The sequence below is a fragment of the Perca flavescens genome, chromosome 11, assembly GCF_004354835.1.
Source record: "Perca flavescens isolate YP-PL-M2 chromosome 11, PFLA_1.0, whole genome shotgun sequence".
Lineage (NCBI taxonomy): Eukaryota > Metazoa > Chordata > Actinopteri > Perciformes > Percidae > Perca > Perca flavescens.
The window spans coordinates 6,674,784-6,746,872 of record NC_041341.1 but is presented as its reverse complement, the minus strand read 5'-3'; the positions used below and the strand labels follow the sequence as shown (position 1 = coordinate 6,746,872).

Sequence of the window (72,089 nt, the reverse complement as noted above, 5' to 3'; positions counted from 1 at the left end):
CCACCGAGGTTAGAACGCCAACACAAAGAAAGAGGAAGGTAATGGACCTCGGTTGAAAAGACATGCATCCGGCAGAATTTCCTACGGCACTGGAGCAATCCCGGTAGTGGAACGTCGTGGATATAAACTACCCCGTGAGTGACGGTTCTCTCTGAACAATCAGTGGTCTGCAGTGTTTTAACTCCACCTTGTAGAATCGGCTCAGCTTGATTAGAACCTTGAACGAGGAGGTACCTTAAAAAAAGTACAAGGTGCTATCCACAACTTACACAAAATAACCGTTCTAATGTGAAAAAACTAAACTGAACTGAACTGGGTGGAAACGCGTCTTTACTTACTGACATACTGCAAGAAAACTAAACAATAAAACCCAAGATAGGGTCCCAGCTCACGTTTCTGGAACTGAGTTCTTATGAAAACCTCTACTTGTGTGTTCTTACAGTGATATTAAAGGGAATACACTGACTCAATATGTGTGGCTGCCGTTTGTGTCATCCGCCTGACAGTGTAGCCCTTCACTTCCAACTGTTTGGTAATAACGGCACAGGCATTGTTGAACCCTGCAGAGTCTAGAGATTATACCCTAACCACTGATCCCCAGTCAAATATCAATTTATGGGGAACTTCTACCTCAAGCCATGTAGAATCGTGTGTCTGTATAACAATCCCCCAAAACGGTCATCTCATCCCATCACTGTTTTTGTGTTGCAGGGTTCAAAATTAACTTGTTGGTCCATCAGCCAATTGGCTATAGTGAATGTTCAAATTTTACCAGCCACTCAAAAGATTACAATAGGTTTTTTTTGGCTGGTGAGTGAAGAAAATCTACCAGCCACTTGCATATTTTACCAACATTTGGCTGGTAGATGGTGCTAATTTTAAACCATGTGGGTGCACTAGGGCTGCAACTAACGATTAATCAATTATTTGTTTGAAAAATGTGGATCAGTGTTTCCCAAAAGCCAGTCATCTTGGGCTTTGGGAAACACTGATTGCACACTTTTAACTGGGAAAGTCTAGAGCAACAAAGATTAATCGATTAGTTGTCAATTATTAAATTAATCGACAACTATTTTGATATAGTAATCTGTCTCGATTAATCGTTTAGAGTTTGGTCCATAAAAATCTCAGAAAATGGTGAAACATCAGTGTCAAGACGACGTCCTCAAATGTCTCGTTTTGTCCACAACTCAAATATATTCACTATACTGTCACAGAGGAGAGAAGAAACTAGAACAATATTCACATTTAAGAAGCTGGAATCACAGATTTGTTTTCAAACCGATTAATCGATTATCAAAATAGTTGGCAGTTACTTTAATAGTTGACATCTAATCGGTTGATCTTTGCGGCTCTGGTGTGCACCTTCCTGACACATACATATCATCAGTGTCCTCTGAAATAATCCGACATTACCCACCCAACATCTTACTATCTCATCTTTTAATGTGGCCTCGGAGGATCTTGTGATTGTACCGACAGGCGATCCTGCCAGCAGAGGGCAGCCGAGCCAAGGCGGGCAGCCAGCCTCTCAGTTGGCACAGCTTGTTCTCAGTGTCCTTAAATTGACTCGTAGTTTATAAAAGGTTTGACAGGACTTAAATATTTAAAGTGTTATGAGGGTTAGACTACTTTCTGTCGCTCCAAAAGAGGAGTTGTACCTCGTTGTCCTGTCTCACCACCATCAACCCCCACCCCCCCACCCCCCCACCCCCAACCTTCCTCCCCCTCCACCAAGCTCGCCCACCATACTGCTGTTCAGACATTGCATAGCCGTTTCTGCTGCATGATGTGTGTGATGCTTTCAAATCCTAGATTGTATCCAGACCTCCAATCAAGGACAAAATGTCTGTAAAGGTAAGAGAGAGCCTCTCCCATCCCCTCCCAAAAACAACCCGAAAACACGTCTACACTTTTTGTCCCAGACGCTTTTCAACCGATCACTTTCACGCGCCAAGTGTCAACCGTAAATCGGCAACAAACAAACATCTGTGTGGTTAAAAATGGAATAAAGCAGGATAATGACTGTTGTTTTTGTACTAACGGACACATAGACAATGCCTGTGCCGTAATTACCAGTGTGTTGCAAGGCTCATTAAAAGCCTCAGCAGTGTCTGGAGAAAGCCCTTCCTTGGAAACCATTTTCCAACCTGGCAACCACAAAACATAACAGACCCCCCGAGAGTCCACTGCTCATTACTTCAGCTGCCATGATATGCAAAAGTGAACCATCTAGCCACTCTTATCTTCCTCGTCGTCTGGTCAATTTCTCTTTTTTTAACCTTCCTCCGTACCTCTCCCAACACTCGCATCACTTGCCTCTTTCAGTTGACACGCCACTGCCTATTTCACAAACCCTAGTCTCGAATTTGCACATGTACGTCTTCCACAGCAATCCCACCAATCGGTCCCAAAACGTCCCAGTTAGAGAGGAAATGCCCTAAACGTATTCTTTGTAAATCTTCACAATCGTTCACCGAAAGCACCAAGCAGGCCTGCCTTGTTGCACCATCCAACTGTTCTTCAAACCATTTTTAGCGTGTAGCTCGCTAGCTCGAAGTTTGTTGTCGTTTCTCGAAACCAAGGGATTTTGAGAACGGCAACACAGAGAGAGCGGAAGGGGCCTGACATCCAGATGTCAGGCTTTATCCTTTAAATGTACTTCCGTTGATCCAGTCTACACAAATGCCCCCACCACCGGCATTCATCTCGTAGTCAGCTGCGTCCCCTTAACATCTGCGCTTTCTGCCACAGATCTACGTGAGGGCTCAGTTCGAATACGACCCCTCCAAAGACGAACTCATCCCCTGCAAGGAGGCCGGCATTCGCTTCCAGGTGGGCGACATCATCCAGATCATCTCCAAGGACGACCACAACTGGTGGCAGGGCAAACTGGAGAACACCAAGAACGGCACAGCGGGCCTCATCCCGTCGCCAGAGCTGCAGGAGTGGTGAGAGGGAAAAAATACACACTGATTATAGCAATTAGACGAGGGTACACGGAGTTCAACCTTAAGGTTTTTGTCATTGTTTTTTTTTTTCTTTCACTTTGGGCAAGTGAAAAAAAAATCTACTTGCCCGAAGACAATTTTTACTGGCCCCTATACAAATTGTTGTCTTTTTCCAAAGAAAAAAATAGTTCGAAAGAACATTTTTAAACATATAACCCTTGTGTTGTCTTCCTGTCAACCATGAAAAACAGTGGCTTTTTTCAGTTTTTTCTTTTTAATTAAATTTTTAATTGAACTTTTTTTTTCGACATTTTTATTACTTTTTCTGACATTTAGTCACATTTTTCCAACATGTCACTTTTACAATGTTTCAGGCGCTCTTTTTGGTGCTTTTTCATACTTTTTTTGTGTTTTCTTGCGGTGTTTTTGACGTTATTGTTTCATCTTTTTTGTCGTTTTTCTCAACAATTTGTCCTTTATTTATTTTTAACATTTTCGGCGCTTATTTCGACGTCCCATATTGTCTGATACAAAAAAAAAAACTTTGAAAACGAGTCAAATTCAACCCGCAGACAACATGAGGGTTAAACAAACGTTGAACATAACCTGTCGAAAAATGTCCAAAAGAAACGTAGAAAAAAAAAGGAAGAAAAACTCAAAAGCATCAAAAGTGTAATTCTTTTCCCGAAAAAAAATCAAAAGCATATCAAGCACCAAGTCAATAATTGATCAGGCAATGAAACGTTCAAATCATTCAATAGGCGTTCTCCGACGGGTGAAAGAGAACAATAACGTCGTTTATGACACGGGATGCCGTAACGGGTGGGTGGGTCGTTATATTTACTTGCCCGATGTGGGGTTTTGCTTGCCCCGGGTCATCGGGCAACTCTTACGGTTGAACCCTGGTACATAGAAACCATTCCTCCACATTAGTAGGGGGTGGGAATCACCAGAGGCCCCAAGATACCATATTATTGTGATTTTAGATTTTAGTTCTGCCAAATATTACAAGTTATTACCTTTTTTCAACTTCAAATGAGGTCCCTAAATGAAAACTTTGACTCCAGAGGAGGACAGACTTTGTAGCAAAAAATTGAGAATATGGTCAATTTTTTATTTTACTGTCCTGTCTATGAGGACTCTATGTATGATTTCTTCTGGCTGGATGATTATTAAAAAATTGAGTTGTGCTTGGAGAAAGGAGCCTTTTTTGTAGCAGATTCTATTTGCCAAGCTCTGGAGAGATCGAGCTGTAAAAATAACTTCTCATTTTGTGAAACGTAATGAAATATTTGAACACTGGAACTGACATTTTGGGGTCTTATAAATCCATGAGGGTTGGGCACTTTGTATGCAAGACACAGAAAAAAAAAAACTCAATCATGTTGTGCTAACCCTGATACGTTGAGAACCTGAAATCACCACGACCACTCTCCTCCACAATAATCAAAACTGTTTTTTCTGTCGGTTTTTTTCCGATGTTTTTGTGGCTTTTTTCAAAGTTTCTGTTGCCTTTTTGAGGGTTTTGTTTAAAAGTTTGTGTTGTTTTTTCCAACATTTGGCATTTTTGCTGCTCTTTTCGAGTGTTTTTGCAAGGTTTTTGACGCTTCTTTCATTGTTTTGTCTCTTCTTTCAACAAGTTTTTGTCACTTTTTTCAATCCATGCAGACATGTCCCGAGATAGTTGGAGATCTCTACCTCCCCAATGTTGAAACCCAAAGTTACGCCCTTGCCTCCACATCTATAATCCTTCAGCTCAACACTGAACCTGACCCTCTTTGTGTCTTTGTGTTAGGCGAGTGGCTTGTATAGCCATGGAGAAGACCAAGCAGGAGCAGCAGGCCAGCTGCACCTGGTTTGGCAAGAAGAAGAAGCAGTACAAAGACAAGTATTTGGCAAAGCACAACGCAGGTACACCACTCACTCACGCACACACACACACACACACACACACACACACACACACACACACACACACACACACACACACACGCGCGCACACACAAGTTCATAATCACATGCATGTGCACGCAAAACAACGGGCTGCAGACATCTCAGTGCATGTATACATTTTACATAGCGTTCACACGAGTGTGAGAGCATGTGTGTGTGTGTGTGTGTGTGTGTGCATGTCTGTAGGTGGAACTTGTGTGTAACAGGATCTTGTAGCTTTCATCTTCTGTAGCAGAGCCTCGGCAGGAATGACAGGAAGAGATGCCGGCGTAGCAGAAATCTTATACGAGCACACGGCCGATTTAAGGAAATGTGGGCTGCTCACTGATACGTACACCAGGTTCCAGCCGGAAAACCTCTGCATTTTCAGGGCATAGGTTTAAAAGACAAGCCTGCTTCTTTCTGTTTGCTCTAAGTTGTGACGCAGAATAGATTTTGCCGAGGGCTGTGCAATTATTTAAATTTATATCGTGATTTTGATTCGCATGTTATGACCACACAGTGATGTATCAACAGTTAACAACAACAACAGCATATAGGGACAGAGCGCAGCACGTCATACTGTGAAAGCAACGGCCATCGGGGGTCTCCAATGACTTGTATTGAGTGAAGGTTTCCTCCTCGTCTATTCCGTCTGCTAGCAAACAACAGAAACATGCCTAAAAGCTGCTGTGTGATTATATCAACTACCAACAATGTAAACAACCCAGAACTTACCTTTCTGTCATATTTGACCCTATGTTAGAACTACATGAAGCAGGTCATTAAAATAAAAATCCAGCTCCTCTGGCTCCACCTACAGCCTGTAGTGGGATTTGCAAAAAATCCACCGTTCACTGTTCAGATTCACTAATCAGGGCCAGTGGGGGTGTCTGACTGCGTGTCAATCACTGCTTATGCACACGCATTCATTCTCCCTTGTGGGAGGAGGGGCTTAGAAGACCATTTTGGGTTTTAGCGGAAAGGGGGGGAGGGACTGAGAAGTTGCCGATGTTCAAATTTTTTCCTGGATCTTCACAATCCTACCTACAGCACCTTTAAGTTTTTATGAGCCTGGTTCTCCTTCTCCATAAATAACATGAAATCAAGGAGAGGGTTAACTTTTCCTGCTCCAGATCTCCCACCGTGGTCAGAAAGAACAGGGGAGACCCTTTGTTTCTCTCACTAGGACTCTAGAGTCGCTACTCACTCTGAAGATAATCACCATTACTCTCTCTACTACAAACTACACACACACCAGCCCTGCTATTCTCTTAAGCATGATTTATTTACCATCAAATATCCAAATGTTAGTTTTAAGCTAACTATCACTGTGTTAGTTAAGCTAACACACGTTACGTCGGACATAACGTTAGCTTAGTGTCTCACCGTTCTCTCTGCTGATTTCCACTCTTGTCTTCATTAAAGTTTTTCAGGTCGGCAGCTTATAAAAACTTAAATTCTGGGTTATTTACCCTGTTGGTAGTTGATATCACCACACAGCCGCTTTTAGGCATGTTTCTGTTGGTTGCTAGCAAACGTAATTGACGAGGTGGAAACCTTCACTCATTACAAGTCAGTCGAGAGCCGAGAGTTGTTCCCCTTCCGGTGGGCGCGGGACTTAAACGTGCTCTGTCTCTATTGTCCATATCCATATTTATCCATCTCCATTGCTGCCACTGTGCACAGCTGCCCAGCGGTTGTGTCTTGCTGTTTGTGTGTAACATTTTTGTAATTCTGCTGTTGAAACCAAACCATGTTATGACCCCTCCTCCTGTTCATCTCTCTCGCTTTCTCCTACTGAACGGCCTCTGTGCATGTAAGTAACAACCAGTGACGGCAACAAACTCCTCTCTTCTCTTCTGCTCTCTCTCTTCTCTTCTCTCAGTTTACTTTATTAACCCTGTAGATTGAATCAACTGTCCATGCCAGCGTTTCAGTTTAGTTTCTGTTGATTTGGTCGTAAAACAACAGAAGGCTGAGATAAAACTGAAACCACGTAGCTTAGTTTGTGTGTTTCAGATAGTGTGTGCTGTGACCAAACATGGATTTTCTAATCCATGTTTGGTCAACTGTGCTCATTAGCAGACCCAGAAGACACTGAGTATGTTCAGTATGTTTACATGCACACTAATATTCCACCAAGATTCTCAATATGACATTAATCCTAATTTTATACGGGTTATGTAAACAGTTTATTCTATTAGTACGCAGCGCATTCAGAATCTGCGTCTCAGTCAGGGTTTTTTACTGCAGTTTGTGACAGTTTACGGCCTCTTGCCTGTTTACGGTTTACAGTCAGCTCTGCGCGTTGCCATGGTTGTTGAACCAGCCAACAGTTTGCAGGACTGCGGTAGAGATGCGTTATTATGGATCCTACGTAACTTCTAGGCAAGTCCCGCCCTAAGAAGCAGCCCGATTGGTTGGGGTTAGGCATTGACCTGGAGTGGTTAAGGTTAGGATAGCCGATTGGTCAGGGGATAGGACCTGAACACATCGGGTTCCGTTACCTTGTGTAAGCATTAGGGCTGCCACCTCTTAGTCGACTAATCGGTCGTTTTGGTCTTAGTCGACTAAGATTTCTTTAGTCGATTAGTCATTTTTTTATGCTTATTCATGCTTAATTACTTATTACCAAGAAACTTCTGAGCTCATTTATGGTAAACACAAGATTTAAAGTGGTGCTTTTGCAGGATTAATTGTGGAGAAACTCAGTTTTACAGATGGTTAATTAACTACATTTATATTCTGCTTTTCTGGTCTTAACCACCTCTCAAAGCGCACAGCTCTGTCAATTAAATCAACTAATCGTATTGTCGACAAAATCGTATAAGTGTTAGTCGACTAAGAATTTCTTTAGTCGAGGACAGCCCTAGTAAGCATCGATGCCTGGCCAATAGTAGCATGTGAATGCAATTGAAGGGTGCGTCCCTCCTAGAAGTTGCGTGGGTTCCATAGTAACGTGGTAGAGATGCCCGGCCGAAAGAAAAGAAGGAGAAACAAAGCTAGTTTTAAACATTATCAAAGACTTGGATATCAACAGGTTTTTGGATAAGAGCAAACACAAGGAGGTTGAAGTAAAGAAAGAGGGACGCTGTGTTCGCACGCCCCAACGAGACCTTTTGCACAGTTGCAAGTAAACGGGAACATTAGTGGAATTTCCTCTTTCGTGATCTGTGTAAACAGCTTAGTCGGAATATCATCTTTTTCAGAATAAGCAAAAAACGGAATATTATGTGCATGTGAACGAGTCGGTAATGTAAATAGTCTCCAACATATTCAGTGGGTTCAGTATCTTCCCTTCCCCCTGTTCAGCCTGTCATCACCGTCAGTTTGCAGCCCCCTGTTGCCCGAGAGAACCCAGTGACTTGTGGGTATTGTATTTCGCCCGTCAGCGCCCTGAGATGGTGGCTGTGTGGAGGCTCGTGTTACAGAGGCTGAGAACACATTGTACAGAGAACAGCTCTGCTCTAACATGGCGTACGCTCCTTACAGCAGGTCACCTGCCTCTTTTATTCTGCTCCGTGTTTTGTTACGCAGAAAAATGCTTTGAAAGTCGGACTGATAACTTAAATTACAGTTTTTATAGAAAAGGAAAACTCTAAAGTAGGGGTCTTCAACGTTTTTTAAGCCAAGAACCCCTTAGCTGAGAGAGACGGAGCAGGGACCCCCTACTACATACGTATATTGTATAAAATTAAGTTGCATATTAAACTGGGCCTACGATAACGTGTGGGCGGCCTAAAGCCTTTATACATATCTTTTTATGGTGCCCTACACTACTAAGCTATTAAAATAATAACTGTTGACATGTTTTACTAAACACACATGTGGCAGAGTGAATCATTAGGATTAACTGTATCTCTGGATACCTTTGCAGTGGTTCTCAAACTTTTTATTATATTTTTTTTTTTTTTCAAGCCAAGTACCCCCTGACCAACGCAAATCATTTTTGGTTTAAAAATAAATAAATAAATCTATATAAAGAGACACAATGTCAATGATAGATTTACTAAACAACAACCTTGTAACTGAAAAAGTTTAAATTGCTACATTTTACATGTTCCTCGCTGCGTTCTTTTATTTTCATATTATAATTACATTATGAATTACGCATGACATATTTTTAAATTAGCATTTTGCAAAAATCTCACATACCCCAATTTGAGAAACACCACCTTAGAGACGACCTTATAAGGGGCAATTAAGATTAAGAAGATTACGTTTTTTTTCTTTTCACAAATAGTCTAACTGCATGTTAATCAATGTTATGTCATTCATTCTCCCTTAGGAGACCGTTTTGGGCTTTAGCAGAAAGGGGGGAGGGACTGAGAAGTCGATGTTCAAATTTTTTGGCTAAGTCCTGGATCTTCGCAATCCTACCTAGAGCACCTTTAAATCTGCTAGTAATAGGTTGGATTTATGTAAAACTTATAAATTAACCATACTTTGGTGCCCCTATGGGTCCTCCGAGTTGTTGACGATCTCTGCACTAAAGGTAACGTGTATCCATTGTTCTGGTACTAAAGTTGGGATATACAGGATAAATAATCTGTGCACAGTTGCATACAGTTTTGAGAACGTAAATTCCCAAGTTATCGTGTGATTTATTTAGAAGAAATAGTTGTTACCATAGAAATAAAATGGATAGAAAGGCCATTGAACGGTTTCCCGTGGTCATTTACATGGTGCACACATTTTATTTTTATGGTTGTAACTTTAATCAAGTCCTTATTAAAGATTAAAATCAATAACGTAGAATTAAAACTATTAGTCAATATTTATTGATAATCAATTTGTCATTTCTCCAGCAAAGGTTTCTGGTTCCAGCTTTTCTAAAGTGTGCCTTTGATGCTTTTTTTCATCATATCTGAATATAATAATAATATAGTAAACTGAATATTTTTGTGTGTTAGACTGATTGTTGAATAAAACAAGCCATGTGAATGTGCCACCTTGAGCTTTGGGAAATCATTATGGGAATATTTTACTAATATATGGAAGCCCTTGAGAGGCAAGTGAGAATTTTATTTTTTTGATGAGCCATTTTCTAAGTCTTCCTTTATATTTATTTTTGTTTACTACTGCATGTTCTAACATTGATTAAAATATATATATATATACACTACCGGTCAAAAGTTTGGGGTCACTTAGAAATTTCCATTCCAGACAGAATACCAGCAGAGATCAGTTGCATTGTTTTTTTTAATCAGGGCAGCAGTTTTCAGATTACATTATGTGCTTACATAATTGCAAAATGGTTCTCGACTGTTGTAGACAGAAGTGGCTGAAGAAATGCTTGAAATTCCATGCTTTTTGGTCTAAACGTCATACCCAAATTAAAAGTGGTACAGCTCCCATATACTTTGACACTTAGGGGTGTGCCTGATATCATTGGAAAGGAAACACTCAAGTTGTGTCAGGGTGATTCTAGGCCTTACTGACACAGAGTTACAGAGGCTAGAATGGAGATTTTTTATTTCTGTCCAAGTTATAAATCTGTAAAATTATTAAAATACACTGCTGTAAACACATCTGACAGGTGACAGACAACAAAGCATTAGCCACGTCTCAGCTTACTACAGAAAAAAATTCAGAAGCTAAAAGACTCAAAAATTATATATGAATTCTTTTCTACAAATATGTCTGTGCGTTTTTTTATTTCTATTTGAAAAGTGCAAATAAAAAAGCGAAAAAACTACAAAATACAACACTTCTCAAATACACAAACAAAACCACATCAATCACCTTTCCAATGATATCAGGCACACCCCTGAGTGTCAAAGTATATGGGAGCTGTACCACTTTTAATTTGGGTATGACGTTTAGACCAAAAAGCATGAATTTCAAGTGTTTCTTCAGCCACTTCTTTCTACAACAGTCGAGAACCCTTTTGCAATTATGTAAGCAAATAATGTAATCTGAAAACTGCTGCCCTGGTTAAAAAAAACAATACAACTGATCTCAGCAGGTATTGTGTCTGGAATGGAGTGGAATGGAAATTTCTAAGTGACCCCAAACTTTTGACCGGTAGTGTATATATACTAATATCTACTATAGTATATACTCTAGTTTTGGTTGAAATAAGCACATAGTTTATTGATTTACATGTGAAAATATGTTTGCTTTATACACGCTAAAAGTATTGCTTTTTTAAATGGAGTCTGGTGGGTTTAGCGCTAGCAACTTCAGAGCTGTTTCTGGTTAGGAGTACCTGAAAGGATTCTTTCCATAATGTTGTCAGACACTTAGAATATTAATCTGAGCCTTCAAGAAACATACAATTTTTTGCTATTTGTATTAATCTGAGCATCTCAAAGGCCTAATAAAGGATATTGTTGTTCCTATCAGTCAGTCACACACACAAACATATATGTCCAGGTTGAAAAAAACGGTTCCCCTTTTACGGCAAATTTCATTGCCGTGGAGACTTTCGAGTAGTCCTGCTAGACTCAAAATCACACAAATATCCTTCACTTCTAATGTGGTTGTTTCTTTAAGCAGTTTTTATGCAACCAGGCCCACATGTTAACACAACACTATTCATTCTACTTTTAATTATTATGGTTAAATTAAATAACCTTTCCACACCAGCTCTGCTGGGTTTTATCGGCACATGAGCCTCTCGTGAACCGTTTTCTCACTGGATGAGTTTCTGCCCGTCAGATTAATTTAATCTCCGAGCACCGAGGCTTATTTTAAATGAGTCATCGTTCAGATCATCTCAGCTCTGCCGGTTGTCGTTTCCCCTCACTGTTTTGACATTAGGGTTAGGGGCTTGCTGCCAGGGAGACTTTTATTCTGCTTTTTTCGTTTTATAAGTGACCCACCTTCCTCCTCTCTTCCCCACATAGTCCCCAGATGTGTTTCTTGTTCCCCTCTAACTGCTGTTTGTCCCGACACACTCTTCTCCACACATCCTCTCACTCCGTTTCTCTCTCTCTCTCTCTCACCTCCAGTGTTCGACCAACTAGACCTTGTCACGTATGAAGAGGTTGTGAAACTTCCTGCTTTCAAGAGGAAAACGCTAGTTTTGTTAGGTAAGTTCTGCCGAGTGTAGCGGCAGTGACTACAGTTGTCCACTGCCACGCCTCTTTAGGAGACTGAGGGCCCTATTTTAACAAACAAGCGCTAAACAGGAAGTAGCCAGCTCGGCCAGCGAAGGTCTCTAGTAGAGATGGTCCGATACCGATAACAGTATCGGTATCTGCTCCGATACCACCTAAAACGCTGGTATCGGTATCGGGAAGTACTGGAGTTTATGCACCGATCAGATACCGCATAATAAAGTCCTAAAGAAAATCTACGTTAAAGTAGTTTATTTCTGTTCTTTTTCCGTTGTAACTATAAAAGAAAGTTCTGGGGCATTCCTTGTTTGTGTTTGTTCATGTTTCACAAAGAGTTTAACCAGAGCCAGACCGACAACAAAGATAGAAATCATATCACATCCATACAAGGATAGTAGTATACAGTTGTTAAAATATAATAAAATATATGACACACTGGTATCGGATCGGTACTCGGTATCGGCCGATACGCAAATTCAGGTATCGGAATCGGTATCGGGAAGCAAAAAATGGTATCGGTCCATCTCTAGTCTCTAGTGCGCCTGCTCTATGTGCCGCACAGTGAGGAAGCAGCTCTGATTATACTGCTTATTTTATACGCAGAAGTTTTTAACGCTTTTGGCGTTATGCGCCATTGAACAACTCCGATAGGAATCAACGGGGCTCCGCCTCGAACGCTGTATTCAGGTTTTATTGTAATGCAGTAAAATGTGATGTCTTTAGTTAAAGAGAATGTTTGGTAGCAGAAAGAAATGGCGACGCCTTCCTCCATAAGTGACCTCACTGACTGACTGACTGACTGTGTGTGTGTGTGTGTGTGTGTGTGTGTGTGTGTGTGTGTGTGTCTTTTTCAGGGGCCCATGGAGTGGGCAGAAGACACATCAAGAACACACTCATCACCAAACACCCCGACAGATTCGCCTACCCCATCCCACGTATGTCCCCAGATTAAAATCCTCCAGAGACACTCTCTCTTATCGGCCCCGTGTTAATACGTGCTCTCTGTGTCCCTCCCCCTCTCCCCCGTGTCCCACAGACACAACCAGACCTCCGAAGAAGGACGAGGAGAACGGGAAGAACTACTACTTTGTGTCCCACGACCAGATGATGCAGGACATCAGCAACAACGAGTACCTGGAGTACGGCAGCCACGAGGACGCCATGTACGGCACGCGGCTGGAGACCATCCGCAAGATCCACCAGCAGGGACACATCGCTATCCTGGACGTGGAACCTCAGGTGGGGGGGGGGGTGTGTGTGTGTGTGTGTTTGACTGTGTGCGTGTGCGTGTGCGTGTGTGTGTGTGTGTGTGTGTGTGTGTGTTTGACTGTGTGCGTGTGCGTGTGCGTGTGCGTGTGCGTGTGTGTGTGTGTGTGTGTGTGTGTGTGTGTCACTGTGCGTGTGTGTGAGACTCTAACGTCTAACACCTGTTCTCCATCAGGCCCTGAAGGTCCTGCGGACAGCAGAGTTTGCGCCGTACGTCGTCTTTATTGCCGCACCAACTATCACGCCGGGCATCAACGAGGTAAGAAGAAGATGATGAATGTGAGGATACACCTGCGGAGGTTCTACCTTTTTCTTATTCACTATTATTAACTCCAGCCGTTACCAGATGAGTTGCTCCAAAGACTCTCAGCTCCACACAACTCTCTCTGGATCTCTCCGTACAACTAGGTTTACTAAACGGTCCGGAGACTTTCACTCACAGAAACTCGAGTGATGCGTTTTACGCAGAGGTGGAAAGTAACTAGATTACAAGTACTTACGTAACTGTAATTGAGTAGGGGTTTTTTTGTGTTACTTTTACATTTTAGAGTAGATTTTAAAATCTGTAATTTTACTTTTACTTAGCACTCCTGTTGTCCTTGGGTCAAATTTCTAAGTTTTTTTTTTTTTTATATATATCAGAAATGTTTCTTTCAACCAAACTGCCCAAAAATAGCCTGGGTGGTTCCATACAACATAAAATTAATGATCAGTTGAATTTTGGATGTTTTATTCAATTTTATAGCATTTTTTTCAACTTTGACAGTCTGTGATTATCCATCAACATGTGTTCCTCTATTAACTATTTAAAATAATTCATAATTTCTTTTTTTTTTACTATAACAACAATGGCCATAATTTCATATAAAATTAGGTGTATTGACCATGAATTCAAAAATCAGTGTAAAACTAGCAGCAATAAGTTGGTGTCTGGCTAGTCCACACAGCATTCCTGGATGGGAGAAAAACGTGCTCTAGTTTATTGACATTTCTTTAAACCAATCACAATCGTCTTGGGGACGGGGCTAAGCTCCAGACGGAGCCACGGTGCCTCTGCTAAATAGTCTCAGGAAGGAACTGGTTTTGGTGGAACGTGTACGTTCAAAAGTAGTTTTAGTCGTGCAACAGAAAACTCAGATTGGACAGATAGTCTAGCTAGCTGTCTGGATTCACCCTGCAGAGATCTGAGGAGCAGTTAACCATAGTCCTCACAAATCCACCGGAGGTTAGAACCCCAACACAGAGACAGAGGAAGGTAACAGACATCCGGTCATAAAGCAATCCCAGAAGTTGAACATCGTGGATATTAGGGCTGCCACCTCTTAGTCGATTAATCAACTAATCGGTTGTTTTGGTCTTAGTTGACTAAGATTTCTTTAGTCAATAAGTAATTTCTTATGCTTATTCACGCTTAATTACTTATTTCCAAGAAACTTCTGAGCACATTTCTGGTAAACACAAGATTTAAAGTGGTGCTTTTGCAGGATTAATTGTGGAGAAACTCAGTTTTACAGATGGTTAATTAACTACATTTATATTGTGCTTTTCTAGTCTTAACCACCTCTCAAAGCTCACAGCTCTGTCAATTAAATCAACTAATCGATTAGTCGACAAAATCCTATAAGTGTTAGTCGACTAAGAATTTCTTTAGTCGAGGACAGCCCTAGTGGATATAGATATAGACTACTACTATAGCAACTGCGTGGAGAAGGGGTGGGGGTAGCGTCATGTGGACGCGCCAATAATGTAGTCGTCATTACTAATAATTCAGACAGAAACTACAAACTACAGCTTTAATGACGTGTTGAAATCTGCAGTCGGTATGTGAAGCACTGCTATCCCACAGCGGCGCCTCTCTCTCTCTCTCTCTCTCTCTCTCTCTCTCTCTCTCTGTCTGTCTGTCTGCGCTGCACTCGTGTCTCATTCCTCTCTGCACTGCTCTCTCTCTCTTTATGTTTGCATGCTGCATGCTTTTGTGTCTTTGGCGCTCCTGTCAGACGCCCAGGTGGTGTCGAACGCTGCCAGTAAGTAAAGCCTGACAGGATGGTGACTAGTGTTATTTATACTTGTGTGTGTGTGTGTGTGTGTGTGTGTGTGTGTGTGTGTGTGTGTGTGTGTGTCCTGCCATATGCTTCTTTGTATGCCTCTAGTGCAGTGTTTCTCAAATGGGGCTACTTTGTAGTACGTGAGATTTTTGCAAAAATTCTAATTTAAAAATATATCACGCATAATTTACTATAATGAATGAATTAAGTGATGGATTCTAAACATTTAAAATTTAGCATTTAAATGTTTTTGTTTAAAAAAAAAAAAAAAGAAAAAAGGCTGTTGTTTAGTGTACCTATCACTGCTGTATTGTGCCTCTTTATATAGACTTTTTTTTTTTCTACCAAAAAAGCCATTCAAAGAGGGTACAATATTGAAAATAGTTTGAGAAACACTGCTCTAGTGGTTAGTTGCCTTCTGTGTTTTTTCCATTCACTTCCTCTTCTGCTGAGTGAGGGCCCTTACACACTGTGTGTGCTCTTAAAGTGCTCCTATTATGCTTATTTTCAAGTTCATAACTGTATTTTAAGGTTGTACCAGAATAGGTTTACATGGTTTAATTTTCTAAAAACACCATATTGTTGTTGTACTGCACAGCTCTCTCTCACTGCTGCACATCCTCTTTTCACCTGGTTTCTGTTTTAGCTACAGAGTGAGACCTCTTTTCTTCTTCTTCTGTACTATCTTTGATTGCACTCGCACATGCCCAGTAGCTCAGATGTAGAGCATGTCAGCTAGCTAACTCTAGAGACAGTAAAAGAAAGCCTGTTTCTCCAACTTTGGTCAGTTACAAGGCAGGATCAGCTGGGAGACTTCTTCTAAACGAGGGCGCACATGGAAGTAGTTCTTTTGGTAGATTATGGTGAACTTGTGTGTGTTGCAGCAGTGCTTTGCTATTGAGAACGACGTAGCATGCTAGCGTTAGCATTAGCGTTAGCATGCAGAAATTCAGAAACCGTATCTCACTCAGAATACCATGGAAGGATTTTTTTCAAAGTCTGTATATATGTGGAAGCACCAGAGACACAAAATAACACCCCTAATCCCAGAAAAAAAGTGTTTTTTTCATAATATGGGCACTTTAAAAAGTTCTCTTTCAGTCCTGTATGCGCTCTCTCACCCCTCTCTGTTCCTCTTCCTCCCCCCCCCGCAGGACGAGTCTCTCCAGCGGCTGCAGAAGGAGTCTGAGATCCTGCAGACGACCTACGCCCACTACTTCGACCAGACCATCATCAACAACGAGATCGACGAGACCATCAGGCACCTGGAGGAGGCCATCGATCTGGTGTGCTCCACCAGCCAGTGGGTCCCTGTGTCCTGGGTCTACTGACCGACACCTCAGACAAGATCCCCAAAACACACACACAAATGAACTATTAACTGAAAACCCATGGGACCTCCCCCCTCTCTCTCTCTCTCTCTCTCTCTCTCTCTCTCTCTCTCTCACACACACACACGCGTTTCTGTGAAAGTGGCCACAAATCATTCGACAGAAATCCGGACAAAACTACCGGACCCTTGCCCCGACAGACAGTCCTAGTCATAGTGATGTATAAAAAAACAACAACAAGAGTTTAAACAAAAAGTGCATATTGTCATGTCTGTACTAGCTAGGAGGCAACATTTTTGTAGATGTTTGTTTTAAAGAGACAGTACTGCGTCCCGTCCTCCCATCACATTGTGGCTCTGTCGGGTGTTGTCGTACTAAAAACCATCCGTAGAAAAGATGCTGTCAGGGTTTTCGGTCTCTCGGTGGACGGACTTAAAAAGCACACAAACAAACCGCGATGTCTTCTCGTCTAGAGATCGTCATTATATATTCTTTCTTGTTCCTTTCTTAAAGTGTAACTAACGTTTTTTTTTCTTCAACCCGGACTCTATGTTCCTATGTCTTTGTGTCTAAGTGACTGATGGGAACAACAATCTCTGACATTGGTCCAGTATTAAGAGAGATCGCTGCAGTCAGTGAAACAAGCTACAATCTAAGTTAATAGGACAATTGTCCAGCTTGTATTTACCTTCACAAAAGTGCTCGTTTTGCCGCTGACAGACTCAGATTGATATTCTAAGTGTCTGACAACACAAGGATTTCTAAGGAGGTCAACCTTTCTGTTAAAGATTAAGATCCTTTTTTAAAACATAAAAACATCCACAAAATTGCATTCGCTAAATCCACCAGACTCCATGTAAATAAACAGTAATTTTAGCATTGTAAAACACACTTCTTTCAAAGTCGACAGAAACAAAATAAAACTATGAAAAGCCGTTTTGGGTCGTCTTTCCACTTTTCCAACCATCACAACTCTAGTTTTGGTTGAAATAAACACATAGTTTACTGATTTCCATGTGAAAATATGTTTGCTCTACACGCTAAAAAGTATTGCTTTTTTAAATGGAGTCTGGTGGGTTTACTGCTAGCAACTTCAGAGCTGTTTCTGGTTAAACAGAAAGGTCTCAAAGAGATTTTCAAGGTCTAACTCTGAAGGGATCCTTTCCATAATGTTGTCAGACACTTAGAATATTAATCTGAGTCGGACAGCGGCAAAACGAGCACTTTTGTGACGGTAAATACAAGCTGGACAATTGTCCTATTAACTTACACTGTAGCTTGTTTCTCGGCTGCCGACTGCAGCGATCTTGCTTAACACTGGACCAATGTCAAAGACTGTTGTTCCTATCAGTCACTTAGACACTAAAACATAGGAACATAGGGTCCAGGTTGAAAAAAAAACTGGTAGTTACCCTTTAACTCTGGGCCACATCCTCCCCTAGCGATCTGATTGTTAGCCCTCGGTACAGTTACATTATTACGCACCTCCACCAGGTACTGTCTCTTCTAAATAAATCCATAAAGGTTTTAGAGATTTGAATGAGGTTATCATGCATGTGGACATTTTGCAAGCTTCCATGCAATCAGTCAGTCAGTCAGTGTTCCCAGTGACCCTCTGTAAACCTCCAAGAAAGAAAAGAAGACTAAAATAAATATATATATAAATATATATATAAATATATATATATATATATATATATATATATATATATATATATATATATATATATATATATATATTATTAAAAAAAAAAACATTCAGTTGTTTGGAAGTGAACTCGGCCAAGGGAAGCAAAGAGGGGGGTGAGAAAAAACCGCGACGGAGGCGGACGTTGACTTGACACCTATGCACATCCCTTGCATTTCGGGTGACATTTCTAAAAAAACTACAGATTTATAAAAAATAAAAAAGTAAATAATCAACCATGTAGTGAGATGTGTAAAAAAAAAAAAAAAAGAAAAAAAATCTAATAAAAGTCTAAATTTATTTTCTCTGATTTGATTTGTCATACGCAAAAGGAAACGGACAAATTTCACAGTTTTTTCCTCATTTGCCGTTTCAGAAATGTGATGTCCAACAGTGTTAATGTTTCAAAAGTCGGCAAGAGATGAAAAGCTGATTTATTTTTTTTATTCTGAAACTGTAACTGTCTGCAAAGGAAGTGTTACCTCGACGTTCTGCGAAGGCGACTTCTTTGCGAGGGAAGAGGAGGCGGCGCCGTGTGCATCTGAATAACCTGTATATGAATATGAGCGACACCCCCCTGTGTAAATGACTCTGCAATGCTAAAAGGTCCGTCAGTATGAAACATTTTTTAAATATATTTCCTTTTATGTGTTGGAAAAAGTGAACCGTGGAGTGGCTCTTCTTTGTTCTTCTTCTTTTCCACAGAACACGAGCATGACACGAACAATATCTCTGTCCTAAAAATCCAGACTGAGCAGCGACACGTAGCAAATTTGATTCATTCAATGAATTGTCATTTTTTGTCTTAAATCCAGCAGCCATTTTCATATTCTACAAACATTTGCAGCATCCTGAGCCTTTTTGGGAAGGTTCCCTAGGACATCTCAGCCCAGAGTAATTAATTAATAGTAAGAATTATTATTCTCCCCAAAACAAGAACTATAGGCCTACAAAAAACTTTTTTTTGCAACTTTCACTGTCTTCCACAACTTCATGCAACAAACACACAAAAGACATCGCAACTTTTATTGCAATTTTTTACAAAAGGTCCCGCGAAATCAAGGAATTTTGGGGCACAACAATGTAAAAAACAAAGGCTGCAAAATCCTGGAGGGACTGCCCTGGTGTGTTTGTTCATGTGTTATGGTGCACATTCACCAGTGTGTTTGTTGTTGTTGTGCACATAGGCTACTCCTGATCATCTCATCTCTTATATGCTCTGTCTCTATGATCCTGTCCTACTCGGGGACATTGCCGCTGTAGTAGGGGGGGCCCGCTTTGATAATCCTGCTTAAGGGCCCGGTGTTGGCTCGTTACACCACTGACACGTAGCACCAGAGCTTACTGTCCAACTTACTGTGACACTGGGGATTCTGGGTAATCGCTATCGCTCCGAGTAGAGCCGCAAAGATGTATCGATTAGGTGTCGACTATTGACCCTCTGAGGTCTAAGGGCATCTTTAGATGTGTGTGTATGTGTGTGCGTGTGGGGGGACCATTTCTAGATGTCTTCTTGAATTCTCCTTTTAAAAGGTATCTGCATATAACCGATCCCCGTGTGTTTCATATCAAAATGTTCAGAACAAACTCAGCTTTCGGTTTAGTGACGCCCAAAATTGTTCCAGAGCAACGTATGAAGAGATCATTTGGCCCTAAAGCTGAAATATTTCTCAAATCTCTTGTAAAAACAAACCTACACTCAATGGTTTTAGTGCTTGAAATGAGTTTACAAAAATCTTGGGTTCACAAACATAATATCAGGGATGCACCGAATCCAGGACTTGGCTTTGGATTGGCCGAACATTGGGCTTTTTGACGGCGTTCTGGTTTCTGCCGAACCTTAGAATTCGTTTCCACCAAACCGAACCCTACGCTTGCACTACGTTGGTCGCCATAATGACGGCGCCGTTGATTACGGGATGGTGTTTTACGTAGGTGGAGCGTTCAATGCAGCAGGCTTTGAGAAAGTGGACCTGGAACTGGTGACCAGAACAAGTTGTTGTTTGGCAGTACTTCCTGTCAAAAGATGGCCATTCAAGTCCAGCTACATGTTCAATTTGCAATGTTGATTTGTCTCGTGGTGGCGAGGACCCTAAACAACACACAACATGGCCGCTGTTACAACATTTGGTATCAAACATCTGAAAGAATACGATTTGTGCATGAAGGAATCTCCAGACAGCAGCCAGAATGCAGCAACTTCAGGTAAATAAAATGAAAAATACACTGCTGTGGACGTTGTTTACTTCATTCATGGGTTTACTGTGTTCATGGACTGAGGATGGGAGGAGGAGTCAGCAGAATTTAAACCAGTGGATTTGGTATTCAGCCGAACCCCAAAAATCTGGATTTGGTGCATCCATACATAATATATGAATAAAATAGTAAATAAATGTCTAAAATGAAATTTTGTAATATCACTTTTTGAGTAGGAGTTTTGTCAAACATTACTCGGACTCGCCGGAGCGTCTTTCGTCCTCAGAGGGTTTTAAACTAATCACCAACTATTTTGATAATCGATTTTTCCGTTCAAGTCATTTGACAAAGTTACTAAAGCAAATTAAAACTTCTCTGATTATTGCAGGTTCTTAAATGTGTATATTTTTTGTAGTTTCTTCTGTCCCCTGTGACACTAAACTGAACCTTCGTTATAAGTCTTAGGTGCCAAAAAACAGCTCACCCTTTACTACATTTTTTCAGCAAATTATGGTAGGGTACTCAAGACGTATGCATGTCAATTTTGAATATGGCTGAGCTTTCAATAAATGGGCCGATCAAACGAGCTAAATTCCTGGACTATTTAAGAAGGAACAACATAGATGTGGCACTTATTCAAGAGTCACATTTACATAAAAGAGATGTAAAAAGTCTACAAAATAAATACTTTAAGGTTGCTGCCTCATCTAGTGACAACACCAAAACCAAGGGCTCTATTGTGTTGCTGTCGCGGAAATGCACCCTCACCGTAGACAAAAGCAGTAAGGACTTATCAGGCAGAATATCTTATATATGTACCACGATAAGGAGTAGGAAAATAGCCTTTATGTCAGTAAATGCACCGTCTACATATGATGAAATGTTTTTTCCCGCGCCTAACCAATGAATTGCTCTCTCTCAACGAATATTCACTAATTATAGGGGGAGACATGAATGCGGTACTAGATTTAAATCAGGATAGATCAGGGGTCAATCACACCAAAGCCCAAAAACATATAGCAGACATGTTCAAAGCAATTGTGGAATCCCACCATCTTACAGATATAAGGAGGATGCACAACCCTACACCTTCTTTTCCACATGTCACCGCACCCACTCCCGCATTGATTATATTTTGTGCTCCAGGCAATTTTCCACACAATAGCAATGGAACCAGCAATTCTGTCTGATCCCAATGCGCTGATAACCACATTCTGTTGTGATATGTAAGGAGAAAGTTCTAGCCGATGGCAATTTAATAATTCCCTTCTCCAGAACACAGCTTTTGATGCAGAATTAAGAACCAAACTGGCTGAATTTATATCGATTAATACCGACTCAGTTCCCTGATCATGCAAATACATGGCAAGCAACTAAAGGATTTATTAGAGATTTCACATCTTCCTTTGCGGCAAATTTGAAGAAAAAGAGAGAGGCAAGGATTGCAGAGTTGGAAGAGCGTTGTAAATCGTTAGAGCAGTCTCTAAAGATGTGCATTTCTAAATCTACACATACTCTTTTAGTCACAAATCGAGTAGAGCTAAATTATTTGCTAAGAAGGAGAGCTGAATTCATAATGCACAGTGAGGCAAAATTACTATTTTAATGGCTGTAAACCAAGCAAATCGCTAGCTCTGAAATTAAAACAAAGAGAGTCCAGAGCTGCTATCAATAGCCGCCACACAGCCCGAGGTATCTCAACCAATCCTAAAGATATCACCGCCACTCTCCAATCTTTTTACTCAAAGTTGTATGAATCCTCCTGCAACTCATAACCGACACAGTGCCAGGAGTTCCTAAAAGAGCTAAACCTGCCTCTTCTTGACCCAGAGGAAGCAGAAGAACTGGGTCAACCTATTATGTTAAAGGAACTTAAATCAGCATTAAAAACGGAAAGGGAAAACACTGGGATTGGATGGAATTCCATCAGAACTTCTTTTACAGTATTTTGGAATATTAGGACCTACCATTTTACAAGCTTTCACTTCAGCCATAGACAAGGGTAGTTTCCACCAACAAACCAACGCTGCGCTGAGCTCCGTTATGCCAAAGAAGGGCAAAGATCCTACGGATTGTTCAAATTACAGGCTCATCATCAGCCTCATTAGGACTGACATTAAGCTTTATTTCAAAGTCCTGGCTCTATGCTTAGAGCGCTTTATCGAGAAGCTAGTCCACCCCGACCAATCAGGTTTCATACCCAAGCGTCATGCTGTAGACTATGTACGCAGATTATTTCATTTAATAGAGGAAGCCAAAGGCCTTCCAACAACGGCAGCAGTTTCATCAGTGGACGCGGAAAAGGCTTTCAACCGCCTAGAGTGGAACTACTTGTGGTAAGTAATGGAGAGGCTTGGTTTGGGGGCCAAGTTCATTGACATGGTACGTACTTTATATGCGAATCCCACGGCCATAGTCTCAACCAATGGCTTGCACTCTCAGCCATTTCTCATCGAGCGGGGTCTCGGGACAGGGATGCCTGCTCTCCCCCATGCTGTTTGCAATCTCTCTTGAACCGTTAGCCCAAGCCATAAGGCAAGATAAAATATGTTATGTCCAGATTAAATCCAATAGCAGCTCAATATCATTATTTGCGGACGATATTTTGTTGTACATCTCTGATCTTGAGGACTCTATTCCAAAAATTCTTAAGAAGTATCTGCTTCTCTAAATGTTTTATAATATCAAGTTGAATAGCTTTGGGTTTTTGGACTGTCGTTCTGACAAAAAAAAAGACATTTTCTCTTTATAAAATTGGGTTTAGCATTTTACAAATCAAATGATTAATCAATTAATTGAGCAAATAACCTGCATCATAATTAATGATAAAGATAATCATAGGTTGCAGCCCCTAAAACAGACTTTTAAAATGATGGAAACAAGACGTCACGGACGCAGTTTACAACGTACATATTACAACATATTTCAGGTGCACTCAGCTGACCTCTGAGTCTGAGCGCTGAATTTTGGGATTCCAATCAAGCCAAGTGAGTGATTAGACTGAGCGGCAGCCTGGACACGGTGTTGTACTGCTGTGTAATCCCGTAGCATTAACCGTCTGAATCAGAGGCAGCGCTGGCTGGGGACAGCTGCGTCTCATTTACCTTTTCATCAAGTTAGATTTGAAATACAGGAATCTCAGGAAGATGTAGTCCGGCTAACAGTACCCAACACTCAGCACAGGGGCTGCTGAGATAACACCAACTAAAAGTACTTGAGATCTACTTTTAATGATTTTTTATGACATTTATTTAGACATACTATACTGACTTTTGTTCCTTTTTTCCTCATACTATACTATTATTTTTATAATATTAATGTTACAAACACATATTTCAACATACTACACTATGACTTTTTTAAGACTTTTTTCGACATACTATACTATGACTTTTTTAAGACTTTTTTCAACATACTATACTATGACTTTTTTATGACTTGTTTCGACATACTATACTATGACTTTTTTAAGAATTTTTTCGACATACTAAGCTATGACTTTTTTAAGACTTTTTTCGACATACTATACTATGACTTTTTTAAGACTTTTTTCGACATACTATACTATGACTTTCAATCCTTTTTTCGACATGTTATACTATAACTTTTTTAAGAATTTTTTCGACATACTATACTATGACTTTTTTCGATATACTATACTATGACTTTTTTAAGTCTTTTTTCAACATACTATACTATGGCTTTTTTCGACATAATATACCATGACTTTTTTAAGACTTTTTTCAACATACTATACTATGGCTTTTTTCGACATACTATACTAGGACTTTTTTCGACATACTATACTAGGACTTTTTTCGACATACTATACTAGGACTTTTTTAAGACATTTTTCGACATACTATACTATGACTTTTTTATGACTTTTATTTCCGAAATAATTAAAAACTCATGTAATGTTACAAACATATATTTCGACATACTATACTATGACTTTTTTAAGACTTTTTTCAACATACTATACTATGAATTTTTTATGACTTGTTTCGACATACTATACTATGACTTTTTTAAGAATTTTTTCGACATACTATACTATGGCTTTTTTCGACATACTTATACTATGACTTTTTTAAGTCTTTTTTCGACATACTATACTATGACTTTTTTCGATATACTATACTATGACTTTTTTAAGTCTTTTTTCGACATGCTATACTATGACTTTTTTCGACATAATATACTATGACTTTTTTAAGACTTTTTTCGACATACTATACTATGACTTTTTTAAGACTTTTTTCAACATACTATACTATAACTTTTTTATGACTTTTATTTCCGAAATAATTAGAAACTCATGTAATGTTACAAACATATATTTCGACATACTATACTATGACTTTTTTAAGACTTTTTTCGACATACTATACTATGACTTTTTTAAGACTTTTTTCAACATACTATACTATGACTTTTTTAAGACTTTTTTCGACATACTATACTATGACTTTTTTAAGACTTTTTTCAACATACTATACTATGACTTTTTTAAGTCTTTTTTCGACATACTATACTATAAATTTTTTCGACATACTATACTATGACTTTTTTTGACATAATATACTATGACTTTTTTAAGACTTTTTTTAACATACTATACTATGACTTTTTTCGACATACTATACTATGACTTTTTTAAGACTTTTTTCAACATACTATACTATGACTTTTTTCGACATACTATACTATGACTTTTTTCGACATACTATGACTTTTTTAAGTCTTTTTTCGACATGCTATACTATGACTTTTTTAAGAATTTTTTCGACATACTATACTATGACTTTTTTCGATATACTATACTATGACTTTTTTAAGTCTTTTTTCGACATACTATACTATAAATTTTTTCGACATACTATACTATGACTTTTTTTGACATGCTATACTATGACTTTTTTAAGAATTTTTTTAACATACTATACTATGACTTTTTTTCGACATACTATACTATGACTTTTTTTGATATACTATACTATGACTTTTTTAAGTCTTTTTTCGACATGCTATACTATGACTTTTTTCGACATAATATACTATGACTTTTTTTAGACTTTTTTCGACATACTATACTATGACTTTTTTAAGACTTTTTTCGACATACTATAATATGACTTTTTCAATCCTTTTTTTCGACATACTATACTATGACTTTTTTAAGTCTTTTTTCGACATACTATACTATGACTTTTTTCAACATACTATACTATGACTTTTTTCGACATACTATACTATGACTTTTTTTAAGACATTTTTTGACATACTATACTATGACTTTTTTATGACTTTTATTTTCAAAATAATTAAAAACTCATGTAATGTTACAAACATATATTTCGACATACTATACTATGACTTTTTTAAGACTTTTTTCGACATACTATACTATGACTTTTTTAAGACTTTTTTCAACATACTATACTATGAATTTTTTATGACTTGTTTCGACATACTATACTATGACTTTTTTAAGAACGTTTTCGACATACTATACTATGACTTTTTTCGACATACTATACTATGACTTTTTTAAGACTTTTTTCGACATACTATACTATGGCTTTTTTCGACATACTATACTATGACTTTTTTCGACATACTATACTATGACTTTTTTAAGTCTTTTTTCGACATACTATACTATGACTTTTTTCGATATACTATACTATGACTTTTTTAAGTCTTTTTTCGACATGCTATACTATGACTTTTTTTGACATAATATACTATGACTTTTTTAAGACTTTTTTCAACATACTATACTATGACTTTTTCAATCCTTTTTTCGACATACTATACTATGACTTTTTTAAGTCTTTTTTCGACATGCTATACTATCCATCCATCCATTCATCCATTTTTTAAGAATTTTTTTCAACATACTATACTATGACTTTTTTAAGACTTTTTTCGACATACTATACTGACTTTTTTCGACATACTATACTATGACTTTTTTTTCGACATACTATACTATGACTTTTTTAAGACTTTTTTCGACATACTATACTATGGCTTTTTTCGACATACTATACTATGACTTTTTTCGACATACTATACTATGACTTTTTTAAGTCTTTTTTCAACATACTATACTATGACTTTTTTAAGACTTTTTTCGACATACTATACTATGACTTTTTTCAACATACTATACTATGACTTTTTTATGACTTTTATTTCCGAAACAATTAAAAACTCATGTAATGTTACAAACATATATTTCGACATACTATACTATGACTTTTTTAAGACTTTTTTCAACATACTATACTATGACTTTTTTATGACTTGTTTCGACATACTATACTATGACTTTTTTAAGAATTTTTTCAACATACTATACTATGACTTTTTTCGACATACTATACTATGACTTTTTTAAGACTTTTTTCAACATACTATATTATGGCTTTTTTCGACATACTATACTATGACTTTTTTCGACATACTATACTATGACTTTTTTAAGTCTTTTTTCGACATGCTATACTATGACTTTTTTCGACATACTATACTATGACTTTTTTAAGTCTTTTTTCGACATACTATACTATGACTTTTTTCGATATACTATACTATGACTTTTTTAAGTCTTTTTTCGACATGCTATACTATGACTTTTTTTGACATAATATACTATGACTTTTTTAAGACTTTTTTCAACATACTATACTATGACTTTTTCAATCCTTTTTTCGACATACTATACTATGACTTTTTTAAGTCTTTTTTCGACATGCTATACTATGACTTTTTTAAGAATTTTTTCAACATACTATACTATGACTTTTTTAAGACTTTTTTCGACATACTATACTATGACTTTTTTCGACATACTATACTATGACTTTTTTAAGACTTTTTTCGACATACTATACTGACTTTTTTCGACATACTATGCTATGACTTTTTTAAGACTTTTTTCGACATACTATACTATGACTTTTTTAAGACTTTTTTCGACATACTATACTATGACTTTTTTCAACATACTATACTATGACTTTTTTATGACTTTTATTTCCGAAATAATTAAAAACTCATGTAATGTTACAAACATATATTTCGACATACTATACTATGACTTTTTTAAGACTTTTTTCAACATACTATACTATGACTTTTTTATGACTTGTTTCGACATACTATACTATGACTTTTTTAAGAATTGTTTCGACATACTATACTATGACTTTTTTCTTTTTTCAACATACTATACTATGACTTTTTTAAGACTTTTTTCGACATACTATACTATGACTTTTTTCAACATACTATACTATGACTTTTTTATGACTTTTATTTCCGAAACAATTAAAAACTCATGTAATGTTACAAACATATATTTCGACATACTATACTATGACTTTTTTAAGACTTTTTTCAACATACTATACTATGACTTTTTTATGACTTGTTTCGACATACTATACTATGACTTTTTTAAGAATTTTTTCAACATACTATACTATGACTTTTTTCGACATACTATACTATGACTTTTTTAAGACTTTTTTCAACATACTATATTATGGCTTTTTTCGACATACTATACTATGACTTTTTTCGACATACTATACTATGACTTTTTTAAGTCTTTTTTCGACATGCTATACTATGACTTTTTTCGACATACTATACTATGACTTTTTTAAGTCTTTTTTCGACATACTATACTATGACTTTTTTCGATATACTATACTATGACTTTTTTAAGTCTTTTTTCGACATGCTATACTATGACTTTTTTTGACATAATATACTATGACTTTTTTAAGACTTTTTTCAACATACTATACTATGACTTTTTCAATCCTTTTTTCGACATACTATACTATGACTTTTTTAAGTCTTTTTTCGACATGCTATACTATGACTTTTTTAAGAATTTTTTCAACATACTATACTATGACTTTTTTAAGACTTTTTTCGACATACTATACTATGACTTTTTTCGACATACTATACTATGACTTTTTTAAGACTTTTTTCAACATACTATACTGACTTTTTTCGACATACTATACTATGACTTTTTTAAGACTTTTTTCGACATACTATACTATGACTTTTTTAAGACTTTTTTCGACATACTATACTATGACTTTTTTCAACATACTATACTATGACTTTTTTATGACTTTTATTTCCGAAATAATTAAAAACTCATGTAATGTTACAAACATATATTTCGACATACTATACTATGACTTTTTTAAGACTTTTTTCAACATACTATACTATGACTTTTTTATGACTTGTTTCGACATACTATACTATGACTTTTTTAAGAATTTTTTCAACATACTATACTATGACTTTTTTCGACATACTATACTATGACTTTTTTTAGACTTTTTTCGACATACTATACTATGACTTTTTTAAGACTTTTTTCGACATACTATAATATGACTTTTTCAATCCTTTTTTTCGACATACTATACTATGACTTTTTAAGTCTTTTTTCGACATACTATACTATGACTTTTTTTCAACATACTATACTATGACTTTTTTCGACATACTATACTATGACTTTTTTTAAGACATTTTTTGACATACTATACTATGACTTTTTTATGACTTTTATTTTCAAAATAATTAAAAACTCATGTAATGTTACAAACATATATTTCGACATACTATACTATGACTTTTTTAAGACTTTTTTCGACATACTATACTATGACTTTTTTAAGACTTTTTTCAACATACTATACTATGACTTTTTTCGACATACTATACTATGACTTTTTTAAGACTTTTTTCGACATACTATACTATGGCTTTTTTTCGACATACTATACTATGACTTTTTTCGACATACTATACTATGACTTTTTTAAGTCTTTTTTCGACATACTATACTATGACTTTTTTCGATATACTATACTATGACTTTTTTAAGTCTTTTTTCAACATACTATACTATGACTTTTTTAAGACTTTTTTCGATATACTATACTATGACTTTTTTCGACATACTATACTATGACTTTTTTTTCGACATACTATACTATGACTTTTTTCAACATACTATACTATGACTTTTTTAAGACTTTTTTTGACATACTATACTATGACTTTTTAAAGAATTTTTTCGACATACTATACTATGACTTTTTCAGTCCTTTTTTCAACATACTATACTATGACTTTTTTAAGACTTTTTTTGATATACTATACTATGACTTTTTTCGACATACTATACTATGACTTTTTTTTCGACATACTATACTATGACTTTTTTCAACATACTATACTATGACTTTTTTAAGACTTTTTTTGACATACTATACTATGGCTTTTTTCGACATACTATACTATGACTTTTTTCGACATACTATACTATGACTTTTTTAAGTCTTTTTTCGACATACTATACTATGACTTTTTTAAGACTTTTTTCGACATACTATACTATGACTTTTTTCAACATACTATACTATGACTTTTTTAAGACTTTTTTCAACATACTATACTATGACTTTTTTATGACTTGTTTCGACATACTATACTATGACTTTTCTAAGAATTTTTTATACATACTATACTACGACTTTTTTTGACATACTATACTATGACTTTTTTAAGACTTTTTTCGACATACTATACTATGGCTTTTTTCGACATACTATACTATGACTTTTTTCGACATACTATACTATGACTTTTTTAAGTCTTTTTTCGACATACTATACTATGACTTTTTTCGACATAATATACTATGACTTTTTTAAGACTTTTTTCGACATACTATGACTTTTTTATGACTTTTATTTCCGAAATAATTAAAAACTCATGTAATGTTACAAACATATATTTTGACATACTATACTATGACTTTTTTAAGAATTTTTTCGACATACTATACTATGACTTTTTTAAGACTTTTTTCGACATACTATACTATGACTTTTTTAAGACTTTTTTCGACATACTATACTATGACTTTTTCAATCCTTTTTTTCGACATACTATACTATGACTTTTTTAAGACTTTTTTCAACATACTATACTATGACTTTTTTATGACTTTTATTTCCGAAATAATTAGAAACTCATGTAATGTTACAAACATATATTTCGACATACTATACTATGACTGTTTTAAGACTTTTTTCGACATACTATACTATGACTTTTTTAAGACTTTTTTCAACATACTATACTATAACTTTTTTATGACTTTTATTTCCGAAATAATTAGAAACTCATGTAATGTTACAAACATATATTTCGACATACTATACTATGACTGTTTTAAGACTTTTTTCGACATACTATACTATGACTTTTTTAAGACTTTTTTCAACATACTATACTATGACTTTTTTATGACTTGTTTCGACATACTATACTATGACTTTTTTAAGAATTTTTTCGACATACTATACTATGACTTTTTTCGACATACTAAGCTATGACTTTTTTAAGACTTTTTTCGACATACTATACTATGACTTTTTCAGTCCTTTTTTCGACATACTATACTATGACTTTTTTAAGTCTTTTTTCGACAGGCTATACTATGACTTTTTTAACAATTTTTTCGACATACTATACTATGACTTTTTTCGACATAATATACTATGACTTTTTTAAAACTTTTTTCAACATACTATACTATGACTTTTTCAATCCTTTTTTCAACATACTATACTATGACTTTTTTAAGACTTTTTTCGACATACTATACTATGACTTTTTTCGACATACTATACTATGACTTTTTTCGACATACTATACTATGACTTTTTTAAGACATTTTTCAACATACTATACTATGACTTTTTTAAGACTTTTTTTGACATACTATACTATGACTTTTTTAAGACTTTTTTCAACATACTATACTATGAATTTTTTATGACTTGTTTCGACATACTATACTATGACTTTTTTAAGAATTTTTTCGACATACTATACTATGACTTTTTTCGACATACTATACTATGACTTTTTTAAGACTTTTTTCGACATACTATACTATGGCTTTTTTCGACATACTATACTATGACTTTTTTAAGACTTTTTCGACATACTATACTTTGGCTTTTTTGACATACTATACTATGACTTTTTTCGATATACTATACTATGACTTTTTTAAGTCTTTTTTCGACATGCTATACTATGACTTTTTTCGACATAATATACTATGACTTTTTTAAGACTTTTTTCAACATACTATACTATGACTTTTTCAATCCTTTTTTCGACATACTATACTATGACTTTTTTCGACATGCTATACTATGACTTTTTTAAGAATTTTTTCGACATACTATACTATGACTTTTTCAATCCTTTTTTCAACATACTATACTATGACTTTTTTAAGACTTTTTTTGACATACTATACTATGACTTTTTTCGACATACTATACTATAACTTTTTTAAGATTTTTTCGACATACTACAGTATACTATGACTTTTTTCGACATACTATACTATGACTTTTTTTTCGACATACTATACTATGATTTTTTTTCGACATACTATACTATGACTTTTTTTTCGGCATACTATACTATGACTTTTTTTTCGGCATACTATGCTATGACTTTTTTTAATGACTTTTTTACTTGGGCAGAGTGACACCTGAAAAGCTTGTTGTTACTCTCTGCTCCTCACCACGGGGCTTCTCAGGTGCTGCGAGCAAATCCCTCCGCCCGAGAATATAGTTCCCAGTATGTATACTGTTAGAAGATTCCTGTGTGTCATGTGACCTTGTTATTTGGACACGCTGTGACTATAAAAATCACAACATGTAAAAGGAACATGTTGGTGTTATTTTGTCACTTATTGGGAGCAGTAAGCTAGATGGAGCCGGTTACCTCCAGGATCTGTGCGAGCTAGGCTAGATGGAGCCGGTTACCTCCAGGATCTGTGCGAGCTAGGCTAGATGGAGCTTGTTACCTCCAGGATCTGTGCTAAGCTAAGTTAGCGGTGGGGGCGTCAGACAGAGTTAGGACACGCACGGATGAGAAGGCTATGTATGGACTCTGGGGGATACGGTGAATAAGCTAAGGTCCCAATAAGTCAGCAGATTCCTTTAAGTTACGTTTTCCCTTTTTTATGTTTTATGCCATGATAACTGTGTTATACAGCTCAAAAGACATTCAGGAGCTATTCCTACTTCTGACCATTTTTGTGCTTTTTAATTTGAGATGCCAGACTTGCAGATTGAAGAAGTGAAAGAGTGAAAAATTAGCTCACAGTGAGCAATAATGTGACAGGAGCAACAAAAAAAAACGGTAAAAAATGTCTTAGTTTTCACTGGGTTGAATTAAGAAAAACAACTGCAATAGAGCAATGGTAGATGAGAGAGGGATGATAGAGACGCAGCATCCAGCCGGCCCAGTAGTCCCAGCTTATCCCACATTAAAGAGCCAACAGGCCAGTGTGCACATTAATGTGCGTTCACCACTGAAAGGGGTCGAGTCACTGAGCAGGCACGTCAAAAGTTCAACAACAATTTCTTTATTTTATTTAGAAAAATGTATCCTTACAGAGCATTTCTGTGTAACAACACCATTAAACCGGATCACTGTGTGTCCAAACCAAACTATTTTACATTCATCAGGGTGAAAAGAAAGCAGTTTGAACAGGGATATCTTTAACGTTGTCAGCTACACATAAAGTTTGCAGTAAGCAGAATATGTTGCACTTTAAGAACACTTCATTTGTTTGCAATGTAATATACCTAAAAGCTTTTCATTAGAGCTGCAAAGATGAATCGATTAGCTGTTGAATAATGATAATGAATCGGCAACTATTTTTATAATCCATGAATCGAGTTTGAGTAATTCTTTATGAATAAAATGTAAAAAAATATCTGGTTCCAGCTTGTAAAATGTGAATATTGTTCTAGTTCCTTCTCTCCTCCGGAACAGTGAACTGAATATCTTTTGAGTTGTGGACAAAACGAGACATTTGAGGACGTCATCTCAGGCTTTTTGGTGAAGCACTGATCCACATTTTTCCAACATTTTCTGACATTTTATAGAGACCAAACAACGAATTGATTAATCAATTAAGTTCAATTAAATTTTATTTGTAGTATCAAATCATAACAAGCGTTATCTCAATACACTTTACAGATAGAGTAGGTCTAGACCACACTCTAGTTTACAAAGACCCAACAATTCCAGTAATTCCCCCAAGAGCAAGCATTCAGTGGTGAGGGAGAAACCTGGGACAGACCCAGGCTCTTGGTAGGCGGTGTCTGACGGTGCCGGTTGGGGGTGTGATGAACAGTGGCAATAATAGTCACAATAAAGATAATGGAACAATGACTAGAAATAGTAGTTGTAGTAGTTCATGGCGTAGCAGGGCACTGCAGGGCGTAACAATCGAGAAAATAATCAGCATTAATAATCGACAATGAAAGTAATCGTCAGTTGCAGCCCTACTTTTATTATCCCAAAGGGAACTGACATGCGTTGACACTTTCCCCCTCCCCCATCCACAACCTGCCATATGGCAATCACACCCGCCCTATAAAGAGAGGTCATGTCCATGAGGGGCATCGGAGGAACGAGAGAGTCCCTCCATTACGCTGTAGCGAACACAAGCGGCAACGACACTGAGCCTGCATGCAATAAGAAGATTAATGCATTCATGGAAAAGCTGCAGAACTCACATTTAGAGCAGAGAGGACAATCTGGACATCTGTTTAGGAGATAACTACAGGAGCTCTTATCTCCTTTAACTTTACACATAGATGTCAATGAAAAAAAAACAGACTATGTAATGCTACGAATATTATGTAATGTTTAATTAAAATTGAGCATTATGGAACAAAAGGTGGATGTTCACGTGTACATTTTCATCACGTCGTCACAGTAATCCACAGTTTGAAATCCACACAGTAGAAGTCAATCCTGCAAGCGTACAGCTTTGGCAGAGCTGTTTATATATAACCTACAATGAACGATATATGCGTCAGATGTGTCATCTATAAATATCCTAGATTATCGTATAGAAACAGCTCGCGTGGAACTAAATGCCGCCATGTCGCCCCCAGTCTTTCCATGTGAAGAATTGCTTGCGGAATCCCACAAATCCAATGTTTTGGGCGGGAAAAACTCGCACCAGCAACCACACGTGAAAGGAAAAGCATTCCTGTGTGCTGAAAACATCTTTTATCTCATCGGCAATTTAAAAAAAAAAAAGCTACTCCTTGTTGTTTCCAGTGGGTCAGGAAGCCAAAATCCTCATGTGCAAGAAAGACTGTGATTAATATCTGACCGGCCAATCAAACCAAAGATGAGCCACGCCACGGTGAAGCCGAGGAGCGATCGGCGTGCCTGGGCCTGCCGCCCTCCGACCCCCGCAGACAGCTGCCCGTCCTCGGGCAGGGTCCCGTTGCGGAGGCTCTCCGTCCCATTCCCCATCTCCTCTCGGAGCTCCTGCTGCAGCAGCTTGGAAATGAGGCTGTTGAAGCGGTTTTCCGTGGTGGAGGCTATCTCCGACGACACCGTGGTCAGGTTCAGCTCTCCGGGGTCCACGCACGTGCCGTTCGCCTTGGCGAAAACCACCTCGCCGAGATCCAGCCCCGCCACGGAGGAAGGCGAGGCGCACGGGATGTCCCGCACCAGCTTGTAGCTTTCCATCCACTCCTTCAGCCACTCTAGGGAGCAGTCGCACTCCCAGGGGTTTCGGAAGAGGTAGAGGCGGCCCAGGAAGTAGACGGGCTGGAAGACGGGGAAGGGAAGGGTGGTGAGGTTGTTGCTGTTCAGGTGGAGCGTGATCAGGCTGGTCAGGTTCTCAAATGTGCCTTCCTCGATGTAGACCAGCTGGTTCCTGTCCAGGTACAGGACCTCCAGCTCCACCAGGTCACCGAACCAGGTCTTGGACACGTTGGTCAGCAGGTTCCCCCCGAGGTTGAGCATCTTGAGGCGGACGAGGCCCTTGAAGGCGTGCCGCGGTAGATCACACAGCACGTTGTCGTTGAGGTAGAAGTTCTCCAGCCGCAAGAGGTCCTGGAAGGACTGGTCGTGGATCACGTTGATGCGGTTTTCCTGGAGGTTCAGGTACCTGGAAGAAGACAGAGATGTTTAAAGGAGAATTCCGGCCAATTTTGACGTTTGACGTTTTGAAGACAATTTTGGATCGTGCAACAAAGCGGGCCTGCTTGGTTCCTTCGGGCAATGATTGTAAAGATTTTCAAAGAATATGTTTAGGGCATTTCCTCTCTAACTGGGACGTTTTGGGACTGATTGGTGGGATTACTGTGGACCAAGTACACACGGAGATACACTGGTAAGAGCTAATGACGTTTAACCATGTATCAGCTCATTTAAATACGTTACTGTATTGTGTCAACAGTTCACTTCATTTAATATTGGATGTGGCGTTTTCTTTTGCGAGGTGATAATGTTCCACCAAAACAAGTTCCTTCCTGAGACTATTTAGCAGAGCCACCGTAGCTGCGTCCAAAGACCATTGTGATTGGTTTAAAGGGTCCCATGACATGGTTCTCTTTGGATGCTTTCATATAGGCCTTAGTGGTCCCCTAATACTGTATCTGAAGTCTCTTTTATATAGACCTTAGTGGTCCCCTAATACTGTATCTGAAGTCTCTTTTATATAGACCTTAGTGGTCCCCTAATACTGTATCTGAAGTCTCTTTTATATAGACCTTAGTGGTCCCCTAATACTGTATCTGAAGTCTCTTTTATATAGGCCTTAGTGGTTCCCTAATACTGTATCTGAAGTCTCTTTTATATAGACCTTAGGGGTCCCCTAATACTGTATCTGAAGTCTCTTTTATATAGACCTTAGTGGTCCCTAATACTGTATCTGAAGTCTCTTTTATATAGGCCTTAGTGGTCCCCTAATACTGTATCTGAAGTCTCTTTTATATAGGCCTTAGTGGTCCCCTAATACTGTATCTGAAGTCTCTCTTATATAGACCTTAGTGGTCCCCTAACACTGTATCTGAAGTCTCTTTTATATAGACCTTAGTGGTCCCCTAATACTGTATCTGAAGTCTCTTTTATATAGGCCTTAGTGGTCCCCTAATACTGTATCTGAAGTCTCTTTTATATAGACCTTAGTGGTCCCCTAATACTGTATCTGAAGTCTCTTTTATATAGGCCTTAGTGGTCCCCTAATACTGTATCTGACGTCTCTCTTATATAGACCTTAGTGGTCCCCTAATACTGTATCTGAAGTCTCTTTTATATAGACCTTAGTGGTCCCCTAACACTGTATCTGAAGTCTCTTTTATATAGACCTTAGTGGTCCCTAATACTGTATCTGAAGTCTCTTATATAGACCTTAGTGGTCCCCTAATACTGTATCTGAAGTCTCTCTTATATAGACCTTAGTGGTCCCCTAATACTGTATCTGAAGTCTCTTTTATATAGGCCTTAGTGGTCCCCTAATACTGTATCTGAAGTCTCTCTTATATAGACCTTAGTGGTCCCCTAATACTGTATCTGAAGTCTCTCTTATATAGACCTTAGTGGTCCCCTAATACTGTATCTGAAGTCTCTTTTATATAGACCTTAGTGGACCCCTAATACTGTATCTGAAGTCTCTTTCCCGAAGTTCATGTGTTCATGTGTACTTTGCTCGTTTGAAAGCCATGATGTCTCTCTCTCATGGGGGGGCCAAATTCTCTGGGCGGGCAAAGCAGAGAAAGGGGAGGTAACCTTCCTCCTTATGACATCATAAGGAGAAGATTCCTGATTGGTCCATCTGATCTTTCATTTTCTCAAAGGCAGAGCAGGGCTTGGTTTACACCTATCACCATTTCTAGCCACTGGGGGACCATAGGCAGGCTGGGGGAACGCATATGAATGTTAAAAAAAACTCATAAAGTGAAATTGTCCTGCCATGGGACCTTTAAAGAAATACAAACAACCCAGAGCGTTTTTTTCTCCTATCCCAGAATGCATCTGTGGTGTAGCCAGACCTTAAGACACTATAGCTTTTACATGAGCTACTTCCAGCCTGCGACGTACTTGAGACTGCCCAGGCCCAGCAGGGAGTTGTAGGCCACCGCCTCGATCCGGTTCCTCTCCAGGTAGATGTGCGTCAGGTTCTCCATGCCTCTGAACGCCCCGGGGATCCTCCTAAAGTTGTTCTGGAAGCAGAGCAGCTCCTTCAGCGCGGTTTGCTCCAGGAAGATGCGGTCCGGGATGTTGAAGAGGTTACAGTCTGACAGGTCCAGGCGCACCAGCTTCTTCAGCCCCGTGAACGCCCGTGTGTGAAGGTAACTGATGTAGTCGTTGTGCGCCATTCTCAGCTCCACCAGGTTGGGAAGGCCCTGCAGAACAGAGGGTCAGTTGTGTGTTAAATGTGCTGATCTAGAGACAGGGTTTTCTCCAGTGTATTGCGGTTGGTGGCACACCAGGCCTAAGTATAAATGGCATAACAGTTACTTTTTTACCAAAAGGGAACGTTTTTGCCATGAATTTCCTTTTGCACTGGCTAAAACCTCTTTGGGGGGGCGCCTAAACTCTCTCTGTAGGAAGAACCCACAGACAGTATATAATGGACCAATAGACCCCGTTTAAGCGACTTTGAGTCTATGAAAAGCACTATATAAATTCAATTTATTATTATTATTATTATTATTATTATTAAGTTGCCCCCCACCAAGCATAAGCCACTGGGAATTATTAATGTATTTTTAACCCTTGTGCTGTCCTCGGGTCAAATATGACCCATTTTCAAAGTTATTATATCATAAATATGAGCTTCTGGGGGGGGCCTTTAGCTCACCCAGTAAGAGTGTTCGCCCCATGGTGGCGAGTCCTGCAGCGACGCGGGTTCGAGTCCGACCTGCTGCCCTTTGCTGTTTGTCGTCCCCTGTCTCTCTCCCCCTTTCTAGCCTGTCCACTTTCACTGTTTAATAAAGGGAAGCCCCAAAAAAACAATCTTTAAAAGAAATATGGGTTTCTTTGAACCAAAATGCCCCCAAAATAGCACGGATGCATGGATGTACTTTGTATGGAACCCATTCAACAATCTTTGCATGTAAAATTAATGATTACTTTTATTGAATTTTGGGTGTTTTATTCAACGTTTAAATGGTTTTAAACATTGGTTTAACAGTATCTTGACTAAACTTTGACATAAACCAGTCTGTGATCCACTCAACATCCTCTGATATTAACTATTAGTCAAAGTAATTTCTGCTTTTTTAACTCAAAAATTAGGTATAATGTTGTGTAAATTAGGTGTATTGACCATGAATTTAAAAATAAAACGTTGGAAAAAGTGACAAAGACGTTTAAAAAAAATTGGTTTAAGTTAATTAATTAAGGGTTAAGACGTTTTTTTTTTAACTATACTTTTAGTGCGCCAGCTCGGTTGGAAACTTAGATGTAGACATGTTTTATTTATTTTGATTTCCACTCAGCTTTTAGCGCTGACTTAATGTAGGGCCTTATTGAATCTTTCTTATAGCTTTATTAAATTCTCAATTGCCCAATTCCTTCCATGATTCTGTCATCGCAGAAACTACTGGGATCTGCCATCAGTCTGTGACTGGCCTCATCAAAAAAAAGACAATTGCCAACAACTTTTATAGGGGGAACAGTGAAATATGTAGTTTCACAACTTCACAAGGGGCGGTTTGGTTTAATAGACCCCAAACTAAAGCGATAATAATAATAATAATAATACATTTCATTTGGAGGGGCATTTTAAAACACCCAAGGTCACCATACATTAGATTTAAAACATAATAAAAACAGCAAGACAGGCTATAACAAAGACAAGACATGAAATAACATGAGACAAAGTTGACACTTTAAAAAGAGTTTGGTTGTGGAAAGGGAATCAGTGCATTTCTTAATTTATAAGTTATAGTGAATGAGCCAGTTTAACTCGATTTCAGCCAAAGCTACAGTCAAGAGAACAGATTTAATTTACTACTTTGCATTACACATCTATAAAACAAAAATGCACCCTCTGCAAAAGAGGTGTTTTCAGGATAGAACATGAATTTCTGAGGAAATCTGGGCCACATGCAAGCAAAAAAGTGACAGTTTAACAAGATACAAATATACGATATATATATATATACGATTTTTTTTAATCCAAATACAGTATAAATAATTTGGATGTTTAACAATCTTTGTTGCACACTGCACAGTGACTTTTCAATTAGAGAAAGGGTTTGCCTGTGCAATTTTGTTTATGTTGATGCACTTTAATTAAATACAATAAAGATATATTTTAAAAATATATTTACAGTTTGCAGTTATTTTGTTTTAAATGGAAGGGGGGAAATCGAATCGTAAATGGAGTTTTTTTATAAAAGAAATCGCAGCTTTTAGCTCTACCTACTAGTCATTATTCCTGCTTCTCTTTAAGAGAAGTGCACTCGAACATCAGCACAAAATCTGAGCAGACCTTGAAGGCCCCGGGGGTGATGAAGGAGATGTTGTTGTGGTCCAGAGAGAGCGTCTTGAGGGAGGGCAGCGTGCCGAAGGCCCGCTCCGACAGGAACTTGAGTTTGTTCTTGTCCAGGTTGATGGCGGACGCCTCGCAGGGGAACTCTTTGGGCAGCTCCGAGATGCTGGCGCGGTCGCACAGCACCGTGCAGCTCTTCTCCTGGGTGCAGGAGCAGGGCGGAGGACACGCCCGGACACACGACCACCGGGCCAGCACCGCCGGGGGCAGCAGGCACAGCACCGAGACTGGTGGGGGGGCGGGAGACAACACCGCAGTCAGTCACAAATACTTTACTGCAAAGAAAGAACTACGAGAGCCAGGGAAAGGAATGAAGTGCTTTCAATATTGTGTAAAGACTGGAAGCATGGTGGAAACAGGTAACCGGGCTCTGGGCGAAAGAGAACCAAATCCAACCTACCAGCATCTCTAACGCTAACGTTAGGTTAGGTTAGGGTTTAGGTAAAGAAGAACTGGACAGTTGGGTTTAGGAAAACAACAAGTGGCGTAGTCTGGTTTATTGTAGTGAGCATACTGTGTCGTTTTGTTGTCATTACGTAGAATTCCTCATGGGGGCAACAGAAACTACGCACTATAGCTTTTTTTTTTTTTTTTTGTTTAGATAAATATTTTGGCATTTTAGTCTTTAAAGGAATACGCCACTTGTTGAAATAGTTCTTATCACGCTCTACCCTGGCTGTAGATAGGTTTACCAACACATTTTTTGTCTCAGTGCAAGTAATTAGGTTGTTTTTTTTGTCTTTTGTTGGCTCACTTTTACTCACAACATGCTAACCGGCAACATAGGATTCCATTCACTATGCTAAGCTAACTAGCGGCTGCGCTGCCGGTGTTGCACCGGATTAAAACGATGCATGCAGAAAAAATGCGTTGGCCCACCTATCTACAGCTAGAGGAGACCCCACCTATCTACAGCTAGGGGAAACCCCACCTATCTACAGCTAGAGGAGACCCCACCTATCTACAGCTAGGGGAGACCCCACCTATCTACAGCTAGGGGAGACCCCACCTATCTACAGCTAGGGGAAACCCCACCTATCTACAGCTAGGGGAGACCCCACCTATCTACAGCTAGGGGAAACCCCACCTATCTACAGCTAGGGGAGACCCCACCTATCTACAGCAAGAGGAGACCCCACCTATCTAAAGCTAGGGGAGACCCCACCTATCTACAGCTAGGGGAGACCCCACCTATCTACAGCTAGAGGAGACCCCACCTATCTAAAGCTAGGGGAGACCCCACCTATCTACAGCTAGGGGAGACCCCACCTATCTACAGCTAGAGGAGACCCCACCTATCTACAGCTAGGGGAGACCCCACCTATCTACAGCTAGAGGAGACCCCACCTATCTACAGCTAGAGGAGACCCCACCTATCTACACCTAGAGGAGACCCCACCTATCTAAAGCTAGGGGAGACCCCACCTATCTACAGCAAGAGGAGACCCCACCTATCTAAAGCTAGGGGAGACCCCACCTATCTACAGCTAGGGGAGACCCCACCTATCTACAGCTAGGGGAGACCCCACCTATCTACAGCTAGAGGAGACCCCACCTATCTACAGCTAGGGGAGACCCCACCTATCTACAGCTAGAGGAGACCCCACCTATCTACACCTAGAGGAGACCCCACCTATCTACAGCTAGAGGAGACCCCACCTATCTAAAGCTAGGGGAGACCCCACCTATCTACAGCCAGGGGAGACCCCACCTATCTACAGCTAGGGGAGACCCCCCCTATCTACAGCTAGAGGAGACCCCACCTATCTACAGCCAGGGGAGACCCCACCTATCTACAGCTAGAGGAGACTGTGATAAGCCCTATTTCAACAAACGGTGGCATATCCCTTTAATAGACAGGACAGCTGTAGACAGGAAAGGAGGAGAGGCGATATGTTTTTTCCCACTATGACCATGCCAAGCCCGGCCCTTCAATAGCGTTCACAAACTACTATTGGCCAGGCATCCATGCTTACATGTAGAGGTCCTATCTCCTGACCAATCCCCTAACCCTAATAGTTTTAACCCAAATCTAACCTTAACCACTCGAGGTGAAATGCCTAACCCCAACCAATAGTGGTGCTTCGTAGGGCGGTTCTTGGCGTGGCCATAGTGGGATTCGTAATTTTGCAGGGGGGGAGAGAGAGGGGGAAGACATGCAGCAAATGGCCGCAGGTCGGACTCGAACCCTGAGCTGCATTGAGGACTGAGCCTCTGCATATAGGCGCCAGGTGGGAAGCTACCAGGTGAGCTACCCAGGCGCCCTGTCATTCAGATTTAAAGAACTTATGTTAAGATGAAGTGGATGTGTCTGGCCAGTGTGTGTGTGTGTGTGTGTGTTGAATAAGAAGCTGGCTGGGACACTAATCATGCACCTGTAGTAATTAAAGGTGGTTAAACAGACATCTCAGGCTCTGTGTCCCCCTGGTAGAGGACAGAGGTTACACCCGCAGGCCACGGTTTTAACACAAAGCCCAGGGCAGACTGGAAGCTCCACCTGACATGTGAAGTACTAATTACTGGTGCTGTGCTACAATCTGCAGCCCACGCTCTGAACGAGAGGCTCCCTGCCATTTGAGTGCACCCTGGGGTGACCTTCTGAGAATACCTTTATTTCTCCTATGAGAAGGGAAAACACAGATGACATCCAAAACATAACGGAATATAAAGCAGTAAGGGGGCTTTCTCTGGATCACTAAAGTTGACCCCAAAGCAACGAGGACAAAATAAATTAGGCTACTTATATTTGTCTTAAATGTGCGGTGAAGGGAGGATGATGCATGACACACGGGACACGATCCCCAGTCTCCTGGGTGAAAGTTCTGTGTTGTTTGACCCATCCAACCCCCCAAGTAACCTCCCTTTGCGAAATTTGGGGCTTCATTTGGGGCTTTCAAACTACCACAGTTGTCTCTCTTAATACTACGTCATCTTACATCGGCTGCTCTGCCTGGTGCGTTCTACAAACACGCTGAAGGGTGAGGCATTAAATGTCTTCGATAGGACAAACGCATGGGCGGCGCCAGGGAGGGGCTTGGGGGGTGCTGTAGCTGCCCCATAAGACACCCACTTAGCACCCCCAAGAAATAGCTGTGGTTTAGTGAAAATGTTATGTGTAAATACTATAATTTATATTTGAAACATTTGTAAATACATTAATAAAAAAGTCAATTCCCTCGAGTATCGCGATATTTTATTTAGCAATACTGTATCGATTTTCAAAAAGACAGTGGTTCACGTTTATGTTGTGTTTAAACCCACCTACTTTTAGATGGCTATGCTGAGACGCACCACTAGTGTCCTCGCCTAGCAGTGCCTAGCAGTACCTAACAGTGTCTAACAGTGCCTAGCAGTACCTAACAGTGTCTAACAGTGCCTAGCAGTACCTAACAGTGTCTAACAGTGTCTAACAGTGTCTAACAGTGTCTAACAGTGTCTAACAGTGTCTAACAGTGCCTAACAGTTCCTAGCAGTGCCTAACAGTGCCTAACAGTGCCTAGCAGTACCTAACAGTGCCTAACAGTGCCTAGCAGTGTCTAACAGTGCCTAGCAGTGCCTAACAGTGCCTAACAGTGCCTAGCAGTGTCTAACAGTGCCTAGCAGTGTCTAACAGTGCCTAGCAGTGCCTAACAGTGCCTAGCAGTGTCTAACAGTGCCTAGCAGTGTCTAACAGTGCCTAGCAGTGCCTAGCAGTGTCTAACAGTGCCTAGCAGTGTCTAACAGTGCCTAACAGTGTCTAACAGTGCCTAACAGTGTCTAAGAGTGCCTAACAGTGCCTAATAGGGCCTATCAGTGCCTATCAGTGCCTAGCAGTGCCTCACAGTGACTGACTTTTGCTAGAAGCTAACTATGTAGCTATGGCTGAACTTTGGCCTACATTAGCATATGAACATCATGTCTTTTTTTTACATATTAGTTTGTCTAAAATTATACTTTAAAAAAATCCCAATGGGGGGGGGGGGGGGGGGTGGGAGTGGGTGATGGTTCATGTTCAAGTGTGTTTGTCTGTTCTGAATGTTTAAAATGAAAAAATAATAACAAATTGATCCCAATATATTGCCTTAGGCACAGTATCGAAATATATTTGAAATATATTGAATCGTGACCCATGTATCGTGATACGCATCGTATCGCCAGATTCTTGCCAATGCACAAAAAAAAAAAAAAAAAAACGATTATTTTTATAATAAAAACATAAAGCCAACACAGGCCATCCTATCCAGCCAACGGGCGCAGCACATATTCACCTTTTGACCTCAGGTCCGCAGTAACGTATTTACACAGAAGAAGAAGAGCCCAATATTTGGCAGCCGTTAGGATGAGCATTAGCGATGGATCGTTTCAGCGTCAGGACATTTGATTTGATATTTGAGTCATGTTGAGCGGCAGGTTTTGGGGCTAAACTGTCTCTTTGCCAGCTGCTGGTGAAATGGCGATGTGATTAGGACAGAACAGCTTACATCAGAGGTTAGCCCCACGACAATAGGTACTGTCTGTGCCTGCATTCAGCTCACATTCGCTCGAGTTCGGCCCTGCTTTCCTTTTAGCCCGATCCGTCGATATACATAGACTACATCCCTCTAAAAACACATTTCCTCGTTTCCTAGTGCGTAGTATGTGAGTAGTGTGTAGTTTATAGTGCATAGTGCGTAGTGTGTAGTGTGTAGGAAGGGAAGCAAGTGAAGGAAACGTGGATGCAATTTAGGGGGAGTGAGATTCAGCCACCGTAGATGAAATGTCTTTGATGGATGCACATTTTCTGGATGCTTCACTGACAGAAATCTTTATGTTTCCTGTGCTAAGACATTATTCATTATTATTCTTATTATTAAACAAGGTTTAAAAGTGTGTGGTTTCTTTCACCAAGCCAGTGTAAACTGTGCAGAGCATTTTGGCAGCGGAGGAGGGAAAACAAGAAGCAGAAAAGGAGAGAAGGGATTGAAACTGACCAGTGAAAGTGATGACAGTCATTACTGTAGTCTCTCATCTGGGACATGCCAGGATTAACGGCGGTCTGAAACGGCACAAAAGCAGCACAGCAGCACTTAACGATGAACGGTTATGAGTTACATAAATATGTCCCGAAGCCAGTTTGTTGGGAAGTGTGTAAGTGAATTCAAGAGGGGCCGTTTCAGCTCCATTTGACTCCTTAACTTTAAACTGGTGACAACAGAGGAAAGTTACAATTTGATGTTGTCTCCGTAAAAAAAGCTAATTTACACAATATCCCAAATGTTAAAGTCTCTTAACAGCCACACAGGGTTTTAAAAAATAAAAAATAAAGTTATTCTGGCTGCTTAGACTTCTGCTATGGTTGAAGCATAGATGGGAATTTATGAGGTCACACATCCTTTCAACCAATAAGAATGACAAAGCTGTCGTTAGTCCTGCACTGACAGGTGCAACAGAGCTTACAGGAGACTCAGGAAGATGTCTATCAGTCAAGGGCCGAACTTTGGGTTCGACATTTGGGGGTTGAGATCTCCACTTTTGAGGAAAAATGAAATTTTCACTTCATTTCTTAGCATTTCTGTTGAATCTTCCTGCAACAACGTGTGCCTTTTCTGCATCAATGTATGGCTATACAACCTCCAGACAGTCCTGGGAAGAAACCCCATGTGTGGGTGTATCAGGGCCTTTAACCTGAGCAAACAGAAAGAAAGAAAGAAATGGGGAGGACATGCAGAGAGAAAGGAAGCGACATATACCTGATGGACCTGGAGATCTTTCCAGATGGTTGCATCCATGTGGGTTAAAAGTCCCGGTCCAAATATCGGTGCCTGGTGTGTCCATCCTGCTCGTCCCACATCAGCCTGCAACGGCAACACTGATGCTTCTGCCTGACGCACTTCTCAGTGTGTGTGGTTGTGTTTTTACACTTCATCCTCCCCCCTCCACTGTGTGTGTGTGTGTGTGTGTGTGTGTGTTATGAAACACACACACACACACACACCAAAAAGCCATCTCTTAATGGCAGTCAATCCCCTGGATGGAGTGGTGGATGGAGATGGGCGGTTGGCAGGATTACAGAAGTAAAGAGAAGCTCTCAGATCAAAACGGGGCAGAGTGGTAACTTAGAAACACACACAGATTACACACACACACACACACCTACAGCCACAGACACAGACACACACACACAGGCACACACACACACACACACACACACACACACACACACACACACAGACAGACAGACACAAAACACACACACACACACACACACACACAAAGATCACACCCACACACACAGACGCACACAGGCAGACAGACAGACACAAACACACACACACACACACACACAAAGACCACACCCACACACACACACACACACACACGCACACATACAGACACACACACACAAACACACAGACCATACCCACACCCGCACACACAGCCACAGACACACACGCACACACATAAACCCCACACACACACACACACACACACACACACACACCCACAGACACACCCACAGACACACACACAAACACACACACACACACACACACACACACACACACACACACACACACGCACACACACACACACACACACAGCCACAGACACACACACAGCCACAGACACACACACACACACACACAAAGACCACACCCACAGACACACACCCACAGACACACACCCAGACCATACCCACACCCGCACACACAGCCACAGACACACACACGCACACCCACCCACACACAGACAGACACACACAGCCACATACAGACCCCACCCCCCCACACACACACACACACACACACACACACAGCATGAAGTTGGACATAAAACTGTTGAAATGGATTAGGGGATCAGTGTGCCGTCACCGGGGTGATCTGATGAATATACGTTGTTAAATAAGAATACTGTACTGTCCGATGCTTTATAGACCACAGAGATGAACGCGTTCCCTAAAATGATAGTTTTTAAAAAGAGACCGAGACATTATACAACAGTGTGATTGGGGTCAGTGGCCGGGTGGTTATGAAACCTACTTTAAGTGGGGTAAACCCGTTTAGATGGAACCATTGTCTGGTCTCTTTACTGCTTAAAGAGCTCCCACAAAGGTCACAACAACAGGTCAGCTTACTCACGTGTTCACGTCACTTTAAAGTCCAGCACACTAACCAAAATCAGGTTACCGTGGGAACAGACGATTGTGACAACTGTCTGTAGATTTGGGTCGCTGGGGGATTCGGCTCACCTCGTCAGACAGACAGACACACACACACACACACACACACACACACACACACACACACACAGACACAGACACAGACAGACAGACAGACACACACGCACACACACATTGACAGACACAAACACACACACATATGCACAGACAGACACGAACACAAACACACAAACACACAGACACAGAGACACACACAAACACGCGCACACATTGACAGACAAACACACACAGACTCAACATGCTTTTCTGTTGTCTCCGATTCGGGCGTTGGACTTGTTGGTATTTGGACTCGAACTTGTCTCGGACTCGGCTGTTGGACTCGGACTTGTCTCGGACTCGGCTGTTTGACTCGGACTTGTCTCGGACTCGGCTGTTGGACTTGTTGGTATTTGGACTCGAACTTGTCTTGGACTCGTTGGTATTTGGACTCAGACTTGTCTCGGACTCGGACATGTTGGTATTTGGACTCGGACTTGTCTCGGAGTCGGACCGTTGGACTCGCCAAATATTCCAGCTGGTCTCGACCGAGTCCAGCACTTTATGCTTTTGTTCTAAAGTAACTTCCTCCTTCAAAACAAAACCAGTGATGAAGCGCGCTCGTTCAGACAACAGGTGTTAGTTTACTTCAAACTCCATCTAGGACGGGCGTTGTGATTGGTCACCTGGTACACACCTGGCTGCATCATATACCTCAATCATCAGGTATCACTCAGTTCCATTTAGACCACAGACACGATGCCAGAGAGCTCTCTGTACTCTGGATTCTTCAGGACAAGTCACAAGTCCAAGAATGGGAACATTTCCAGGTTATATTTTAAAGTTAATAATAATATGGCCTAATTTGATCCTGTAGTGTGTTACTCTGCACTTGCTTTTTGATTATTACAAATAATAAAGCACAATGATCATCTTAAAGTAGAAGATATACGGTCCCTCCCATCACATGAACAGGTAAGGGAGTGGTCTTGAAGAGGATTCTTTATTTTTTTGTCTCGGTATCAACCGTCTCTCACTTGGACTCGGTCTCGACTAGTCCTGGTCTACGACTAGACTACAGCCCTGCTTTTTGAGCGTCATTTATTTATCATCTGCTTTTTCAATGTTTTAGACACAGATGTGAAAAAAGAAACGCAAAACGACCCCAAAGAAAACCGAAATGACCAAAAAAAGAGACAAGAACCCACAAAATGTACGGGAGAAACTGCTTTTTTTTTATTGGAAAATGTAACATTTTCTTTAGGAAGCACGCCCATTCAAGTTGTAGTTGTTGCACTATATTGATCAATGTTTTTAATTATTTTTAGTCTGGTTTAACAGGACATTTCCAGGATAAAGCCTCAGGCGGGATGGCTACCACACGCTGAAAATTTGGATGGTGCAACAAGGCAGGCCTGCTTGGCTCTTTTGGGGAATGATTGTAAAGATTTACTAAGAATATGTTTAGGGCATTTCCTCTCTAACTGGGACGTTTTGGGACTGACTGGTGGGATTGTTGTGGACCAAGTACACATGGAGATACACTGGTAAGAGCTAATGAGGTTTAACCATGTATCAGCTCATTTAAATAGCTCACGTTACTTCAGTTAACTTCATTTAATATTGTATGTGGAGTTTACTTTTGCGATGTGCAAATGTTCCACAAAAACAAGTTCCTTCCTGAGACTAGGGCTGGGTATTGTTAAAATAAATAATCCGATACCGGTGGCAGATACAGTACCAACACCGTAACTTTGACATCTGTACCTAAACGCAACTTTATTTCAATACAAAATTTTATAAAATAAAAAAAATTTACATTACAGCAGAAATCTTAATTTATGTCAGCTCCTACTACGCGAGTCCCGTCTGTGTAACGTAGTTTTTCCTGTGTGTAATATTAGACAACCAATCACAGACGCCGATTTGATTTAGGGACTGAATGGCGAGGCATTCTCCGACAGTAGATACTTCAGAGGCAATTCGGTCGGTGCCTGGAAAGTATTGAACTCCGTACCGAGCCCTTCCTGAGACTATTTAGCATTACGATTGGTTTAGAGAAATGCCAACAACCCAGAGCGTTCCCCCCTTCTCCTATCCCAGAATACATCTGTGGTGTCGCCAGACTTTACTCCACAGCCCTATGGAGACACAGCTGGCAATGCAAGACTATTTGTATAAAATCAGATGTTACAACTCCAGTCTTTGTCCCGTTTGAACAGACACAATCTAATAAAAAAAAAAAAAAAAACTCACACCCAACAACTCACTGGTTTGTGAAAATAACACCATTGACACGTGAATTTACAAATTAAAATCTTTTATATATATTTTCTTTCAAAAGAAAACCAAGCCCATCAAATCTATACCAAATTGAAATTTGCCGCCCGTCCGCCCCGTTATGTATCCACACAAGGCGGCAGGCCGCTGCTACAAGTCTTCTCCGCACAACTACAGTAAACAAGTCTTCAGGAAACATGCTGGATTTATCCGGATACTTTTTGCATTCAAAACATTTTTATTTTGGTAAAATCATACAGTTGCACAGCTGAGTTATTTCCCATGCAGTGCAGTAGCCTATCCGCTAATACAGAAAGCAAAGTCTACGTCTAAAGAGCCCTAGGGTTCCTCGGAGAATGTGGAACAAGTCTCTGCTTCTGCCTGCAACAAGGTGCACAAGCTTCCGATACATTTTTAACTGTTCCAACGCGGCGTCGGAAATAAACCCTGCAGACCTGCTCCACATTCACGGAGAAAGCCACAGGTGGCATATATGCAAATACAACAATGAGAATAAACCACATGTTTGTTTCTTTTAAGGATTGCCATGTGCCAGACATTCACTGGAGAAAAATTATCAGTTCAAATTAGAGTAAAGAATCAATAATGCACACAATTGGAGAATCTGAAACCCTTCAGCACTGATGTGCTTCAGATTTGGTTTTTTTTAAAGTTTTTGCTCGTTTGACAGCGTTATTCCAAACCTTGGCATGTTTGTCCAATTCCATTTCTAATTTTGTTGACCAATTAATTGGATTTTAGTAAGAGATGAGCGGCCCTGATGAGGCCCTTGAAACAGCTGTGGATATTATTTACCGAGTCCAATGTATCTTAAACATTAAAAAGCTCACACTACCCCGAAATATATAAATTTCACGCATACAGGTGACATTCAACATTCAAGTGCCAGTGTTTTTTGTACTGTCTTTTGGTCAAGTTTCTGAAACTTTCAAAGAATCACTTTGAGGCTTACAAAAATAAATATTTGTCAAAAATGCTTAATAAATTACACAAAACTAGCAGCAAAAGTAGAATCTAGAAATCTGTGCAAATGGCTAAATTCCCCCCCGACTGCTAAATCCCCTGGTCCCAAATAAATCCTGGTTTAAACGTTGAGAACCCGTCCCCTTTTGTAAACAAGCTGCGTTTTTTTATTTTTCACAATCTCCTCTCTCACACACAATATTTGGAAGCTAAGGACACATATCGAAGACATCTATATAAAACTCTAATGTGCAATAAAAGAACTTTTCGTAAAACTTGATGGGCACGACGCAATAAGGGCCTACAACACACCTAAATCAAGTAGCACCATTCAATCTCAAGTTCTCAACACTGTCAGTGCATCCGCTTTTAGTTCAATTTCTTAAAAAAAATAAAACTAAAAAAAAAAAAAAAAAAAAAAAAAGGTTTTCAAGGCACAACACACCCGATGAGAAAATTGGGAGCATTTTGAGGTGAAACGCCCCATCTCTCCTCCTCTTGATGGCTGCTCCTCTTTGAGAGGAAAAGCCTGCTCTGGCTTCACGGAGCCACAGATTAATATTATTATTTGTATACATGTCTGAGCAGATGAACTCCCAGAGGACCTGACAGTACTTTAAATGTTCCATAAGGAAGTGGACACTCCCTTAGCTTTGGCCACCTGCAGTTACACTACGCGGCAATGGAAACCAAAGCCGCCAACGACGGCGGTGCACCGAGAACCGCAACCACCCACCCACCTCCTCCCCCTAAACGCCTCGCCCCGTGACACCCCCACCCCCCTAACCACAGTGGTCTTAGTGCTGCTCTACCCTCCCTGTTCCCTCGCTGTTTTTTTAAATCGATAAACCTCAGTGATCGTTCAAATGTCTGTCTCTTAAAGATGAACCATGCCTCCCAACGCAGCTTGAAAAGAGAAAACGTTTGTAATTAAGTTAAGCCTGCGACTCAAGTTCACGTGTCTTTCCCCCTTGACCAAAAAACAAAACACTTGCAAGCGTAGAATACCATCTGGGCCTCGTGGTTGCCGGTCAATTCGGTAAAAGAAACCGCTAACACCACGCTATGCCCTTGCCCGATGCTGTGGTCCTTTATGCAGCCATTTTGAACTTCACTCTCAAGATGGCAGGCATTTTTTGTTTTGATACATATTTGTAGTATAACAATTCAAAAATCAAAAAAACTGAAGAGGTCAGTTTTTCAAATTTCGCACACACCTGCACCAAAAATGTCTCAAGTAAAAATAAACAAAAAACACCGCCCACTTCACGTTAGCTAGCACTTGGTAACACACTAGCTGCCGTAACACTGTCAAAGTCAATTGAAAAATGTGGAGTAACAAGTTCCAGCAGTGATAATTCTTGTTTGAACCTCAGCTTTTTGTTGGCACTGAGCTTAATGACTTATGTGTTTCTTAAGATTACAATAGGAATGGCTATTTCAAAAGACTATCATATCCATAAAAAGGAGCCTGTCCAGGATAGAGTGAGCAAAAAACAGAAAAAGAAGAAAAAAAACGAATGTAACTTTGTCCCTTAGGATTAAAATCAACGGCTTCACAGAGTGGCCCAGTTTGTATTAGACATAGTAACGGCTCCGTTAGCTGTTTGACTATTAGAAAAGGCTACATGATGTTCCTGCGATAAATTTGAAGTTCAAATGGAATCATGACTCAGAGCCACAATACCCCAGTGTTTGCCAAGGTTTGATTAAGTCCAAGCTTATACATTTCTTTTTACCTTTTTAAATATTTTTCACCAAACAAAAATAAAATAAAATTTAGAAGCTCTTGGCCATGTTCATCTGGTGAAATGAAAACATAAAATTTCCTGTCTAAATTCCAAAAGGCACAGTACATTAACATAGAAATGATCCTCAGGTTATTTGATTGGGTGTCTGTGTGTGAGTCTGTGTGTGAGTCTGTGTGTGTGTGTGTGTGTGTCTGTGTGATTCACAAAAAGAACAAAAATACTTTTAACAATGAAAGTCCGAAGTTGCTATCGGACAATGCATGTCAGCATCCATGCTCACTCTGAGGTGTGCGAATCTCTGCGTTCTCCGGTGCGTTGCACGTGCTGGTGACCTTTCCTTTGCGTCGTGCTGCACTTCCTTTTTGAGAAGCGAATGGCAGAGAACCAGGGTTGGTAATGTACTGTGTGTCAGTGAAGCTACACAGGGAGGGTTTTTGTTATGGTCTGGCTTAAGTTAACATGTGGTTTCCATTGGGTTGGGTTGACAGGGCAACCTCTTCCTATGGCGACTAGTTGCCCCACCAATCCACACTCCCAGAGTGGCTGTAATTTCCTCCGTAGCCGTCGTTGCCGTAGAAGTTACCACCAAAGCTTCCTGTGAAGGACAAAATCAAAAGGTCAGTCAGCCGAGAAGTAAGTAACAGCTTTAAAAATCAAATTGAGGTTCTCTCTGTCCGGTTGTAAAGCCTTATTAGTTGTGGGCTTTAAGAAGCTTGGAATTGGTAAGAGATACTTTTTACGCAGTAAAGCAATTAGGCTCAACAAACAGGTACATAATAGGTTGTTTAATATTTTTCGTGGCAAAACTATATTGATGCATACGCCAAGTATGCATCAAAATCTTTTATTATATAAAATTGTAGGGTTGGGTATCGTTGGGATATTTACATTTCCAAACAGGTACTTTTAAAAACGATTCAGATTCTTGTAAAAACTGAAAAATGATACCAAAGATGTAATATGTTTACATGTTACATTTATGGTAGCTAGCGAACCGTAGACTACAGAGAAAGGGGGATATTTTTACGTCCGTCTCGGAGCGACCGAGGGAAAATATTTCAGTCGACACATTCAGTGGAACCGAAATGAGGAACCGAAATTTGTGTTCCAATCCGGTCCGAGTACTACCGGTTGCGTAGGAACCGGTAGTACCCAACCCTAATAAATTGCACATGACAATTTAACTTTTTGGTGACAATAAAAAATAAAAAAAGGCTTTTTCAGTCCACTACAAACAGAATTTTTAGATTTTTATAATATATAATTTTTAAGTTAGCAGAATATCGCAATATATTTTAAATCTCAGTAATATATCACAACATCAAGCATCGCTTGAGCTAACGCACTGACTCTGGAGATGTATGGATACACTAACCCTTTAAGTTGACACCAAAGTGAAGCACAGATAAAAAAGGCTGGGTAAATATTGTTTCCATACCTCCACCGAAGCCACGGTTTCCTCCTCCATGGCCTCCAGCGCTACGCCCACCTCCACCACCACCACGGTTGCTACTGAAGCTGTTTGCAGAGCCACCAGGGGTCTGACGGTAGTCTCTAGCTCCGAATCCGCCAGAGAACCTAGACAAGAACGTATGTTTGTTAGACATTTTATGGTACACATTGTGAAAGTGCAACAAGTTAAAATAAAAAAAATAAAAAGCACAGGAGCAAAACAAGCAGAGTTCAAATGTTTTTTAAGCCACAAGTAGTTAGATACAGGGCTTTAAAGTGACAAATGCAGGTGAAAATTAACTTTGACAGGTAACATTTCGAGCCAATTTGAGGGGTGAAGAGTCTTTTTGAATCGGCAGATTGCAGAAATGTTTACAGATCAGTCGGTTTTCTGCCAAGTAATTTGGGCGGTTTCTTGGAAAAAATTTCTTGGCATCACTGCTTGCAGTTCTAATCCTACATTTCCCATGAACACCCATTTGTGACAGTTGGCTACGTGCCTAGCGGTAACGAGCTAGGCTGAAACAGAGAAGACTTATAGAACAGAACAAACCAGAGGAGCTAAAATTAAGTAGTAAAGTTAGATAGGAAAAAACAAAACGTGGCTATTAGAGAATCCGATTGGCTGGTAGCTTTAATCTACTAGCCGTGTTGCCAGGTGATCAAAAAAGTTAATCTAAAGCCATGGTTAGACACAATAAGAGGCCGAGATTTGGGTTTGTTGTAAAAATGCATTTGTTTGTGCGTGAGACAGTTACCTCTTAGAGCGTCCACGGGTGGTGCTCTTGTGCTGGTGCTCGTAGGCCAGGCTTTCAAGCCAGGAGGGAACCTCCTGCTTGGCCTCCACCAAAATGTCCAGCAAATCTTTGGTTATGTTGCTGTTTTTGTCGTTAAAGAACGACGTGGCCAGACCTGCACAAAACACAGCAAGATTATTAAAGAGTCATTCACATATTAATGAACATAACTGGCATAAAAAATAAAATGTATTAAAAACGACAAAAACAGTAGGAACATACCAAGGTTGCCCACACGTCCCGTACGGCCAATACGGTGAACGTATTCCTCAATGTCACTGGGCAAATCAAAGTTAATGACGTGCTTCACATTGCTGATGTCCAGACCTCTGGCAGCCACCTGGAGAAAGTACAAGTTGGGAGAAAAATAGCTTTAATATCTACAAAGACAACTTACAGTCAGGGTATCATTTTGACTACTGGTCAAATTAATTATGGAACTTGAGTCAATTAGCAACAGCTGATAAAATCTGCCAAAAATGTTCCTCATTTCACACAGTTTCCTTCAGGGCAGTCCAATGTGAATAGGGTGGTGGTGGTGCAGTGGCTATGACAACATGCCTTGGGTGTAGGAGACCTGGGTTCAACTCCCACTGCAATAGATCAACCAATGTGTCCAAGTGTGTGCAAGACACTTAACCCCTAGTTGGTCCAGAGGTGCAACCTCTAACATAATTGTAAGTAGCATTTTTATTAAAAAAAAAAATCGTCTGCTAAATGACATGTAATGTATCAAATGATATAAAAATAAATAAAAAAGACATTGCAATCACATTTTGTACCCCTTTTTTGGTTTGTTTTTTTAAATTGCAAGAAAATATTCTTTGAGGTTTGTTACCCTTCAAGTTTGGAATTTGCCAACCTGGACCTGGTTATATATATAAAAAAATAAATTGAAGTATCTGGTTCCTTTCTACGTATGTTATATTTACACTGAAGGTGTTTAGCATACTAAAGCTTCTTAATATGAGCCCCAAGGGTAACAATAATCGCAATAATTGATTTTTTCTTTTTTAAAGTAGCTCACCAGAAAGACCTTCCTGAAATCTGTTTTTATTAATTGCAAGAAAAAGAACCAGTCTAATGACTTTGTTGTTAAAAGATGGGATACAACACCTCCGTTAGGAAACAGAGTTAAAGATGACTTACAGCTGTAGCCACCAAGATGGGGCAGCGTCCTGACCGGAACTGATGCAGAGCTTCCTCTCGGTCTCTCTGGGAGCGATCTCCGTGGATGCTGGTGCAGGCGTAACCCTCGTGGTAAAGGAAGTCTTCCAGAGCATCGGCGCCTTTCTTGGTTTCCACAAACACCAGAGTCAACGATTCTTTGCCTGCGTAGCCGGAAACAAAAAGGGGATGAGACAAAAAGGGAGGAGAGCAGGAAAACAAAAAAGCACGGAAGTAGGTAAAGAGAAAAAAATATAACTATATAAATCATTGATAACTGGAGAGGGGTATGGATGGATTTTGGTAGCTAAAAAGATGAGTAGGAACTCCACCACTAAAAAGGCTAAATGACAACTTAAAAAAATGGAGACGTGTTGCATAAAAAGCTTTACATTTACTGACAATTAATTGACAACCTTGGCTTCAGTGTTTTTCTGCACAGAGTACTGAAGACAAATTAATTGTTTAAAATGGGGATATCTGACATCACCTTTGTTTAAACAATTATTGAATTGTTAGATCATTAGGTTACCACAGGGTCACAATAAAAGCTTTAAATTAAAAAAGAATAAAAAAAAATGGCTGAAGGATGATGGGATAGGACAGGCCACTCCAAGTCACACAAAAGAAAACCCCAAGTGACATCCAACCCTACTCTTCACCCGCCATCCAAGTGTGTGTGCTTTGCACCAAGGCTGTCCGTGAAATAAATGCCTTTCATAGTGGCAGCTGCACCAGCTACCATGGAAACTGAACAAAAGCAATGTGTGTCTCGTTTTTGGGAGGTTAAAAAAAAAAAAAAGAAAAAATAAAAAAATATATAAAAATCACCTTACAAAAACGACTTCTACTTAATACCAGCAAGAACAATTTATGTCATTTATGGCAGTCAAATGTTCTACGGTATATCTACAGAAAACAGTATTCTGTCCCCTGGAGCAACAGATTAGTGGCACTAAGTCTGTCAGTCATGTGACTCGTGGAAACAGAGCTCTTTCTAGGACAACGGGCCAACGTGGTCATGTTGATCCATCTGACCTTGGTGCCGGTGTTGATAACACACTGTAACCCTTCTCAGCGGGAAGAGACTGAGGAAATTGCAGAATCTGAGTCAATAGTAGAGTCTATACAGTGCAAGTCAAAAGTTTGTCGGCCCTACAAGCTCTAATTCGGAAATGAAAAAGGAGAAAAAAAACTGAGGCAGCAAGTCAGCTGGGGAGCAGAGGGACAGGATGAGCTGTGGGATGTGATGTCTCTGGCTTGTGGGACAAGAGTGAAATTATGATATGTTCACACTTACCCGGTTTCTCTGGTGCCTCTGTCACATTTTCCTGAACCTCACTGGGAATAACTAAGATAAAACCAAACCGGCCAGTAAACGTAAGGCTTCTCAGTACACAAATATTATACACATTATGAGAAGCAAACCCCCCTAAACAACGCTAGTTATTTCAGTGACTGCTCGCCCATGCATGACATTGTGTTTTGATATTTTATCTTTCACTGCTAAAATGAACAACATTTGTTAGCAGAGATGTAGCAAAGTCAATATTAGCTTGATATGGGGCAGACGGGCAAACACACCATGGATTAGAGCCCAATGGGACCTTCATGAGAGGCAAAACCCCAAATATTTTCATTGTTGTGTATGCTTTTTTACCTGTGGCATTGAGCAGGTCAAGGAGGAAGGACCTCTTGTCGCCATCCTCCACCCAGACCACCTTCTGGGTGATGTTTTCTGAAGTGGATCCAACTCTGCCCACTGCCAGGAAAATGTAGTCCTCCAGGAAGTCCCGAGCCAGGATCTACGCAAACAAATCAAACCGATAAAGTACACAGATATTTAAACCCCATTGAGCAAGATTGTTTATACCGGTTGACTGTCCAACACAAGGTTATAATAATAGTTCAATAAGTGGTTTATTTTAGTTTTGACTTTTCCATTTTGGTTTGCAAGTTTCAGTATTTTCAGAATGGTTGGTTAGTTTGACAGTAGTTTTAGCTTGTCTGTATTGTCAAAGAGGTATACGGTCTCATAAGTACATAGCTACATATAATACATAGTTGAAGAATAGCCATGATGTTTAATCTTTGTGCCACTTTAGTGTCCGATAAGAAGCACTTACGGCACAACGCCATCTCACGTCAATCATTTGTGGTTCAATGTCATGAGTTGACAGAAATTCATGCGGTCTCCTTTTTTCCAGAAGTTAAATCAAAGATTAAAAACAAACTGAAATGATACATTTTTGTTTTCTAATCTGGCAATATAGTTTTCAAGTTTTATTTTACTATAATAACCCTGATACAAACGTACCTGGATCTCCTTGGGGAAAGTGGCACTGAACATCATGGTCTGACGGATGCCTTTAGGCGGCATTGTATCCTGCTCCACAATGCGTCTGATCTGTGGCTCAAAACCCATGTCCAACATGCGGTCAGCCTCATCCAGGATCAAGAAGCTGCAAAGACCCATTTCAAAATTTTAAAATCACAAAAACATCAAATAGACAGTGGTTTCATTAAAATAACCTTCTGTGTGGTCCCTGTGTTGTACCGACTTGCAATAGTCCAGACCGATCTTTCCCCTCTCCATCATGTCAACCAGACGCCCAGGTGTGGCAACCAACAGGTGACAGCCTCTCTCCAACTCCCTGATCTGCTGACCAATATCCGCACCGCCATACACCACGCAGGGACGCAGACGTGAGCGATAGGCAAACTAAATAAAAATTAGGGAGAAAGAGAAAAACTTCAAGATGCATATTCAATGTTCGGGTAAACATTGTTATGTCAGGGTTTCTGCAAGTTTTAAGAAGTCAAATTTAAGACCTTTGTGAATGAAATTTAAGACCTATATCACGACAGAAGTACAATGAAATGCAGTACTTGCAAAGTAAATAAAATGATTAAAATTTAATAAAAGCGACAAAGTAATACTTTGTACATACACAGCAAATTATATTTGGATGAGCAAAATGAAGAACTACAATGCCACAGTATTAACAAAAACCACAACATTTCAACAAGCATAACATTGATGTAGGAAAATTTAAGACACGTTTCAAATGATTTAATACCTAGAACAAAATACTTTTGCAAATTTCAGACTTTTTTTTAGACCCCGTGGAAACCCTGTATGTATCCCTCTATGAATAGTGTCAGATGTGTGTGCTCGGAGCTCACCTTTCTGGCCTCATCGTAGATCTGCAGAGCCAGCTCTCTGGTGGGAGCCAGGACAAGAGCGATTGGGTACTGCTTACGGCGGCCATACCTTCCGTTGTCCTGAGGATTGAAGAAATAATGCTCATTAGAACGAATCAAAACGATTATGCAGTTGAAACACATTTGAGAACAGCCATGTCCACATTTTGGCCAAGGAGGACAGGTGGTTTGAGAAGAGTCAAAGAAGCCATGTAAGTCAAACTGGAAAGACACAAGTGTCTTATTTATCTCCTCGCTGGAACCGAAAGTTGTTCTGGCCCTCCTCCTTGAAGGCCGTCTCAAAGCTCTTATTCCTGCCACGAGGAGCTAGGGTGGAGGAGGGATGCCTGAGGAGCTATGAGCGAGGATACATGATAGCAGCCTTCCTGGAAGCCTTGCAGCTAAAAGCAGATTGCTAACTCCTCACTACGTGACTTTTCAGAGGAAAGGACGCCTCATTCCTCTTAAAAAAACCATTTCCTTGTTACCTCTCTCCCATGCTTCCTCGGTGGGACGGACTAAGAAGCAATGAAGGTAAGCAAGTGAAGGAAACGTGGATGCAATTTAACAAGCCGAGACGTAGCCCTCGACTTCGGTGACTCACATGACAACCGGGTGGATTGTTGACCCACCGGTGTTTTAACAACTCGTGATACCACCTTAAGTGGATGTGTCAACGACTACCATGTGACTAAATGACCCTCTTGTGACACAATCGACCAGAGGTTAAAAATCCAGAACTACAGAAGCCTTTTGATGAGAGGCAAACAAAGAATTTCTAGCAAGTTCCCTTTGCTTGACACACAGAACGACCATGACCGAGAACCTCCACACACACGATACAGGATATGTTCAAATATTGTGTATTACCTGTCCAGAGCTCTTGGCAGCCTGCAGAGCATCTCCTGGCCCCTCTTGGTAGATCTGACTCAGCACTGGCAGCAAGAAAGCCGCAGTCTTACCGGAGCCTGAAACACAGTACAGGTTGTACATATTAGTTCCATTATTCAGACTCGCTTAACCTAAAATATAAAGCCTAGGAGCCAACAGGGGTACCCTAAATGATTCTACCTTAGGAGATAAATCAGCCAGTAAAAGGCTGGTTGATAAGCCTGTTAAAAAAAAAAAAAAAAAAAAAAAAAAAAAAAGTCACACATTGAGGATATATAAACACTCACCAGTCTGGGCGCAGGCCATCAGGTCTCTCTTGGACTTGATGATGGGGATAGCATGCTTCTGGACCGGAGTGGGACAATCGTAGCGACTGAGGCCGATGTTCGCCATAACAATCTCCCCCATGTCCACATCATGGAACTACAGAACAATCAGACACGCCATCAGTAAAAGACACAAACTTGCTCCGTTAAAACATTTTAAAATGTAAGTTTAAATGACATACGCTTTCAATGTGTGGCGGGCAGTTGTTTCCAGTGGCATCCACGGGAATATCATCATATTTCTCAAAGTTTATCCCAGTGTTGCTTGCAGAGAAAAGCTCGCTAGAACATAAGGTTTGCAAAAGTTAGAATCAAACGCATGATGGCGGTTATCGTTTTGTTATTTGTCAGCAAAATTGGTCTTACTTTTCCAGGCGCTCATTGGGAGCGGAGAGCTTGGACCAATCCTCCTCTCTAGATTCATCTGACCAGCGGTTGTTTCCTCCACTAGAAAAGCCCCCACGCTCATATCTGTACACATGCACACAGGAAGTTAAAAGAAACCCTTTCACATAACAGTATTTGCCTATTAATACAGGCTAAAGGAAATATTACGCTAAGGGAAGACTTCTGACCCAACGCGTCCAATGGGTTGTTACACAGAACCATCGGAGAAGCAGTCATTGAAAACCGTTCAGAAAGTCTTCAGTGTCGTTCTTTGCTCTTCTTTGAATGAAGAAATATTCTCCACGTCTTCTTGACTAACATCTTTAGAAGCCGCCACTACCGTTTTAAATAATCAATCACCCAGTCAGTGGTTCAAACAATATTTTAAGCCTGACAAGATGGATTTCGCAAGAATACAGCGGTTGTGCAAGGTAAGCTTAGATTGATTTGCTTTTATAAAAATAAAAAAAGCTATATTTAGAGTACGAATAAAGTAAAAGAAACACTGATCGTCATAGAATAGAACTTATAAAATAAAGACAGATTGTTTTGAAAGCTTTGTTGTAACATTTTGGACCTTTTAAAATATTAGGACATTGTATCAAAACAAGCTTGCAGACAGTAGTACAGTATATTAGCTGCAACAATTGTACACACCTTCCCCTTGAGCCTGCTCCACGTTCATTGAAGAAGGTGGACTTGGACCTTTGATCGTTGCGTCCGCCAAAGCTGTTGTAGGCAGCATCCCTAGGAGCTCCTCCCCAGTTGCCTTCACCACCACTAAACCCTGTAATGAACAGATAAGAAGTCGCTCAGTAACAATTGTTTTTTGCAAATCCGCTGGAATCAGCTTCCGCCACTTTCTTACCAAAAGCGGAGCAAAGATCATTCTCGTGCACAGCTATTGTTTATTATTTATAATTGAGAATCCTTTATGCATATTCAGAGTAACAGCGTTCTGATATTGTTAAAAAAAACCTGTATAAAACAAGGGTGGGGGAGGGCCGAGTTTCCATCTTAAACTACGCTGTCGTTAACCCTAAAAACCAGGGCTATCGTTAGACATTTCAAGGCACGACAGGGTTTCCCCACCTGCATTTTGTAATGGTTGATTAAACGAGCCTCCACCCCTGTTACCACGGTAGGCGCCACGCCCACCTCTATCATTGCGAGGGGGTCCTCGCCCTCCAAAGCCCCCATTTGTGCGGTTGTCGTGGTACCCATTCACAAATCCATTGCTGCGTCCACCGTCCCATCCAGGTGAATCTTCGTTGGAAGACAAATGAATAAAAAAAACAAAAACAGAACAGAAGAGGCTTGTGAGTCAGAGCATAATGCTGCATTTCACTTATGTGTCAGTAAGCAAGTACACATTTGGCTGATCTTATAGTCCTAACTAGCCATTAGTCTCTCTTAAAGTGACTGGCTGTTTATGGTTAGCCTTATAGTTGGGATGCAAGCAACTTTATAGCCGACTAAAGCCTGGTCTGAAAGCTCTCTTAACTCTGAAAAGAAAAGAAACATTTGTCACAGCTAATGTTGTGCTTTTGTATAAAAAGTAGGAAAAAAAGTGCAAAGCAAGTCAAAGGTTTTAGGTAAAATAGAATCTTAAAAAATGTAAAACCCAGACATGGGCTTCGTTATTGAAGTAAGATGACTTGTCTGTACCCAGAGACCTCATATGGGATTATTAACCGCAACAGCCCAGCTTTAGACAGCGATAGGGCTGCCATGGTACTGCTTGTTAAGCAGCCGATGTCCCGATAGCATCAAGGGCCACACTGAGCACACCGATCTCGTCTGTGATATAAGCCTTGCTTTAAAAGAATTGTTAAGCCCAACTGGCTGATTCTAGCTCTAGATGGCGAAGAGCCACAATTTATACCTTGTACAAACAAGTAGTACAAGTAAATGCGTCTGTCATGGTGCCCCCTTCAAGTAAAGCACAACAGGAAAGCCTTGTAATGCTTAACACTGGCACACACACACCCTAATCTATAGATGCATCTCTAGCTTCAATCTCTACAAGAAAACATGAACATGTAACAAAGGATTTTGACAGGCTAAAAAAAAACATGCTAATGACTGACAAGTTCAACTCTAACAGTGCACATTTTGGGAATTGCAAACTGTTTATGAGCTACAAGTGGTTTGGTGAATCCGACAATGTTTGGAAGAGAATATACACTTGACATGCCCTTTTTATCATGCCGCCAGGTGTGTCACACTCCAGACTGCAAATTAACTGCATATTCTGGAGAGGCTTGTGCAGCAACCCAAGAAAGCTCAACTTCAAAGATTCCCTTGACTTCTTATACCCAAGAGCTATACTAGGTAATAAATTAGCTTGGACAGTTTGCTCACCTAGGAAAAAAAGGCACATTAAATGCAATGCAAGCCAGCTAAAAGATGCCTTAAAGTCACAAATGACAAAGAAAAACGGCCAAGGGAACAACTGATAATCATTCTACTTTGAAAGAAACTTCTCTTTCAGATGCTACAGGCCAGGCGTATTTAATCACGTGCCAAGGAGGGGACGACACCCAGGTTCCTCTTTCACCAACGAGCGCAACAGTTGATTAAGTGTTAGTTTAACTTCCCACTAGAAAAGTAAATTAAAAATCAGAAGCAATAACTGGAGCGTGGGTTGTTGGACCAAAAGCCTGCATGCACTCAGGTTCTCAGCAAAGTGTTCTACAATCCCACTTACTACTTTTTAATAGGATGCTGTGGACAGACGCAAAAAGCTACAAGGTCTCCAAACAATTCAGAAAGAACTGAGACGTGAGTGGGATTGAGTCATAGCAATGCAGCTTCTTTGCTAAATAAAATACCTAATTTAATTAAATGACTGCTACCAACAGCAGTTAAAGGGTATGAACGGTTGAACAATGGGTACACAATGTTTACATTATAGAGCTGTGCAATTAGTCACATTTTGATCGCGATTTGGGCTCCAAACGATCACAAACAATGTGCAAGTAAACCCATTTCGTCCTGTGTAATGAAGGGGAATTCAAATTGTAAGTTTACTAAATGCACCATCTACTCAAAAGTCCATGTGTTATCGTGTTAAATAATCGCGATTTCAATATTGATCAAATGTGATTGTTTCTTTTTTTTTACATAATCAAGCAGCCCTAATACATCGGTTATTTCTTGTCTAATTATTAGTAAGCGATCCACGAGGGATGCAGTGTGTGGACTCTTGAAGGCACCATCACCATGCATCATAAGCAACTTCATTTGCAAGCTCTGACAAACGCGAGAGGTCAGTATTGGGTAACCTGAGCAAAGGTCAGGAAGCAGGCTATAAAAAGACTGACCCATAATTACTGGCTCATGCATTATGAGTGTTGGGCTTTACACTAATAGTAACCAATCGTACAGTCATCCCATTCTGCAGTATATTTCTGTGGCTTTTGCGGACACCGACTGCCACGGTTGTGGGAACTTAGAAACTTGGGGGACATTGCAAGTGAAATATGGGCTTGCATATACAGTGGGAAAAAAAGAAAACATTTTAATAGTTTCAATGGATTAAAAATTAAACTCACTATAGTTAAGAAAAGCATTAAACCAGCAAGCATATGCTTACATCAAATTACCCTTTACTTATAACATATTTCTCATTTTGAATGCAAGCATCCCAGCAGAGAGAAGCACATCAATTAATCATTAGGCCAGTGTAAAGCTGTAACTCTCTCCCCTTCGCACTGGCTTTGCTGGTGTGTAAAATGGCTATTTCATGCATCTGGAAATGCAGGTTGCCCTCAGCGAAAGCAGACAGAAGGGACTTACAGAGATTTACTGGTGCCACTGAATAACCGTACTGTCTACCAGCGGAATAAGCATTTCCTGCTGTGGAATAAGAAAACAGCAAAACGAGAAAAACTTCATGTGTGCAATGACACAGTAACATTATTCAAATGTGTATATATTTTTTTTAATGTAAAACTATCTGGCCAATTATGCCAGGCACATGCGTCTTGATTAAACGCCTTTGGAGGTACAGAAAAAATACCTCTAACTTTAAGTTACTGAAATAGTTACTAGTGACATTCAAATCAAGAACATTTTGAAATTTGCTTTATTTTGTAACTTATGATCAGTCTGGGGTGGCAGACATTTTACAGTACCACTTGGCCTACTTTATCCTTTCCAAAAATAAGCTTTCGTGCACAGACATCCCAGTTGTCATGGCTCTCTGTCCTCATTCTGTGCACTTGTAAAACTTAAGACTAAATGTCCTCAACAGTCATATGGTATAAAAGCAGCAAAAACACTGCAGCAGATCCTCCATCTGATCCACAAATATTTAGGGCTGTACTCAACAGTTCGAAGCTTCATTCATAAAAGTTGGCAGGGTTCAACAATAATAGTGCGGTCCAGATTTTTTGGTCTTTTCCACCTTTAATTTTGGACACAAAGGGTGGGTGAGAAAGGGGAGAGAGAGGGGGGGAAAAACATGTAGGAAATTTGTCACAGGTCGGATTCGAACTCTGGACCTCTGCGTTGAGGCATTAAACTCTCAGTATGCGCGCCTGCTCTACCAATGAACCAACCCCGGCCACATTAGTGCGGTCCATTTACCTCGGATCCTGGAAGGCAGAGCTGGGAATGACGTCACACCAGAGTTGAATGCGTTCCATTCACAAGTCGGCTTTTCATTGTTTTCATTAGCTCTAGCCAGGTTAGCCATTATGCCGTTTTGTGCACATCAACAGCTTTAACATATCCACAGATAGAAGTTCAACATGCCTGTGTGAACGACTGATTTAGTCAGACACAAATGAGACAGAAGTGCTACCGTGAGGTGGTCCGAGTACAAATGGAACGCACTGTAGGACACTCATGTGTCCTCGCCCGACAGCTCGGGCAAGTAAATGTAACAACCCTACTTGCCCGAGCGGTTGTTAGCTAGGGCACTTTTGATTTCGATGTTGCCCAGTTTCAAATTTAAATATGTATTTTAGCCTGGCAATGTCACTAATCCAGCGGAGCAGTTAGGAGGCGCTGTCTCCGTTTTATTTAGACAGTTGTTTGGAAGCTAAACTGACTACAGTAAATAAAGTGGACTACAAAAAAAACAAGACCGATTAACCACTTTATTCAAATTGAGGGTTTCGTTCCAAGGATTTTTTGGGATGATTAAGTCATAACATATTACGACAGACATTGGAAGCTTCATTCAAAAACCTCACTGGAAAGCTTTGAATGTACATTCAGTACAGCCCGATAAATATTAATGCCTTGCCAGTTGTGCTTGCTTTTACCATGCTCTGATGGGCTCTTAACATGAAGACCACCACAAGTCAAACCTGTGTTGATGGTCTGACTGTGGCTCAGTCAGAGCGTTAGATCAAACTTACCGTTTTTTGGTGCATCTTTGTTTCTCAAGTGAGGTGGAATGTAACGCCCTGTGGAGGAGAAAAAAATAAAAATGTGATGTGCCATTTACAATTAAACATTGGCATTATTCATCATCTAAAAGAAGTTATACTAGGGACGCCAATTTCGATTTTATTTCTGACCGAAAGCCGACAATCGATAGCTGATCATTAACCGCTAACAGACAGGCAGGCAACCGAGTCCCAGTTGACCCCGGTCTAGAAGGCTTGGTCATACTTTCAGGGTGCAGTTGCGGACTTGTACCGGCCGCGGAGCCACAATTGCGCGTGCACTGCCGTGGACACATGCAGCAACTGTCCTGGAAACACTCGCCCGACCGCCACAAGTCCACAGCGTGTATGTCTGAGCCTTTGACCGCCACATCTTCCTGCGAGGCTGTCACCTGTGTGTCTGCCTGACATTCTCTGTAGGGTGGCCGAATTTACCCTCTCGTCCTCATCGCTATAGTGGCCAGTAGCTCTTTGCTGTGAGCGCCGCGAGTTCAGAAATAAAAGAGCTTAAAATGCAATAAATACTAAGTTAGAACAAGTAAGTTCACTAGCAGTTAAGATTGCACAGCCCATATTTATTTTAGACTGCAACAAACTGTTTTAAATTTGGTTTGACTGAGCGGGGGAGGAGTTATCGTCTGTCAACTTCTAAGCAACGCAGAAGAACTTTCCCTCAAAGAAAGTCAAAATACATCTTTTGGTGGAGCAAGAGTGGTTTACAATGCATACACGTAAATTGAATGTAATAAGCAATAGAAAAGCACCAAATTGTACAAACAATTACATTGAGGATAACCTAATCAATCATTACTTTGACAGATTAAATATAATATTGTATAATCTGCTTTATTACTTACTGCCAGTTCCTCCGCCTTGTCCGTCAGCAGAGTTCAAGTCTAGGGCAGCAAGCTACAGAAGAAGAACAAAAAGATGCAATTTGTTTTTAAAAATAAAAATAATAAAAATCAGGTGAACACTAACTACGAGTCTGAAACTACCAGTTAAGTAAAACAATAAAATGAGTATCGCTGAAATAACATGACAATTTATTAAATAATGCAAGTGACTCCAACTTGAAAATGTTTGGTTATCCACTATGTTTTGCACTTCAGTTCAAACAAACCATCAACTACCTTTTTGCTCATTATTTTTTTTTTTTAAATAATAATAAAAAAGCCTTATTAAAGAAGTCCAGTGTGTGGCGTTTAAGTGTAAATCCGTCTTTATATAAATCTGTATGTCTTAAGCGTGATTCATAGTTCTGCGGAGGCTTCCCGAACAGCTCTCGTCGTAGCCTAAGTGGCCTGGAGTTTATACTTGTGCGTTGGTGTGTCTTTTAGAGAATAGCAGGACCGGCATGTGTGTGTGCGTTTGGAGAGTGTGTGGTATAGCGAGTGAGAGAGTGACGGTGATTATCTTCATAGTGAGTACTTCAAGTGTCTCCCCAAATCTGCAGCAGGAAAAGTTAACGCTCTCCTTGATTTGACGTTGTTTAAGGAGAAGGAGAACCAGGATATGTTGAGCGACTCGTTACATTTTTCGCGAGGTGCCCGTCATGCTACAGCATAGGGTCCGGGTATCCACGTACGTAGCCACAGCGTAGATATAGCGCAGAACCTTAAACCATGCTTTACTTCTTTGTGCAATTGCACCTAACGGGACAGGCCCGGATAATTATTTGTACCCATGGGTAGATTTGTTTTTGCAGCAACAATATGACGTCCATTTTGAAACACAACTTTGAAAAATATACTAAAAAACAGCCACGACAAATTATCCAATTTACCTAACAAATCAACATGGCATGACACAGCCATTTTGTTTTGAAAATGCTCATTTGCCTACGAGTATATAGATTCTTCACTTAAGTGAAAGTGCTATACTACACTGAAAATACTCACTACAACTGAAAGACCTGCATTCAAAACTTTAAAAAGGAGGTACGCAAGTATTGTCAGCTAAATGTTAAAGTAAAAGTCTTGAATGTGCGGTACAATTTTGTCCGTCAGTGTTTCTGGTTGTATCAGGATTAATACTCCTGAAGCATTAATGTGCATGTTGCATTATACTGCTGTAGATTTTTACGGCTGTGCTCATATAAGGTATTACATATGATGTTGGGTAGTTTAATCTACAGCAAGGAATTGTTTTATGTATGCACCTCCTGTGGCAAAGAAGTTCTCTCTGAGGACGAACCTAATTTACCTATCACAGCCATTTAAGTCTGACCATCAAACACGGAAATGCCGACAAATTAAAACAAGTTAAATAATATGCATTGATGCTTGCAGTGAAATGTCACATCCAAATAATAATAATCCCTGAATGAGGTATTATCTCGAGAGCGTCACATTTCAGAAACATTAATGGTGGCTAAAACCCGCTGCCAGCATTTTTTCCTGCGCCACGTTTCAGGCTCAGCAGGCCTCACGCGAGCCGGCTAACATCGTAGGACACCGGCGGCATCGTCAAAACGTTGACTAACCTTGTCCATTTCCATTCGTTTAAAACACAATTCCACAAGATGTGAATTACACACTTAATTTAGTCTGGTTTAAGACTTTTGTTAGCCATGTTAAAAAGGAGAACACAGCAATAGAAAAGCTAGTTAGTTCAGCGTAGTGACGCGCTCCGCCATCACAACCGTTCTCTGCCGCGACGTCACCACCTCCATTTTAGCAGCCGCAGCGTTAGCTTAGCCGAAAGCTAGCGACTTAGCTAACGAAGCTACATCTTTCTCTGTCGAAACTACATGTGCGTAACGGAAAATAACCACTTTTTTTAATGAGAAAAACGAAGAAGTTAAACAATTAAAAGTACTCACCTGCTGATCTAGACCGTGTGGATTATCAATGACCACATGACTCATAACTAAAGAGAGTAATGGGGATTATTTGTGAAGAGAAAGGATTTTCTTTGTTAGCACGACCCGGCTCTGCTGTTAAAGTCCGTTTCTGTACAAATTACAATCTTGAACCAACGGTTACCTGTGAAATTAGTTAGACGGTTACGTTTACTTTAAATAAATAAAACGACGTTTGTTATAAATATAAATTCCGTTTCCAGTTTCCAAATGAAATGATTCCAGTGGAGCTGAAGAACGTTAACTCTACCGGCAGGCTTGACCGTGGTGGAATGAGACATGGAATGGTCAGGTACCGCGAGATATCATCCTCTGTAACCCCCACGCCAGCGGGCTCTCGGACAAATCTCGCGATATTACATCTTCATCTCGGATTGGTGTAGAAAAAGCAGCTATCTGAAGACACATGATACCAATCATTACGACAGTGGTGGAAGAAGTATTCAAATCCTTTACTTAAAGTTAAGTAAACGAACTAATAACCAAGTGGTGGAAGAAGTATTCAGATCATTAGTAAAAGTAATACCACACTTTAAAAATACTACACTACAAGTAAAAAGTCCTGCATTCAAAATCTGACTAAATACTCAAGTAGCCTACAGTACAAGTACCTCAAATTTGTATACAGGACCAGATGTACTAAGTTACTTCCACTGCAGTATGTTTGGTGTAATCTCCGTCCTGCTCACATAACAAGTATTGCACAAGGCTTAACAAATGTGTCTATAAAAATCCATAAACCTCAAAACAGGAAGTGGAAGTAGCATGCTTGGGCTGAATGAGTATACTATATCTGGGGCCTGTTTTAAGAAGTGTATCTGGATAAGTTTGGGATTTACTTTGCTGTCAAAGTTATCCAGATAACTTAAGACAATTAATAGACAAAAATAACAAATGTACCATTACACCTTGGATAAAGAGAACTTAGATAGATAGATACTTTATTGATCCCAAGGGGGAATTCAAGGTCCCACCCAGTAGCTTAAAGGCATCCCACACAACATACACATACATACATACATCATAAACAGGATGATAAAATAACAAATCCACATGAATAATTAGGACAATAAAAGAAAAAATACTAAATAAAAAAAATCCACATGAATGTACTAAGGGATGTATAAACACGAGAGGCTTGTAGTGACAGGGGAGGGACTGACCCTGGGATTCAGTATGCATGGTAAGGTGCTCTATGAGAGTGTGTCATGGTGGTATAGTGCAAATAAGTCCAACAGTGCAAGGATGAAGTCTAGAGACCAGCATTAAATATGGACAATATAAGAGGCGGGCCACAAAACTTCCACACAACCTCCTCTCTGCCACAAAGACAACAAAAAGGGATTTTCGAGAGGATAGAGCACACTGCACACATAAAAACACAACAGTAGCTTTCACATAGAGGGAGAAGAGGTGTAGCTTTGTCTCCTAAAGCACAGAGCTGTGGGTCAGAGAAACATACAGATGCTGGGGCATTATTGGTGGCAACTACTTCACTACTGCTCCATAGTGGTTACCACTTGATACCCTCAAACGGGACTAAATGAAACCTACTTTAAGCATGGTGCATTCATTTCTTACATTTACATTTATGTGTGCATATGTGTTTACTGGTGTCTAGATGTGTGTTTCGGTACTTATATATTTTATATTTCACATAGAACATGTGTTGACTTTGTTGAGGGATGAGTGAGCAACCTATGGAGAGTCTTGTATGAGTGAATGTCTTGTTTGTATAAGTTATGTATTATATATTTTTGCACTTACTATTATTGTAAAGTAAGTTGTTGTTTTTTATTTTTTTATTTTTATTTTTTTCTGTTTGTCTGCCGCTGTAAGGTCACTGTAAATTTCTGTACCTGAACTAGAGGACCCCCTCGAAAACGAGATGGTTTCATCTCAAGGGGTTACTCCTCTTCAATAAATAAATGTCAAATAATAATATAATCTTTCAGTGTCTTCCCTCGGCTTTGTGGAAGACTTAGGTGCGAGTATTTGGCGGGGGGATTTAGGCATCCTTTCTCAAGAAAATGTGACGTTTTTTCAATAAAAACAAAAGCAATTTCCACCTTTGTGGGATTTTGTCTCTTTGTGGGATTTTGTCTCTTTGTGGGATTGTGTCTCTTTGTGGGATTGTGTCTCTTTGTGGGATTGTGTCTCTTTGTGGGATTGTGTCTCTTTGTGGGATTTTGTCTCTTTGTGGGATTTTGCGTCTCTCTCTGTGGTCATGTTGTGTTTCTTTTTGGTCATTATATGTTTATTGTTTTGGGTCTCTGTTATTTGGCGTCTTTTTGTAGTCGGTTTGTGGTAGTTTTGCGTCTCTTTTTCACATCATTTTGGACCGTTATTATCACCATATCTGGGTCTAAAATGTTGGAAAAGCTAGAGCAGATCATAAATACATAACACTCAAAAAGCTTAAAAACAAAAACTTAAAGCTAAAGAAATCCAACTACAATCATTAGATCAGAGCAAATTCTTCTAGTTAACATTCATTCGGCTTTAGGTGCTGCCCAAAAACGTCTCGGGTGCTGCACCTAAACCTTACAATGGCACGGAGAAGCCCGTCTTTTAGATAAAGTGTTTCCTCTAATCGTATGGTTTTAAATGCCCTTTAGGACCGGAGGATCAAGCATAAGCTCAACCAAAGCCTCCTCCTCTCGCTCTTTCTCCTGGCCTTCTGTTGTGCATGCAGTGTGGGCTGCGAGGCCTGTTCTGGTCATTTAGCCCCCCCCCTGACTTCATGCTGTACCAGTAGAGTGGGGGCTGAGGAGACCATATGTTGCTGGCATAAGGTACACCAGAGGTAATGAGCTACTAGGAGCAGTGGTGTTGTCTAATGTATTGTAGTGGGTATACTGTACCACATACACTTTTATGCATCAATTTATGGTGGGAATACCTTTATTTAGCCTATGAGAAGAAAAAAAAACAGATGACATTCAAAATATTATAGCAAATTCCGCCTGATGCATGTCTTTTCCGTTTCCTTCCTCTTTCTTTGTGTTGGAATTTTAAATCCGGTGGATTTGTGAGGACTATGGTTAACTGCTCCTCAGATCTCTGCAGGGTAAATCCAGACAGCTAGCTAGACTATCTGTCCAATCGGAGTTTTTTTCTCGCACGACTATTTTGCAGCGGCTCTGTGCGGCGCTAAGCACCGCCCAAGACGATTCTGATTGGTTTAAAGAAATGCCATTAAACCAGAGCACGTTTTCCTCCCATCCCCGAATGCTGTGTGAAGTAGCCAGACCCTCTTTCAGCGGGCTTTGGAGGAGAGTCTGAAGACTTGTGTGTCGGAGGAGGCTGGTCAATAGAGGCGCGGATGTTCCACAGTAATTGGTTGAAATAAACCATTACCAAATCTCAGTAGTAGAATGATAGAGACATTTGAAAATGAAGAAATGATAAATATAGGATGTAAGCTCTCTAGGGAGATTATTTCCCATGTTTTTCACTAATGAT

At 39.9% G+C, this 72,089-nt stretch overlaps 3 protein-coding genes across 14 annotated transcripts in view; 1 reads left to right on the top strand and 2 right to left on the bottom strand.

Annotated features, from left to right (window-relative positions):
* Positions 1–17,177, top strand: part of caska (calcium/calmodulin-dependent serine protein kinase a) — a 199,954-nt gene extending 182,777 nt beyond the window's left edge. For 4 of the 7 annotated variants that reach the window (XM_028590365.1, XM_028590370.1, XM_028590368.1 and 1 more), the window contains 7 exons: positions 2,755–2,951; positions 4,747–4,862; positions 11,843–11,923; positions 12,805–12,885; positions 12,987–13,189; positions 13,392–13,475; positions 16,416–17,177. In XM_028590365.1, coding sequence (XP_028446166.1) covers positions 2,755–2,951; positions 4,747–4,862; positions 11,843–11,923; positions 12,805–12,885; positions 12,987–13,189; positions 13,392–13,475; positions 16,416–16,592 — 939 coding nt within the window. In that variant the 3' untranslated portion in view covers positions 16,593–17,177. Of the gene's footprint in view, positions 1–1,815; positions 1,858–2,754; positions 2,952–4,746; positions 4,863–11,842; positions 11,924–12,804; positions 12,886–12,986; positions 13,190–13,391; positions 13,476–16,415 lie in introns of all 7 variants that reach the window. The other 3 variants (XM_028590367.1, XM_028590364.1, XM_028590366.1) reach the window with 1 other exon arrangement.
* A 17,551-nt stretch (positions 17,178–34,728) lies between these two features.
* Positions 34,729–47,597, bottom strand: nyx (nyctalopin). Its single transcript, XM_028590385.1, has 4 exons — positions 47,378–47,597; positions 39,887–40,173; positions 37,486–37,790; positions 34,729–35,551 (listed from the first exon to the last, which is right to left on the bottom strand). Exons 1-4 carry the CDS (start codon positions 47,595–47,597, stop codon positions 34,729–34,731), a joined length of 1,635 nt encoding a protein of 544 aa, XP_028446186.1.
* Positions 47,598–49,423: 1,826 nt separating this feature from the next.
* ddx3xa (DEAD-box helicase 3 X-linked a) lies at positions 49,424–68,924 on the bottom strand. Of its 6 annotated transcripts, none has more exons than XM_028591377.1 (20): positions 68,586–68,924; positions 66,619–66,670; positions 65,732–65,779; positions 64,161–64,220; positions 61,452–61,625; positions 61,017–61,146; positions 60,339–60,443; positions 60,155–60,254; positions 59,934–60,069; positions 59,626–59,723; positions 58,738–58,836; positions 58,113–58,273; positions 57,869–58,013; positions 57,212–57,356; positions 56,852–56,902; positions 55,534–55,715; positions 54,607–54,724; positions 54,346–54,499; positions 53,574–53,713; positions 49,424–52,730 (listed from the first exon to the last, which is right to left on the bottom strand). In XM_028591377.1, exons 1-20 carry the CDS (start codon positions 68,628–68,630, stop codon positions 52,645–52,647), a joined length of 2,229 nt encoding a protein of 742 aa, XP_028447178.1. In that variant the 5' UTR covers positions 68,631–68,924; the 3' UTR covers positions 49,424–52,644. The 6 variants fall into 6 exon arrangements, with proteins under 6 accessions (XP_028447178.1, XP_028447181.1, XP_028447179.1 ...); XM_028591380.1 differs by having other exon boundaries at positions 61,518–61,625; positions 68,586–68,923; XM_028591378.1 differs by lacking the exon at positions 56,852–56,902.
* Between the last annotated feature and the right edge of the window lie 3,165 nt (positions 68,925–72,089).

What these genes read in the sequence shown, in the direction of transcription:
- nyx (XM_028590385.1), bottom strand. Translation starts at nt 47,597, where the DNA reads ATGTCCGAGTCCGAGACAAGTCTGAGTCCAAATACCAACGAGTCCAAG. An exon ending in ACAACAGAAAAGCATGTTGA is followed by an intron (nt 40,174 to 47,377) that starts GTCTGTGTGTGT and finishes CCCCCCCACCAG; the next exon opens with TCTCGGTGCTGTGCCTGCTG. An exon ending in CTGGGCCTGGGCAGTCTCAA is followed by an intron (nt 35,552 to 37,485) that starts GTACGTCGCAGG and finishes GTCTTCTTCCAG; the next exon opens with GTACCTGAACCTCCAGGAAA.
- ddx3xa (XM_028591377.1), bottom strand. Translation starts at nt 68,630, where the DNA reads ATGAGTCATGTGGTCATTGATAATCCACACGGTCTAGATCAGCAG. An exon ending in ACAAGGCGGAGGAACTGGCA is followed by an intron (nt 65,780 to 66,618) that starts GTAAGTAATAAA and finishes TCTCCTCCACAG; the next exon opens with GGCGTTACATTCCACCTCAC. An exon ending in AGAGGCACCAGAGAAACCGG is followed by an intron (nt 55,716 to 56,851) that starts GTAAGTGTGAAC and finishes CCGGCTACGCAG; the next exon opens with GCAAAGAATCGTTGACTCTG.